General features: G+C 40.6%; 1 protein-coding gene across 3 annotated transcripts; it reads left to right on the top strand.

The window, feature by feature from the left end:
• The first annotated feature begins 14,337 nt into the window (after positions 1-14,337).
• paxip1.S (PAX interacting protein 1 S homeolog) lies at positions 14,338-50,785 on the top strand. 3 transcript variants are annotated; one of them, XM_018269019.2, is made up of 22 exons: positions 14,340-15,084; positions 19,010-19,144; positions 19,682-19,725; positions 21,709-21,772; positions 22,109-22,222; positions 22,972-23,389; positions 23,492-23,613; positions 25,168-26,689; positions 29,658-29,752; positions 31,504-31,599; positions 32,951-33,088; positions 33,203-33,324; positions 34,323-34,507; positions 36,960-37,003; positions 37,993-38,054; positions 40,487-40,589; positions 42,091-42,259; positions 45,231-45,331; positions 46,389-46,523; positions 47,467-47,542; positions 47,632-47,692; positions 50,410-50,785. In XM_018269019.2, the coding sequence occupies exons 1-22, from the start codon at positions 15,004-15,006 to the stop codon at positions 50,423-50,425; spliced, it is 3,903 nt and encodes a 1,300-aa protein (XP_018124508.1). In that variant the 5' UTR covers positions 14,340-15,003; the 3' UTR covers positions 50,426-50,785. The 3 variants fall into 3 exon arrangements, with proteins under 3 accessions (XP_018124507.1, XP_018124508.1, XP_018124506.1); XM_018269017.2 differs by having other exon boundaries at positions 22,972-23,613; XM_018269018.2 differs by lacking the exon at positions 31,504-31,599 and having other exon boundaries at positions 14,338-15,084; positions 22,972-23,613.
• The last annotated feature ends 21,304 nt before the right edge of the window (positions 50,786-72,089 follow it).

The following is a 72,089-nucleotide window of genomic DNA, read 5'->3' as shown; positions in this document are numbered from 1 at the left end:
ACGAAAAGTTATCGTCTGTGGCCACCATCCCATTCATAATACTTTATGGAGTGTTATAAAATGAGCATTCTTAAACTATCAGTGCCCGCTCTCCTTCTAATAGCTGTATGTGTGTGGGTAACATACGTATTATAGATCCCACATTGCTGGGAAGCTTGGGTGTGTGAAAGATACTGGAGAGGGTCTGTGGAAATGAATAAAGGTCACTAGTGATTGCCAACCACTGCCTTTTCCACAGTAGAGATGTCGCGAACTGTTCGCCGGCGAACTTGTTCGCGCGAACATCGGGTGTTCGCGCTCGCCGGAAGTTCGCGAACGTCGCGCGACGTTCGCCATTTTGGGTTCGCCATTGTTGGCGCTTTTTTTTGCCCTCTCACCCCAGACCAGCAGGTACATGGCAGCCAATCAGGAAGCTCTCCCCTGGACCACTCCCCTTCCCTATAAAAACCGAAGCCCTGCAGCGTTTTTTCACTCTGCCTGTGTGTGCTGAAGAGATAGTGTAGGGAGAGAGCTGCTGCCTGTTAGTGATTTCAGGGACAGTTGAAAGTTTGCTGGCTAGTAATCGTTTTGATACTGCTCTGTTATTGGAGGGACAGAAGTCTGCAGGGGTTTGAGGGACATTTAAGCTTAGGTAGCTTTGCTGGCTAGTAATCTACCTTCTACTGCAGTGCTCTGTATGTAGCTGCAGTGGGCAGCTGTCCTGCTTCTGATCTCATCTGCTGACTGCTGCAATAACAGTAGTCCTTGTAAGGACTGCTTTTATTTATTTTTTTGTTGTTTTACTACTACTACTACTACTACTACTACTACTACTACTACTATAAGAGCCCAGTGCTATTAGTCTAGCAGTGTTGGGGAGTGGGACTGGTGTGCTAATCTGCTGCTCCTAGTAGTTCAGCAGCACCAACTTTAATTTTTTTTTTTAATATTCATTTTTTTTTTATTTTACTTTTTTTTATTTTACTACCGCTGTAGTAGTGTATAAGTTGACCTTTTAGGCATTATTTGCCCTGTAGGCATTATTTGCACACTGTTTTCTTCAACCCGCCATCGAGCTGTGTGACCTTGTTCACATTCTGTCTAAATATCCATAATATTACCGTCTCCAGAAAAAACACCGGAGTCACTTTTTTCAAGCAGCCATAATATATTTTACGTAATCCGTATCCACCGCTGTAGTAGTGTATACGTTGGCCTTGTAGGCATTATTTGCACACTGTTTTCTTCAACCCGCCATCGAGCTGTGTGACCTTGTTCCCATTCTGTCTAAATATCCATAATATTACCGTCTCCAGAAAAAACACCGGAGTCACTTTTTTCAAGCAGCATTCATATATTTTACGTAATCCGTATCCACCGCTGTAGTAGTGTATACGTTGGCCTTGTAGGCATTATTTGCACACTGTTTTCTTCAACCCGCCATCGAGCTGTGTGACCTTGTTCCCATTCTGTCTAAATATCCATAATATTACCGTCTACAGAAAAAACACCGGAGTCACTTTTTTCAAGCAGCATTCATATATTTTACGTAATCCGTATCCACCGCTGTAGTAGTGAATACGTTGGCCTTGTAGGCATTATTTGCACACTGTTTTCTTCAACCCGCCATCGAGCTGTGTGACCTTGTTCCCATTCTGTCTAAATATCCATAATATTACCGTCTCCAGAAAAAACACCGGAGTCACTTTTTTCAAGCAGCATTCATATATTTTACGTAATCCGTATCCACCGCTGTAGTAGTGTATACGTTGGCCTTGTAGGCATTATTTGCACACTGTTTTCTTCAACCCGCCATCGAGCTGTGTGACCTTGTTCACATTCTGTCTAAATATCCATAATATTACCGTCTCCAGAAAAAACACCGGAGTCACTTTTTTCAAGCAGCATTCATATATTTTACGTAATCCGTATCCACCGCTGTAGTAGTGTATACGTTGGCCTTGTAGGCATTATTTGCACACTGTTTTCTTCAACCCGCCATCGAGCTGTGTGACCTTGTTCACATTCTGTCTAAATATCCATAATATTACCGTCTCCAGAAAAAACACCGGAGTCACTTTTTTCAAGCAGCATTCATATATTTTACGTAATCCGTATCCACCGCTGTAGTAGTGAATACGTTGGCCTTGTAGGCATTATTTGCACACTGTTTTCTTCAACCCGCCATCGAGCTGTGTGACCTTGTTCACATTCTGTCTAAATATCCATAATATTACCGTCTCCAGAAAAAACACCGGAGTCACTTTTTTCAAGCAGCCATAATATATTTTACGTAATCCGTATCCACCGCTGTAGTAGTGTATACGTTGGCCTTGTAGGCATTATTTGCACACTGTTTTCTTCAACCCGCCATCGAGCTGTGTGACCTTGTTCCCATTCTGTCTAAATATCCATAATATTACCGTCTCCAGAAAAAACACCGGAGTCACTTTTTTCAAGCAGCATTCATATATTTTACGTAATCCGTATCCACCGCTGTAGTAGTGTATACGTTGGCCTTGTAGGCATTATTTGCACACTGTTTTCTTCAACCCGCCATCGAGCTGTGTGACCTTGTTCCCATTCTGTCTAAATATCCATAATATTACCGTCTACAGAAAAAACACCGGAGTCACTTTTTTCAAGCAGCATTCATATATTTTACGTAATCCGTATCCACCGCTGTAGTAGTGAATACGTTGGCCTTGTAGGCATTATTTGCACACTGTTTTCTTCAACCCGCCATCGAGCTGTGTGACCTTGTTCCCATTCTGTCTAAATATCCATAATATTACCGTCTCCAGAAAAAACACCGGAGTCACTTTTTTCAAGCAGCATTCATATATTTTACGTAATCCGTATCCACCGCTGTAGTAGTGTATACGTTGGCCTTGTAGGCATTATTTGCACACTGTTTTCTTCAACCCGCCATCGAGCTGTGTGACCTTGTTCACATTCTGTCTAAATATCCATAATATTACCGTCTCCAGAAAAAACACCGGAGTCACTTTTTTCAAGCAGCATTCATATATTTTACGTAATCCGTATCCACCGCTGTAGTAGTGTATACGTTGGCCTTGTAGGCATTATTTGCACACTGTTTTCTTCAACCCGCCATCGAGCTGTGTGACCTTGTTCACATTCTGTCTAAATATCCATAATATTACCGTCTCCAGAAAAAACACCGGAGTCACTTTTTTCAAGCAGCATTCATATATTTTACGTAATCCGTATCCACCGCTGTAGTAGTGAATACGTTGGCCTTGTAGGCATTATTTGCACACTGTTTTCTTCAACCCGCCATCGAGCTGTGTGACCTTGTTCACATTCTGTCTAAATATCCATAATATTACCGTCTCCAGAAAAAACACCGGAGTCACTTTTTTCAAGCAGCATTCATATATTTTACGTAATCCGTATCCACCGCTGTAGTAGTGTATACGTTGGCCTTGTAGGCATTATTTGCACACTGTTTTCTTCAACCCGCCATCGAGCTGTGTGACCTTGTTCACATTCTGTCTAAATATCCATAATATTACCGTCTCCAGAAAAAACACCGGAGTCACTTTTTTCAAGCAGCATTCATATATTTTACGTAATCCGTATCCACCGCTGTAGTAGTGTATACGTTGGCCTTGTAGGCATTATTTGCACACTGTTTTCTTCAACCCGCCATCGAGCTGTGTGACCTTGTTCACATTCTGTCTAAATATCCATAATATTACCGTCTCCAGAAAAAACACCGGAGTCACTTTTTTCAAGCAGCATTCATATATTTTACGTAATCCGTATCCACCGCTGTAGTAGTGAATACGTTGGCCTTGTAGGCATTATTTGCACACTGTTTTCTTCAACCCGCCATCGAGCTGTGTGACCTTGTTCACATTCTGTCTAAATATCCATAATATTACCGTCTCCAGAAAAAACACCGGAGTCACTTTTTTCAAGCAGCCATAATATATTTTACGTAATCCGTATCCACCGCTGTAGTAGTGTATACGTTGGCCTTGTAGGCATTATTTGCACACTGTTTTCTTCAACCCGCCATCGAGCTGTGTGACCTTGTTCCCATTCTGTCTAAATATCCATAATATTACCGTCTCCAGAAAAAACACCGGAGTCACTTTTTCAAGCAGCATTCATATATTTTACGTAATCCGTATCCACCGCTGTAGTAGTGTATACGTTGGCCTTGTAGGCATTATTTGCACACTGTTTTCTTCAACCCGCCATCGAGCTGTGTGACCTTGTTCCCATTCTGTCTAAATATCCATAATATTACCGTCTACAGAAAAAACACCGGAGTCACTTTTTTCAAGCAGCATTCATATATTTTACGTAATCCGTATCCACCGCTGTAGTAGTGAATACGTTGGCCTTGTAGGCATTATTTGCACACTGTTTTCTTCAACCCGCCATCGAGCTGTGTGACCTTGTTCCCATTCTGTCTAAATATCCATAATATTACCGTCTCCAGAAAAAACACCGGAGTCACTTTTTTCAAGCAGCATTCATATATTTTACGTAATCCGTATCCACCGCTGTAGTAGTGTATACGTTGACCTTGTAGGCATTATTTGCACACTGTTTTCTTCAACCCGCCATCGAGCTGTGTGACCTTGTTCCCATTCTGTCTAAATATCCATAATATTACCGTCTCCAGAAAAAACACCGGAGTCACTTTTTTCAAGCAGCATTCATATATTTTACGTAATCCGTATCCACCGCTGTAGTAGTGTATACGTTGGCCTTGTAGGCATTATTTGCACACTGTTTTCTTCAACCCGCCATCGAGCTGTGTGACCTTGTTCACATTTTGTCTAAATATTGATAATATTATCGTCTCTAGAAAAACCACTTGAGTTACTTTTTTTCAAGCAGCATTCATATATTTTACGTAATCCGTATCCACCGCTGTAGTAGTGTATACGTTGACTTTGTAGGCATTATTTGCACAGTGTTTTCTTCAACCCGCCATCTAGCTGTGTGTATTATCGTTTCCAGAAAAACCAACTGAGTTTTTGTTGTTGTTGTTGTTTTTTTAAAAATAATGCCAGGCAAAGGCAGGCCGCCACGCAGAGGCCGTGCTAGGGGCCGTGCTGCTATGCAATCCTGTGGCCCTAGCAAATTGCCCAGTTTTAAAAAGCCAATGACCCTGAACTCCCAAAATGCTGAAGAGGTAGTTGACTGGCTTACACAGCACACCCCATCCTCTACCGTTTCTAACTTTACCACAACATCCTCCTCATCCTCCACTGCTATGGCCACCCCACGTAACACTTCCTCCACCACCGGTGCCCCTTCTTCACTGGGGTCAGAGGAGTTATTTTCCAATGAGTTTCTTGAACTGAGTAATGCGCAACCATTATTGCCAGAAGAAGATGAAGGAGATGAGGACCTTACACCAGATTTAATTCTGGCAGAGAACACGATAGAGATGGACATAATGAGTGATGAGGAGGAGGTCCCCGCTGCTGCTTCCTTCTGTGATGTGTCAGAAGAAATTGATGCATCTGAGGAGAATGATGATGAGGAGATTGATGTTTTGTGGGTGCCTAGTAGAAGAGAGCAAGAGGAGGGTAGTTCAGATGGAGAGACGGAGAGTCAGAGAGGCAGTAGGAGAATAAGACTTAGAAGAAGCAGGGAGGACAGCCCGCAGGGATCAGCAGGGCAACAACATGTATCGGCACCTGTGTTCAGCCGGCCAACGCACCCGCCATTGCCGCCAATACCGCCAACTCCGCCAACTTCTACTGTTACCGCCAGATCGCACACTTCCAAAAAGTCAGCAGTGTGGGATTTTTTTAATGTGTGTGCCTCTGACAAAAGCATTGTAATTTGCAATGAGTGCAGTCAGAAACTGAGCCTTGGTAAGCCCAACAGCCACATAGGTACAACTTCTATGCGAAGGCACATGAGCGGCAAGCACAAAGCACTTTGGGAGCAACACCTCAAAGGCAACAGGCAAACTAAAAGCCACACTCCTTCTGGTCCAGCATCTTACTGCTCTACCTCTGCTCTCCTTGACCCGTCTGAACCACCCTCCACTCCGCCTTCCACCTTGACCACCTGTTCCCATTCCCAGTCATCTGCCACCAGCCAAGTTTCTGTGAAGGCCATGTTTGAGCGTAAGAAGCCAATGTCTGACTGTCACCCCCTTGCCCGGCGTCTGACAGCTGGCTTGTCTGCACTCTTAGCCCGCCAGCTTTTACCATACCAGCTGGTGGACTCTGAGGCCTTCCGCAAATTTGTAGCAATTGGGACACCGCAGTGGAAGGTACCCAGCCGCAATTTTTTTTCTAAAAAGGGAATACCACACCTGTACCAACATGTGCAGAGCCAAGTTACCGCATCTCTGTCACTTAGTGTTGGGCCAAAGGTCCATATGACTACTGACGCATGGTCCTCCAAGCATGGTCAGGGCAGGTATGTCACCTACACTGCCCACTGGGTGAACTTGGTAATGGCTGGGAAGCAGGGAATGGGTAGCTCAACAACAACAGTGGAGTTGGTGTCACCGCCACGGATTGCACGCGGTTCTGCCACCACCTCTACTCCTCCATCGCTCTCTACCTCGTCTTCTTCTTCTTCTTACTCTGCTGCTGGGTCCTCCTTCTCCTCCTCCACACCTGTGCACCCCCAGCTCCCCCTAGGCTATTCGACGTGCCAGGTACGCCGTTGTCACGCTGTCTTGGGGATGACGTGCCTGGAAAGCAAAAACCATACCGGATCTGTACTCCTGTCATCTCTGCAGTCACAGGCCGATCGGTGGCTGACCCCACACCAACTGCAGATCGGAAAAGTGGTGTGTGACAATGGAAGCAATCTGTTGGCAGCGTTGAGACTAGGCAATTTAACACATGTGCCCTGCATGGCACATGTGTTAAATTTAATAGTCCAACGTTTTGTCTCCAAGTACCCAGGATTCCAGGACGTTCTCACCCAGTCCAGAAAGGTGTCGGCCCATTTCAGACGTTCCTACACAGCCATGGCACGCCTTGCTGACATTCAGCAGCGCTACAACATGCCAGTCAGGCGTTTGATTTCTGACAGCCAGACTCGCTGGAATTCAACGCTCCTTATGTTGGAACGTCTGCTGCAACAACAAAGGGCCGTCAACGAGTACCTTTTTGAACTGGGTGGTAGGACTGGATCTGCACAGCTGGGGATTTTTTTCCCCCGTTACTGGGTGCTTATGCGCGATGCCTGCAGGCTCATGCGACCTTTTGAAGAGGTGACAAATATGGTCAGTCGCACCGAAGGCACCATCAGCGACCTAATACCCTTCGCTTTCTTCCTGGAGCGTGCCGTGCGACGAGTGACAGATGAGGCTGTAGACCAGCGTGACGAGGAGCTGGAAGCGCACGATTTCTGGTCGGAATCACCAGAACGAACCCAGGCACCTGCTGCAACGCAGGGAGAGGTGCCAGAAGTGGAGTCAGAGGAGGAAGGTGGCTTTGTGGAGGAGGAGGAGGAGGACCAACAGGAGCAGGCTTCCCAGGGGGCTAGTGGTGACCTTTTGGGGACCCCTGGTCTTGTACGTGGCTGGGGGGAGGAGACCGTGGATGATGCAGTCCTTGATAATGAGGAAGCGGAGATGGATAGCTCTGCATCCAACCTTGTGAGAATGGGGTCTTTCATGCTGTCATGCCTGTTGAAGGACCCCCGTATCAAGAGGCTTAAGGAGAAGGACCTGTACTGGGTCGCAACGCTACTAGACCCTCGGTACAAGCATAAAGTGTCAGAAATGTTACCAACATACCACAAGTCCGAAAAGATGCGGCATTTACAAACCAGCCTGCAAAACATGTTGTACAATGCTTTTAAGGGTGATGTCACTTCAGGAACTCATCAACATTCCAGGGGCAGAGGTGCCAGTAATCCTGCCACGAGCACACCTGCAAGGACAAAGCCCTTTGGCCAGTCTGTAACGTCAGACATGCAAATGTTTTTCTGTCCAAGGCAGCGCCACAACCCTTCTGGATCCACCCTCAAAGAACGCCTCGACCGGCAGGTAGCGGACTACCTGGCATTAACTGCAGATATCGACACTCTGAGGAGCGATGAACCCCTGGACTACTGGGTGCGCAGGCTTGATCTGTGGCCAGAGCTGTCACAATTTGCCATGAACCTCTTGTCTTGCCCAGCCTCAAGTGTGCTCTCAGAAAGGACCTTCAGTGCAGCAGGAGGGATTGTAACTGAGAAGAGAACTCGCCTAGGTCACAAAAGTGTCGATTACCTGACCTTTATTAAAATGAATGAGGGGTGGATCTCGGAGGGTTACTGCACGCCGGAAGACTTGTTCTGACTTCTATGCAGCTGTCCTTCTCTTCAAGCCTCATGACTCCACACACAGCTGTCCTTTAGCGTCCTCCTCCTCCCTCCGCCACCGTTACAAACTAGGGTGCAAACCCTACTGGTTTAATTTTTTCTGGCCTCTGTGCTTCAGTGGCTGCAACCAAAAAAACTGGGCAAACAATGTCTACAAGGTCAACGTATGGCAAAAAATGACTATTTTCAGCATTTATATGGCATATTTTTTCTGGCAACTGTGCTTCAGTGGCTGCATCCAAAAAAATGCATATTTTCTGCATTTATATGGCATAATTTTTCTGGCCTCTGTGCTTCAGTGGCTGCAACCAAAAAAATGCATATTTTCTGCATTTATATGGCATAATTTTTCTGGCCTCTGTGCTTCAGTGGCTGCAACCAAAAAAATTTATATTTTCAGCATTTATATGGCATAATTTTTCTGGCAACTGTGCTTCAGTGGCTGCGACCAAAAAAATGACTATTTTCAGCATTTATATGGCATATTTTTTCTGGCCTCTGTGCTTCAGTGGCTGCGGCCAAAAAAACTGGGCAAACAATGCCTACAAGGTCAACGACGTTGACCTTGTAGGCATTGTTTGCCCAGTTTTTTTGGCCGCAGCCACTGAAGCACAGAGGCCAGAAAAAATATGCCATATAAATGCTGAAAATAGTCATTTTTTGCCATACGTTGACTCAACGTATATGGCAAAAAATGACTATTTTCAGCATTTATATGGCATATTTTTTCTGGCAACTGTGCTTCAGTGGCTGCGACCAAAAAAATGCATATTTTCTGCATTTATATGGCATAATTTTTCTGGCCTCTGTGCTTCAGTGGCTGCAACCAAAAAAATTTATATTTTCAGCATTTATATGGCATAATTTTTCTGTCAACTGTGCTTCAGTGGCTGCGACCAAAAAAATGCATGTTTTCTGCATTTATATGGCATAATTTTTCTGGCCTCTGTGCTTCAGTGGCTGCAACCAAAAAAGTTTATATTTTCAGCATTTATATGGCATAATTTTTCTGTCAACTGTGCTTCAGTGGCTGCGACCAAAAAAATGCATATTTTCTGCATTTATATGGCGTAATTTTTCTGGCCTCTGTGCTTCAGTGGCTGCAACCAAAAAAATTTATATTTTCAGCATTTATATGGCATAATTTTTCTGGCAACTGTGCTTCAGTGGCTGCGTCCAAAAAAACTGGGCAAACAATGTCTACAAGGTCAACGTATGGCGAAAAATGACTATTTTCAGCATTTATATGGCATATTTTTTCTGGCAACTGTGCTTCAGTGGCTGCGTCCAAAAAAACTGGGCAAACAATGCCTACAAGGTCAACGTATGGCAGTTGTTTAAAGAGAACAGTAGATTACTAGCCAGCAAAGCTACCTAAGCTAAAATGTCCCTCAAATCCCTGCAGACTTCTGTCCCTCCAATACAGAGCAGTATCAAGCAGATTACTAGCCAGCAAACTTACTATCATCTGTCCCTGAAATCACTAACAGCTCTCCCCCTACACTATCTCTTCCAAGCACACACAGGCAGATTTTTCAGATACATTTTTGCCCTTGATCCCCCTCTGGCATGCCACTGTCCAGGTCGTTGCACCCTTTAAACAACTTTAAAATCATTTTTCTGGCCAGAAATGTCTTTTCTAGATGTTAAAGTTCGCCTTCCCATTGAAGTCTATGGGGTTCGCGAACCGTTCGCGAACCGCTCGCGTTTTTGCGCAAGTTCGCGAATATGTTCGCAAACTTTTTTTCCGACGTTCGCTACATCCCTATTCCACAGTGGGTGCACGGCTAAAAACATATGCCAATGGTTAGGCATAGTTGCTCAAACCACACTAAGGGCAAGATTTACTAAAGGGTGGAGTGGCCATCGCTAGCAAAAATTCACCAGAAATCCATCTGCAGGGACATCGCTAATTTACTAACAGGCGTGAAGGACAATTCGCTAGCGAAAGAGTACATCACTAACGAAGTTTCACTCCCTTAAACCAGTCAAATTTCTGCTCAGGCAAACAATCATTGCTCTACAAATACACTAAAGTGTGAATTTTCCATAACGTTACCCCTTTCGCCAGAGTTTCCTTCACCACCTTAGACCTAGCAAACTGATAAGATGAAGCGACATCCTCCTCAATCTTATGTCAGTGACATCATATCCTGTTTACCAAAAAAACGCTGCCATTTATTCATATTTTAAAGTGGGATTGTCTTTAAAAGTTTGTAGTTGTGTTTTTGTTATAAAATTTTTTAACCATTTGAGGGGCATGCCACATTTGTTTTAGGGTGGGCTCATGTCTAGGGCATTAGAGGATCTTTTTTGTCTTTATTTTGCTTCCTTGAACATTTTTTATATTAAGTGGCCACTTCAAGCAATTTCCCCCGACATCTCTAATAAAGACATTTATAAGACCTATATGTACCCGTCCTATTCAAATTGACCTAAGCGTAAGTGTACTAACGAAGTTTCGCTAGGCAGAAATGAACGTTAGTGAAAGTTCGCTATGAAATACTCTCACTGATGAATTCACGCTAGCAAAACTTTACCAGCATTCGGCTGCCGCAACGCAACTTCGCATTTTAGTGAATTAGCATAGAGGTAGCGAATTAGCCCCTGACGAAGTGGCGCGTAATGTGGCAAAGCCTTCACAGGCGAAAATTCGCCCCTTGGTAAATTTGCCCGTAACTCTCCTAGGAGGGTTATGTAATATAAAGTAACCAATTAGCAGGTAGCCTTTCCTGGTCAATTTTTTAAAGCAAAATCTTATTTTTGCTATGGGTTACTGCTCCTGGGCAAACTGTGTGCCTTTTGTTACATATGATGTTACTTTCTGATGTAGCTAGCTCTATGAGAAGTGACCAAACCAGGCCCAAACTGGCAGTCAGTAGATTCTGGTAAATGCCAGTGGTGCTGCAGAAAGATGCTAAAGATAGTCACTATTTATTGGGCCTGCTGGGAGATGTTTTGGCCTCTGTGTACTTGAAATAACAGGGCCTATGTTGAACCTTTAAGGACTTGGACGATACTTTAGAGGAGCACCAAACATTACCAGCGGCAGCAAAATCCACTGCATTGCATTGGTTTTGTTGGAAACTCAGCACTTACATACTTGAAGAAAGGGACAAATGTACATTACACTGCTCAGGACAAATCCACCATAATTGTCCCCAAATATTATGTAGGCATAACAATTGTGCACTTATGGTATTGTCTGATACTGTACATTTTATAGACTACTCATCATTCAATTTTATTCTCTGCCCCAGCATAGCCTAGTGTATAACAGGGGTGTAATAAAAGGGAAACAGAACCTGAAGCTGCTTGGAGAGGCAAGAAGTATATAGGGCCCAGTGGTGCCATGAATGTATTTTTAATATATTTGTTTGAATAATAGGCCATTTTTTACGTGTTTTATTGGGCCTTAAAAATACAGTATATGTTGCAGGGCCCTGTAACTTCCATTGTAATTTATAGTCCCTTTCAGACACATTCAGTGTAATAATAACCTTGCTAGTAAATTCCTGAAGAAGAGTCTATAACAAATTTATATAGTAGGTGCGGCAACTCATCAGTAGTAATCTCTGCATGTCGGTATTGTCCACGTTTGGCGTATTATTTCATTTTCATAGGTGTTTGTTGCTATTCATCAGTACACTGATTTTTATGCACTTAGTTCCCTTATTTTTCATTGCAGCTGATTCCAGACCATGAACTGAATAGCGGCATTTTTATTTTTTCTGTTAAAAAATTAGCTTTCTTACTATATTGAATATGGCAAATCCCTCAAAGCTTGTTTACAGAGCTTGATAAAGTTACGAAGAGGATCTTGCATAGCGTATTCTAGCCTACTATAATGCTGAAGTTATGCTGCCACCCCCTGACCATCAGTAATAGAAGAATAGCTTTTACCAACAGTTCTTTAATTCCTTAACAGCTTTATTCACTGACTTTTTCAAGCATTAATGTACTGCAATGCTTCTGAGGAAATATATTGCTGATAAATGGATATAATGGGGTAAATTTACTAAGCGGCGAAAATTCGCCAGCGACAGCTTTGCAGCCATCACAACACTGCAGCAGGCAAAAATTTGCTCAGACAACGCAAATTTACCAAGATGCAAAGTTTCGTCCCGACCAACGAACGCTGGCAAATTTTTGTTAGCGTTACTTCGGCAGTGCGAGTAAATCAAATCAAAGATGCGCTAGTGTTCAATTCACAACTTCGTTAGAGGTCTTGCACTCAGGCTAATTTGCATACAGCGGCAAATTTAAAGTTGAATGCACCTCTTTATGTTACATGCTGCATCTAATACATTACATTAACACTGATAACTACACATGCCAAGTAGGGTTGCCACCTTTATTAAAAAATTATACCGGCCAGTGGGGGCGGGTAGCAAAAGGGGGCGGAGTTATGTGGTGTGACACTTAAAAGGGGCGGAGCTACCCAGCATGACACTAAAAGGGGCGGAGCAACATCGCACAGTGCTGGAAAAAAGGTAAGTTATTTTCAAATTGGGGGCAGGCCAGGGGCTTTTTTTAAAGGGTATTTCAAATTACCGGCAATTGCATTGGGTGGCAACTCTAATGCCAAGGGAACCTTAATAATGTCAATAGAGTTGTTATAATGCCCTACGCATGAGCCCACTGTAAAATAATGTTCCATATGTTATAACATGTATGGGGGAAACCGGTTTTACAAAAAAAAAAAAAAAAAAAATAAGACTTTTGCACCCTGAAAAAAGGATAAGACGCCAGCGTTTTTTGAACTTTTTTTTTTTAAGTTTTTGCACTCAAAAAATATGATGTAAGTAACTGAAGATTGAGGAAGTTCTATGCAATCCATTGTCTATCTAAAGCTTCCTCTGTATCCATAACTGTATTTCAGAGGAAAACAAAACCTGGACACAAAGGCTGCATAGATATTCATGATAAAACTCTATAACTAGAACATGCAGAGCCTTCAATTTCAGGGATACTAGCCAACAGGACTCACTTTATTTTCTAAATAGTTTCCATTCTAGGGCAAGATGTACCTCCCCGGATTTCTTTACTAACAATAAAGGGAATAAAAAAACATATCCGCTTAACCTTTGCAATATGATAAACTTGGACTTTCCTTCAATTCTTTGGAGTCTGACATGCCTTGTGTTCAGATACCCCTGAAGTTTAAATATCTCACTCCTACCCCAGGAACTTGAGCTGGCTGATGGGGCTGGATTTTTGGGATGGATAGGCTTTTTTTAACCGTGCTTTATTTATAAAAACATTGGCAGAACTGAAATGCCAGAACGGCCAATGGGAAGTGGATGTTTTAAAGGAGAACTAAACCAGCAGTACCAAAAAATCATAGGAAAAAAAAAACATAGAAACGTGTCAGTATCAAGTAAATGCTGCACACGGAATAGGTACCCGCAAAGCAGCCCCGCGAACCTGTGTGCAGCAGGGTTGCCACCTTTCTTCCGGTTCAACTCCGGACTGGAGGCTGGCCTGTGATGCTGCGGGGGTGGGCTCTTACATGGCAATTGACCCATCACTGCGTCAATCACAGGGAATGCGCCCAATTTACCTAATTTAGAAAACTGGGCAGGCAGTTTTGACCCGGGTGGGCAGCCCTTAAAAAAACTGGGTTGTCCGGGTCAAAACCAGACAGGCGGCAACCCTAATTTAGCGTTACTTGACCTGTATCAAAGCACTCGGCTCATGTTTTTATATGGTCATGGAACTCCTCAGTGACTTATAACATCCTTATATTTTACAATAGGGGCTACTTTATTGGCTATACAATACACAAGAGCCATGAATATCCTGTAAATGATATCTTTATGCACGTGTTAGTGATGTCATCAGTTACATCTCTTAGTGATGTCATCAGTTATAATCAGTTCTTAGTGATGTAATTTCTGTCAAACGACTTGGGTTGCCACCTGGCCAGTAAAAATGATGGTTGATCCCAATGTTATTAATAGGGAAAATAAGAGAAATATACTGGAAGGCCAGGAATTTTTTTCCAGAAAAGGTGGCAACCCTACACACACCCAGGTAAAACTTGTGTATTAACTACTAATACCCACCTCGCCTTCAGCCACTCTTACACAGTCAAAACACTCTTCGGGGACTACAAATATATTTTACAACAGGGAGTACTTTATTCACAGGACAAAACTCTTTGCCACAGAAATGGAAGCCTTGCCATCTCTCACCTATCCAACCCGCTGTCGAGCTGAAAAGGCGCCTATTCTTTCAAGCGTCTGCATATTTATAGGATAATTAGCCCACGCCTACTTTTTTTCAGAACGTTCCATATCTTCCAAGAGCGGGGGGAGAACACGTCCACTGATCTTTTTTTTTATCACGTCTGTGTATATTAACCGCGTCCCAGAAAAATAATCAAACCAAAACACCAAGATAGGTTTTCATTATTTCGATATCCCCCCAAACCGCGGCTATGAGAGACTTCTATGAGTCTGATGAAGGGCTTGGCCACCCCTGAAACTAGAATGGTAGATGCCGCAGCGGAGCGCGCTCTCCTCAGTTGGTGGCTCAGCCGCAGAGCGGTGGATTCGCCGCTGCTTCATTGATTCCCGCCAAGGGGCCTCGAGAGCTGGTGGGTTGAGGGGCATGGAATGAACTGAAGCGAACTATTCCGCTCCGGAATCTAAGTCGGTTCGCCGCAGCCCCACGAACTGCCCCGTCACGATGGCGGAGGACGAGATGAAAGTGCCTGAGGATATGTTCAAAGATGTGAAGTTTTACCCAGTCGGTGACCTGGACCCTAAGGTAACACAGGCCGTATTAACACGTCCAACTCGCTGGTACCATTAATAACCCTGCGTTGCAGAACCGGCGTCCGTTTGCTAGTGACTGACAGAAACCTCCTTCCTTCTGGACACTTACTTACTTACTTGAGCTCTGCGCCAGCTCGGAATGATTAGGGTTATTGCCTGTTTGGTGGGGATGATATAGAGCTTGCCAAATAGTGAGTGCAGCGCTCGACTTGGCGGAGGGCACGTAGTGATGACGTAGAGCCGGCACTTCCTGCTATATAGTGAGCCGAACATGGGGCTTTCTGCAGAGAGAAGCGTTTATAGAAGTAGCGCAGTTTGGGCAGCTCTTCCATCTGTGAATGTAACAACCTCTGTACACTCAGTGACCCCACAGATTTTTGGCAATGAGATATTTAGTATATCAGTCGATAACAAGATCTGTTACTCTTATACTGAAGGAACAGTGACATCAACAAAGGAAAGTGGTTTAAAGGAATGACAATATAATGTACTGGTGTGTTTTACAGTGTGGAGTCCTGTATCTGGTCAGGTACCCGTGGAACACCCGCAAGTCGGCCGGTGGCCTGCGAGTACCTGATCCAATGCAGTGGGGTGGGCTACAGGTGGCCATCCCTGTGGCAAACTAAAAAAAAACGATGCTTCCCGATCTAGAGATGTCACGCAACATAACTTCCGGTCGGCCCGCAATTACTGCAGGGAGTGGGTCTGGAAAACAATGTTGGACGTCAAAAGGCGGGTATGGTTGTCCCAGTACAGTGGGTCCGGGTTGGGCAAGGGTCTAGATAACAGATAAGTACTACTATAGTTTATATAAACAAGCTGCTGTGTAGCCATGGGGGCAGCCATTCAAGCACAGGATACACAGTAGATAACAGATAAGTACTACTATAGTTTATATAAACAAGCTGCTGTGTAGCCATGGGGGCAGCCATTCAAGCACAGGATACACAGTAGATAACAGATTAGTACTACTATAGTTTATATAAACAAGCTGCTGTGTAGCTATGGGGGAAGCCATTCAAGCACAGGATACACGGTAGATAACAGATAAGTACTACTATAGTTTATATAAACAAGCTGCTGTGTAGCCATGGGGGCAGCCATTCAAGCACAGGATACACAGTAGATAACATAAGTACTACTATAGTTTATATAAACAAGCTGCTGTGTAGCCATGGAGCCGCCATTCAAGCACAGGATACACAGTAGATAACAGATAAGTACTACTATAGTTTATATAAACAAGCTGCTGTGTAGCCATGGGGCAGCCATTCAAGCACAGGATACACAGTAGATAACAGATACGTACTACTATAGTTTATATAAACACGCTGCTGTGTAGCCATGGGGGCAGCCATTCGAACACAGGATACACAGTAGATAACAGATAAGTACTACTATAGTTTATATAAACAAGCTGCTGTGTAGCCATGGGGGCAGCCATTCAAGCACAGGATACACAGTAGATAACAGATAAGTACTACTATAGTTTATATAAACAAGCTGCTGTGTAGCCATGGGGACAGCCATTCAAGCACAGGATACACAGTAGATAACAGATAAGTACTACTATAGTTTATATAAACAAGCTGCTGTGTAGCCATGGGGGCAGCCATTCGAACACAGGATACACAGTAGATAACGGATAAGTTCTGAAGAATCCCAAATGTAAATTGTCGGTGGGTGTCAATCTGTGCGCTTTGTTTTCTGAAATTGCAGAAACTTCGGGCTATTTCAGAAAACAAAGCACTCAGAGTGTCATCCCGCCGGTGATATAGATTCTAGCTGGTTGGTGGCAGTTCGGCTAGATTAGTCACCCGAAGAAGAGGCGATTTATTGCCGGGTGACTAAATCTCCCTGAATCTGAGTGTGTCTCTGCCCTTATTGTGTTTTTGTTTTTGCCCACATAGATCCTAAAATCAGTGTTATTGTATGGATATATTCAGACACTTTGATAAATGATTACAGTACTTTATTATCCCTCATGCTTACAGTGTAATACAACCCCTCCCTTACCTCGTCCATTGTGAAGTGATGGATCCTGGGACTTAAAGTCCCTCTGCTTTCCAAAGTATCGATGAACGACCCACCATGGACAGCCAAGTGAATTCAAATGCCAGAATCCATTGCTTCACAATGGGACAAGATTTTTGAGCAGACGGATCACTCTGTGAGATTAGGGTGGGGGGTGGTGATCATGGTTGTAAAATGTTATATTTATTATTTGCATCCCTAGTGTTTATGCACCTTTTTACATAAGACCAACTCAATGAACGCACGTCTAAAATAGGAGGTATATTTTCCCTTTAAAAAAATAAATAAATTCTCAAAATAGACCCGCTTATCAGAAATGTATGTGCGACATGCAACAGTACACCCGCATTTCCAAAGCACCACTCCATAAATTAGAGGGATGCTGTCATGGGAAAACATGTTTTATTCTTTCCAAAATGCAACTGTTAATAGTCCCGCTGACTTCTGCACTCAAATAATTTTTCCAAAGAGCAATCAAATTTTTTTATATTTACTTTTGAAATCTGACATGTGGCTAGACATATTGTTAGTTTCCCAGGTGCCAAAGTCATGTGACTTGTGGAGCTGGAGTGATATTACCGTCCATTTGATCATGGGCTAAGAAACATACTCTGAGACCCTCCCCTGCAAGCAAATCTTATTAAACTTATTGCAAGCAAGGTGCAAAAACCTGTACCTACATTTACACTAAAAGCCAGATGCATATACCACATTGCCAACAGGAACACAATTAAAGGGCTGTTTTTAACTTTAGGCTAACTTTTAGTATGTTATAAAATGGCTAATTGTAAGAAATGTTTCAATTGGTCTTCATTATTTTTTTTAAATATATATATATATATATATATATATATATAGACAAATACAAGATTCCTCTGCACTCAACCCATTATCAATATATTTAAGACAGTAAGACAGATGTATTTTGTGGTCACAGCCTCATTGCACCCCCGCCTAATGATTTTAAAAATTAGTGGTGAGCACAACTTTCCCTTGTTTGTTAAATATATATATATATATATATATATATATATATATATATATATATATATATATATATATATATATATATATATATATATATATACACATACTTTTATATATATATATATATATATATATATATATATATATATATATATACATACATACATACATACATACATACATACATACATACATACATACATACATACATATACTTATTATTAGGCATGCACCGAATCCACTATTTTGGATTCGGCCGAATCCTTCCCGAAAGATTCGTCTGAATACCGGATCCGAATCCTTATTTGCATATGCAATATGCATATATGTGTGTGTAATGTATAAAGACTGGAGTGACTGGGTGTGTAACATAATAGCCAGAACACTACTTCCTGCTTTTGAGTTCTCTAACTCTGAGTTAGTCAGTGATTATAAGGGGAGTCACATGGGACATAATTGTTCAGTGAGTTTGCAATTGATCCTCCGCATTCTGCTCAGATTCAAAAGCAACAGTTATGACCCATGTGCTCACTCTCTCAAGTCTCTGATTGGTTACTGCCTGGTAACCAATCAGTAGAAAGCAAAAGAGCTGAAAAGCAGGAAGTAGTGTTCTGGCTATTATGTTACACATCCAGTCGTTTCTATATTAGAAACATTTTTTATTTTGCACAGCCTATCTATTTACCCAGATTTTACACTGAACAATTCCTTTAAATTTTTTTGGTATTATGCACAGTTTATTCTCGGCCTATCACCAATACGCTCCATTCCTTTCTTCCTGGATTATACATTTTCCCGAATTTTATGTTCATTTTCAGTGGTCCCTTGGAACTAGTAAAAGCTGGGTTATACTGTATAAGCTCATGTGTTCTAATCTTATTTCTGCTATTGCCTAGGTTGTTCAGATGTTAAAAGCTGGAAAGGCAAAGGAGGTTTCGTATAATGCCCTTGCTACACACATCATTGCAGAAGATGGTGATAATCCTGAGGTTGGAGAAGCTCGTGAGGTTTTTGATCTTCCTGTCGTAAAGGTAATTCGTGTAAACGACTTTGTATACTGTACTAAATCTCAAGCATTACAAATAGATCCTATTCACTACTTTATTAGTAGGCACTTTGATGTTGATATAAAAGCACATGGTCAACATCATTATATCTTTATATGGTAATGAAACTTCTGGCAATCATCCCTCCTCCCCAATAGGTAATGATTAAATCTGTATGAAGCCAAACAGGCGGATCACTGCCCAGTTTACCTTCTCATGCCGGTTTTTGAATTCGAATTTCAAAGTTTTTTTTTAAATTCGAAATTCGACCCTTGGTAAATTTGCCCCTTAGATCTAAGGGACTGATGTAGCCAGCTTTCCAGGGAATGTAATATAATAGACCTTTTTTTCACAGAGAAAGATCATTGGTCAGTTTAGTAACTGAGCAATGTTATTGACTCCTTTGCCATAAGCTAAAATCACTCTTTATGACAAAAAATGTATTGTGACAAAATAACTTGACTCTTGTGTATTCTTGTTAACCTTTTTGAGGATTAACTGTGCGTTGTTTTTTATTTACAGCCATCTTGGGTGATCCTGTCTGTTCGCTGCGGAGCCCGTCTTCCGTATCCTTTTGCTCTTTGTACTGTATTTTTTGGTGGTGGTTTTTCAATGTCTCTTCTGATACCATAGTTCACCACAGCAGGGAGAGTCTAATAACATGTACTGAATGTTAGCATAAGTCTTTGTCGATGTGGACATGAAATCAACAGTGATGGAAAATGTGAAGATATGGTTACCCATTACATTCTGAAAGTATGCATAGACTATGACTTTAGCACCTACACAGCGCAAACAATTTCTGTTGAAGATTTTCACTACTCATTTTTCTTTTTATTACAAAAGACCAATTGCAAAGTTGCTTGGATGACATTTGTGAACCATATACAGCACGTGTACCCCTTTGGCATAACATCAAGTTTCCTATGATGTTTTTTTTTTGTTTTTTTTGTGGCACATGCATTTGTGGGCTGCTACCCTAGGCAAGGTCCTGCAGGTGTCTATATATAAATACAGGCCTTGGTAGTACACTCTAAAGGGAGGCCTTGGCAGACTACGTTAACTATTCAGATTGGTTGCAATCTGATGAATGGTACCTGTTGCCTGGGGAAGCTTGAGAGCTGGAGTCCCTAACCTTTTTCATCAGTGAGCAACATTCAGATGTAAAAATAGGGATGCACCGAATCCACTATTTTGTGAACCCCCGAATCCTTCGTGAAAGATTCGGACGAATACCGAAACCGAATCCTAATTTGCATTGCGTTAATTTGCATATGCAAATTAAGGGTGGAAAAGGGAAAAAAATGTACTTGTTTTGTGACAAAAAGTCAAACGATTTCCCACCCACCCCTAATTTGCATATTCAAATTAGGATTTGGATTCGGTTCGGCCGAATCCTGATGAAAAAGGCAGAATCCCGAACCGAATACTGGATTCGGTGCATCCCTAATTATTTGCCTTTTTCTTCTGACTGAATCCTGCTGAAAAAAGCCAAATCCCAAACCGAATCCTGGATTCGGTCCATCCCTACTTGCCTTTTTCTTCTAACTGTCCATCTTTAGGGGTGCGAAGAGGAAGAATTTTTTACTTCCTAGTTTTGTGACAAATAGTCAGTTGATTTCCCTCCCCACCCCTAATTTGCATATGCAAATTTGGTTCGGCCAGGTAGAAGGATTCAGCTGAATCCGAATCCTGCTAAAAAGTCAGAATCCCGAGCGGCATTCTGGACTTGGTGCATCCCTAGTAAAAATAGTTGGGGGCAACACAAGCATGAAACAAGTTCCTGGGTGGTGCCAAATGAGGGCTGTGATTGGCTATTGATGGCCCCTATGTGGACTGGCAGCCTACAGGAGGCTCTAGCAGTACACCTGTTTTTTATGCAACAAAACTTGTTTCCAAGCCAGGAATTTAAAAATATGCACCTGATTTGAGGCCACTGAGAGCAACATCCAAGGAGTTGGGGAGCAACATGTTGCTCATGAGATATGGTTGGGGATCACTGCTTAAAGGTTCAACAAACCGTAACACCAAAAATGAAAATGATTTAAAATAATGAAAATATCATGTATTGTTTTCCTGTATTGGTAAAACTGGTGTGTTTGCTTCAGAAAAATTGCTTATATAAACAAGCTGCTGTGGAGGAAATTTGAAAAAAGTCTATATGGCACAGGTTAAATAGTGGATAACTGATAACATTATGTTCTACAGAGCTTATCTGCTGTGTAACCTGAGCCTTTTCTCCTTTAAATGGCTGCCCCCATTGCTACACAGCAGCTTATTTATATAAACAATAGTCGTGTTTCTGAAGCAAACACACCAGTTTTACCAGTGCAGGGCAACACTACATTAAATCTGCACGGATGAGTAGTGGAACGTTTTCGAATATCCAGTTTTTAGAATTGCGTATACTAGATGTTTCAGGTCTAGTTACAAGTACCTAAAGCTTTGTTTAAAGTGTTGTAAATGATAGTCGATGGGGAATAATTGCATATACTTCCCGTTGATCATTTCTTTTGAATTGTGTTCTTTACCTTAACATGTATTTCCAGGGAAAATGGATTTTCTCCAGAATCTGGTCAGATATTTTTTGGGGTAACTGCTTGCCTTTCCCAGGTATGTATCTAGAATTGATTGTATGTGTGTGTGTGATTGTGTGTGTGATTGTGTGTGTCAGATATACAGAATTTTTGTCCAGTTTAATTTGTTCGCTAATATACAGGCATGGGATCAGTTATCTGGATACCCTTTATCCAGAAAGCACTGAATTATGGAAAGGCCATCTCCGTTTTACCCAAATAATCCACATTTTTAAAAAATGATCCCAACTAAGATATAATTAATCCTTATTGGAGGCAAACCCAGCCTATTGGGTTTATTTAATGTTTACATGATTTTCTTTACTTCTTTGTTTATTTGGCTTTGCATATTTATATTTTTCTCCATTCATAGGTATCCCCTGATGATCGCAATTCTCTTTGGGCACTCACTACTTTTTATGGTGGGGACTGTCAACTAAATTTCAATAAGAAATGTACTCATTTGATTGTTCCTGAACCAAAAGGGGTACGTTCCAATTCATCAGCACATGTTATCAAGTGAATGCATTTTAATATTCCAATTTAAGTTCTTGTAACTATCTTCCATATAATTTATGAAATACAGGCACCCCTGGTCATTCTGATCAGATGGACAGGACTCTTTCAGTTGAACTCTTCAGAGTGATGTAAAATGCTAGCTTTACCTTCCAGAGGCATTTTGGTTTCTTACTCTGAACTTCCTGGTTCTTGTTTCTTACTTTCTTGTAGGGATGCACCGAATCCAGGATTCGGTTCGGGATTCGGGCAGGCTTCAGCCTTTTTCAGCAGTGTTCGGATGAATCCTTCTGGCCGGCCGAACCGAATCCTAATTTGCATATGCAAATTAGTGGCGGGGAGGGAAATCGCATGACTTTTTGTCACAAAACAAGAAAGTAAAAAATGTTTTCCGCTTCCCACCCCTAATTTGAATATGCAAATTAGGATTCGGTTCGGCCGGCATATGCAAATTAGGGTTAAGTGTTCTGCCGAATCTTTCGCGAATGATTCAAGGGTTCGGCGGAATCCAAAATAGTGGATTTAGTGTATCCCTACTTCTCGGGTTTGTTGGGGGGCAATAGGAAACTTGTATTAAAACTCTATCCAAGAAGGATCAGAGTTCTTAAAATAAATTAATTTTCTTCAGTGATGTCATGTTTACATAGTTTTTCAGGTGCAAATTGTACAGCGCTGCTTTCAATTTGGCTTTCCTTACATCTGCTCTTCATTTTCCCTTAGAACAAGTATGAATACGCTTTCCAGCGGGGAAACATAAAAATTGTTACACCGGATTGGGTTTTGGACTCCGTGTCTGAGAAGACCAAAAAGGATGAGGCACTTTACCATCCTAGACTAATTGTTTATGAAGAAGAGGAGGAAGAAGAAGACGAAGAGGCAGAGAATGAAGACCAAGAATCTCAAAATGCCAGTGACGAAGATAAATATTCCTCTAAATCAAGCCCAGTTTCATCTCGCGACGGATCTCCCGTACCCAATCGAAAGTCTTCTCCAAAGCGAAGCAGCTCAGATAAAATAAAAAGTGAACTCATGTTTGATGATTCATCTGACTCTTCTCCTGAGAAACCGGAAAGAAATCTGAACTGGACACCTGCAGAAGTCCCACAGATGTCCACTGCGAAACGACAACTGCACCAAGGCAAGGATTCTGGACTTATTAATTTATGTGCTAATGTTCCTCCTGTGCCAGGAAATATACTGTCCCCCGAGGCACGAAATAATTTGCTCACTTCCCTCCCAGGAGCCCCTGGATCAGAGAGACCAGATATGATGGCTTTCCGCAGTCCAGCAGTGAGAACACTAAGAAACATCACTAATAGTGCTGATATACAGCAAGTTAATAGGCCGTCCAATGTTGCACATGTAAGTTGCTTTTTGTTTTTAGTGTTTATAGTGCTATTTTGGTTAAACGTCTAGACAATCAGCGCTGTCTCAGTTGTTATATCTATTGTTTTGTCTTATTTACTTGTCCAGTGGAGATTAAAGGACAAGGAAAGTTAAACTAAAGAAACAAGCTAGAAATGTTGTACATTATGTTTTGAGCTTCTGTACCAGCCCAAGGCAACCACAGCCCTTTAGCAGTAAAGATCTGTGTCTCCAAAGATGCCCCAGTAGCTCCCCATCTTCTTTTCTGCTGATTCACTGCACATGCTCTGTGCTGCTGTCACTTACTGAGCTTAGGGAGCCACTCACAATATACAGTACACATAGAATAGAAATGTCACAATATAAGGCTGATTAGCAATTAATACAGATAATTACTACATGGCAGCACAGAAACCAGTGCAATTAGCATCAGAATTTAATAATCCGCAAACCTGTAGCATCAGCTTATATTACAGCCAGGGAAGCTCATTTTCTGCTGGATAATTAGTGACGAGCCCTAAGCTTAGCTTCTCAACAGCCAATCAGAGCCCACTGAGCATGTGAGTGTCACAGACACTTTCCAAGATGGTGACCCCCTGTGACAAGTTTGAAGTCCTGGATCATTGCTGCTATTGACAAGCTGAAACTTTAGCCTCGTGCAATAAGTTCACTATATAAAACATGGCATTTTTAGTCCTATTCATTTTTAGGGTTTCCTTCTCCTTTAAAGGGGATGTTCACCTTCAAACACTTTTTTCAGTTCAGATAGTTCACCAGAAATAAATACTTTTGCCAATGACTTTCTATTTACTATTTGTGACAATTTTTGTAATATTGATGTGTAAAAGTTTCGTTTTACACATTCTAAAGCAGCTCTGGGAGGGGGGTTGCCAACTCTTTAATTGTTTAAGCTGATACATTTAGTTGATACATTTCTTATCTTTGTCCCTGCTGAGCAGAATTCCTGAGTTTCATTAAAGGCAGCTGTTAAATTTGATACAATAGTTGCTAATATTCCACAGATGCTACCGAGATGTATCGACTAAATGGAGCAAATTGTAACAGTTCAGACGCTCACTGAGCTGCCAGACTGAGGCAATAGAGACTGGAACATTAAACTTAAATTTTGGGAAAACTGTAAAAAATAAAAGCCTAGTTTGTGAACCACTGTTTTATTTTAAAGGAGTAGTTCTTCTTTAAGTTATCGTTTAGGGGTTGATTTAGCAAAGTGTGAAATTATAGCTCATCACACAAAAACTCACCCACTTTCTATTCATTCCTGTGGAACTTTTATAGGAAGTGTATTTATTAATGGGTGAAAGAGTTCACCATTTGATAAATACGCCTCTAAAAATCCCATAGAACTGATTAGAGTGGTGGAATTTTACTGTGGTGAGCTCCAATTTCGCACATTGATAAAGCTGCCCTTTTCATGTGTTAGAGAATGTCCTAGTCTTTGCAACCGGACTTCATAGTTTGTTTATGTGTCTTGCTCTTCTGCCTCTTAAGATATATTGTACTAATATGTTGTTTATTTCACACACCCCTAAGATTTTGCAGACTTTGTCAGCTTCCACTAAATCTTTAGAGCAACAAGTAAATCATCCCCAGCAAGGCCATACAAATGCAATGTTATTTGGTCAAGTAAAACTTTTGACATCTGAAGCACAGCATTTGCAACAGTCACATCCACCTCAACAGCAGCAGCAGCAGCAGCAGCAGCAACAACAACAACATCATCCTCTTGTACAGCTTCAGCCCCAACAGCTTTTACAATTGCAGCAACAGCAACAACAAATTACGCAGCAGGTTTTCCCACAGCATCAGTTTCCCCAAGCGAATCAACAGCATCCTTTCACGCAGCTACAGTTTTCTCAGCAACAGCTGCATCCTCAACAGCAGCTACATCGCCCACAGCAACAAACTATACAACATTTCCAGCAACAGCATGCGCTACAGCAGCAACTGAATCAGCTGCAACAACAGCATCTGCAGCAGAAACCCCAAACTCTGCAGCAGAACATGCAACAGCAGAATCTCCAGCAACAAAACCTTCAGCAAATTATTCAGCATCAACAGTCCATCCAGCAAACCCCATCACAGCAACAGGCTCTTCAGCCTACTATTCAGCAACAACAGATGCTTCAGCCAAACATTCAGCAGCAACAAACACTTCAGTCTAATCTTCAGCAACAGACCCTTCAGCCAATCATTCAGCAGCAGAATCTTCAGCAGAGCCTTCAACAGATTCAACAGCAACAGCAAATACAGCATTTGACTCTTCAACAGAAGCAGCAAATTCAGCAGCACTCTCTTCAGCAACAACAGATGCTTCAGAAACAGCAACTTCAGAGCCAGAGTCTCCAGCAGCAGCAGCAGCAAATGCAGACACATGTTCTTCAGCAGCAACAGATTCAGACACAGGCGCTGCAGCAACAACAAATACAGAACCAGGCTCTTCAGCAGCCACAGCAAAACCAAGTACAAACACATTCTCTTCAGCAGCATCATCTGCAGCCACAAACTCTGCAGCAACAGCATCACGTGCAGGGGCAGACTGTTCAGCAGACACATCAATTACAGGCCCAAACGCTCCAACAGCAGCAGCAACATCAGATTCAGACACAGAATCTTCAGATTCAACAACAAATTCCAGCACCAAACCAACAACATCAGATCCCACCGCAAATGCTTCAGCAGCAAACGCTTCAACTTCAACAGCAAATAAAACAGCAGCAGGCCCTTCAGCAGCTGCAGCAACAGCAATTACAGCAGCAGCAGCAAACACTTCAGCAGCAGATTCAACAGACAACAGTTCAGCAGCACATGCAGCCACAGATACAGCAGGTTGCACTTCAGCAGCCACAAATTCAGTCCGGAGTTGCACAGCAGTCCTCCCTCCAGCCACAGCAAATGCAACAACATAAACACAATCTGCAGCAGGTTCAGCATCAGCTTCAACAACTTCAACAGCAGCGGATGCAGCAGCGACAAATGTCATTACCCCTACAGATTGCTAATCAGCAACCGCTACAGCCACATCAGCTGCATGGTCATGATCCTTCTGTGGATAGTAAGTTAAGAAGGAAAGTTTGCTAAACAGCTCAAGCTTTGACAATGAAACTAATGCCATATTTTACTTCCTGGTACAAATCAGCAGTCCATGGAGAAGCCCTCTGTGTATATCCTCCCCTCCTTCTCCCCAGCTACAGCCTGTTATCTTTTTAGATGTAGAGCAACTTCTATACCAGGGGTCCCCAACCTTTTTTTTTTTTTACCCATGAGCCACATTCAAATGTAATAAAAAGTTGGAGAGCAACATAAGCAAGAAGAAATACCCTGGAAGTGCCAAATGTGGGCTATAATTGGCTTTTAGTAGCCCCTATGTGGACTGGCAGCCTACAGGAGACTCTGTTTGGCAGTACATCTGGGTTTTATACAACCAAAACTTGCCTCCAAGTCAAGAATTCAAAAATAAGCCCCTGCTTTAAGGCCACTGGGAGCAACATCCAAGGGGTCGGAGTGCAACATGTTGCTCACGAGCCCTTGGTTGGGAATCTCTGTTCTATATAGTGCCTTCTCAGTGGACTGCTGGGTTGTTTGGTTTTGCTCTTTTGGGATCAGGGAGCAGAAAAGGGCTTTGGTTTCCTTTTCTTGGTTTGCACTGTATAGAGTAACAAACAATAGATATTTCCTGAAAATCAAATGCTCTGTAAGGCTATAAATATATTATTGCAAATTTTTATTGCTCATCTTTCTATTCAGGCCCCCTCCTATTCACATTCCAGTCTCTCATTCAAATCAATGCATGGTTGCTAGGGTACTTGGACCCTAACTACCAGATTGCTTAAAATGCAAACTGCTGAATAGAATAACTCAAAAACCACAAATGATAAAAAATGAAAACCAATTGCAAATTCTCTCACTCTCATACTAAAAGTTATCTGAAAGGTGAATAACCCCTTTAATTCTTGCAATATGCTTTTAAACTGGGTTTGCAAGCCAAGATGTTCTAGTTTTTAAAGAATGGAAAATATGTGATGTCTTCCCTGTACTGTCATTACAGTATTGGGGCTCCATCAAGCCACCCCAACGTTACTCCAGAAAACCCATCAGTCATGTAGTCATCTTTGTATTGTCTATTGCACAACATGTTTTCGATCCTTCATCAGGTGCTCAGTATAGCTTAAAGGGATACTGTCATGGGAAAAAACATTTTTTTCAAAATGAATCAGTTAATAGTGCTGCTCCAGCAGAATTCTGCACTAAAATCCATTTCTCAAAAGAGCAAACAGATTTTGTTATATTCAATTTTGAAATCTGACATGGGGCTAGACATATTGTCAATTTCCCAGCTGCCCCAAGTCATGTGACTTGTGCTCTGATAAACTTCAATCACTCTTTACTGCTGTACTGCAAGTTGGAGTGATATCACCCCCACCCTTTTTCCCCCCAGCAGCCAAACAAAAGAACAATGGGAAGGTAACCAGATAGCAGCTCCTTAACACAAGATAACAGCTGCCTGGTAGATCTAAGAACAGCACTCAATAGTAAAAACCCATGTCCCACTGAGACACATTCAGTTACATTGAGAAGGAAAAACAGCAGCCTGCCAAAAAGCATTTCTCTCCTAAAGTGCTGGCACAAGTCACATGACTTGGGGCAGCTGGGAAATTGACAAAATGTCTAGCCCCATGTCAGATTTCAAAATTGAATATAAAAAAATCTGTTTGCTCTTTTGAGAAATGGATTCAGTGCAGAATTCTGCTGGAGTAGCACTATTAACTGATTCATTTTGAAAAAATTTTTTTTTCCCATGACAGTATCCCTTTAAGTATACCAGAAGGATCGTTGGATCCAAAACATGTGCAATGCACAATAAAAAGATGACTGCATGATTGATGGATTCTCTGGAGTAAAATTTGTTTATGATTTATAGCAAGGTCTCTAAACAAGTTGCGCTTTGTAAAGTTTAGCTACACATTTTGGGCCAAATTGGGCTCAGATTGTTTGGCCTGGGGCCAGTGGAAGCCCATCAGGAGAAAACTGCATCAACACACACAAATGTGTTTCTCATCTGACAGGAGTTTCTAACATGCCTGATATCTGGCTGGATTTTGGTCAGATATTGGTTGGGCAAGCTAAAAGAATGGTCCAGTGCAAAGGCCAATGACCTTCTGACTTCATTTGGTGGTCAATAGCTTTTGATTGGCCTCCTTCAGATGTGCAATGTATATTTAGCTCTGGGCATTTTTTCTGTTACTAAAGAGAACCAATTTTACATTAACGGTCACCAATCATGACCAAAATCATTTCCTAAATACAGTAAGTGAAAGTTCAAGAAATCCGATTTTTAAAACAGTTAGAATTGTTTGTATAATGTAAATGATCAGCTCACTATACTCCAAGATCTCCCCTGCAGTTCTAGCTGAGACAGGCATCTTGGATTTCACTGGCTCCTCCTACCTATATCTTCCCAGCCAACTGCAGCTCTGAAATCTCGCACATGCTCAGTTGAAATTCCTTGTTGCTTATCAACTCTTCTAAGCTATTTTCAAATCAGCCAAACCTGTGTGTTAGCTGCTGTTCAGTAGTGCTGCCACCTGCTGGAAGTTAGTGTGTGCCCTTCATTTGCATAATAACATCACCAGCAGGGGACAAGATAGGGAAATCTCCTGATACTTCTAGTGGAGGAGTTTACTAAAACAAGGCATTCTGGGTAGAATACTCAAAGCAGTGTTACAATCTGAGCATGCTCCTGAAATTTGCATATTAGAGTCTCTGTTATAGTCTCAGTATGGCCTCCCTCAGTGAAAGAACCCATTTGACAAGTAAGGGATTTTTTTAAAACCTGCAGTTTTTTCAAAAAACTATATATGTAGTTTGATTAAACGTGTTTAGCTGGTACTGGTCAGATTGTTAATATGTGTTTGATTTTGGCTGCGATAGGTGCCCTTTAAATGACAGTTTATGCAATACATTATATATATTTTTTAAATACAGCCAGACCATTTATAGGGATTTGTCTTTTTTTTTTGCAGTTCCTGAAGAATTTTTCTTGTTGGGCTGTGTGTTTGCAATTGCTGACTATCCAGAACAAATGCCTGATAAGCAACTACTTGCAACCTGGAAACGGGTATGTTTTTGGGGATTTTTCATCATATTCAACACGATTTGCTGAGGTCTTTGATGTAGTAGCAATAAACAGAAATTTCTGTATATCTGCTTAAACTGTGGCCTTTTAGCACCATGTTGTGCCTGATACTGAAGTGCATTTTTGATATATTTTGTCATTGGTATAGTGTCAATGTGGTACAAAAACAGTGCACCAAACTATTGTTAAAGGGAGTTTGTCATTGGAGAACATGTTTTTTTTTTTCAAAACACATAAGTTAATAGTGCTGCTCCTGCAGACCTCTGCACTGAAATCCATTTCTGAAAAGAGCAAACAGATTTTTTTTTTTTTTTATTTTAATTTTGAAATCTGACATGGGGCTAGACATATTGTCAGTCACTCTTTACTGCTGTACTGCAAGTTGGAGTGATATCACCCCCTCCCTTTCCCCCCAGCAGCCTAACTGAACAATGGGAAGCTAACCAGATAGCAGCTCCCTAACACAAGATAACAGCTGCCTGGTAGATCTAAGAACAGCACTCAATAGTAAAATCCAGGTCGCACTGCGACACATTCAGTTACATTGAGTAGGAGAAATAACAGCCTGCCAGAAAGCAGTTCCATCCTACAGTGCTTGTTCTTTCTGAAAGGCCATGACCAGGCAAAATGACCTGAGATGTCGTCTACACACCAATATTATAAATAAAAAAAAAAATACATTTGTTGGTTCAGGAGTAAAATTTTATATTGTAGAGTGAAATATTTGCAGTTTAAACAGTCATTTAGAAATAAAAACACCACCATAAAATTCATGACTAAATCCCTTTAAAAAATGTATTGTAGTTTATTCTTATTCAGCCCCACAAGTTTACCCGGATCTTTATAACCATTGTGCTTAATCCTTGTAGTTATTAATAAGTGTGCATGAAAAGAAATACTATCTGCTAGTGCTAGGTGTTTCAGTACAGTTTGGATGAGGTCCCTGCCCAAAATGCTTACAATCTATTAAATGTAGCACAGCGCCACTATTTTAACTTTCTCTGGTGTCCCTAGTATTCAGTCTTACACTCTCACATGCTCAATATAACGATCCAAATTATGTTATTTTATTAAGAGACACAGGGACAAATACTTCACTGAATTGACCAATTCAGTGTAAAAATAAATACTGGGTAAATAGATAGGCTGTGCAAAATAAATAATGTTTCTAATATAGTTAGTTAGCCAAAAATGTAATGTATAAAGGCTGGAGTGACTGGATGTGTAACATAATAGCCAGAACACTACTTCCTGCTTTTCAGCTCTCTAACTCTGAGTTATTCAGTGACTTTACATAGGACATAACTGCTCAGTGAGTTTGCAATTGATCCTCAGCATTCAGCTCAGATTCAAAAGCAACAGTTATGACCCATATGCCCCCCCTCAAGTCACTGATTGGTTACTGCCTGGTAACCAATCAGTGGAAACCAAGAGAGCTGCAAAGCAGGAAGTAGTGTTGCAGCTATTCTGTTACACATCCAGTCACTCCAGCCTTTATACATTACATTTTTGACTACTATATTAAAAAAAAAAAAATTGCACAGCCTATCTATTGACCCAGTTTTTTATTTTTACACTGAGCAATTTCTTTAATTCACATGATTGGCTCCCCCAGTGAATTTGTGTTTCTAAGTCCCAAGCAGTATCATGGGTTCAGTTTCATCCCTATTGATATATCTGGTTAGCAATGGAAATTCAGTTTATGTTTGTGCTTTTCTCATTTTGGTTCAAAGATAATACAGACTCATGGTGGTACAGTGGATGCAACACTTTCAAGCAGGTGCACTCATCTTCTGTGTGAAAGCCAAGTCAGTAGCATGTATGCTCAGGTATGATGACTTTGTAAACCTTTTAGTTTTCCCAACACACACACACACACCCTCCCTCCCTCACACACACACCCTCCCTCACACACACACACCCCCTCCCTCTCTCACTCACACACACACACACACCCCCTCCCTCTCTCACTCACTCACACACACACACACCCTCCCTCCCTCACACACACACCCCCTCCCTCTCTCACTCACACACACACACCCTCCCTCTCTCACACACACACACTCCCTCTCTCACACACACACACACTCCCTCTCTCACACACACACACCCTCCCTCTCTCACACACACACACCCTCCCTCTCTCACTCACACACACCCTCCCTCTCACACACACACACACACACCCTCCCTCTCTCATTCACACACACACACCCTCCCTCTCTCACACACACGCACCCTCTCTCTCACACACCCTCCCTCTCTCACACACACGCATCCTCCCTCTCTCACACGCACCCTCCCTCTCTCTCTCACACACCCTCCCTCTCTCACACACACACACACCCTCCCTCTCTCACACACTCCCTCTCTCTCACACACACCCTCCCTCTCTCTCACACACCCTCCCTCTCACACACCCTCCCTCTCTCACTCACACACACCCTCCCTCTCTCACACGCACCCTCCCTCTCTCTCTCACACACCCTCCCTCTCTCACACACACACACCCTCTCTCACACGCACCCTCCCTCTCTCTCTCACACACCCTCCCTCTCTCACACACACGCACCCTCCCTCTCTCACACGCACCCTCCCTCTCTCTCTCACGCACCCTCCCTCTCTCACACACACACACCCTCCCTCTCTCACACACTCCCTCTCTCTCACACACACCCTCCCTCTCTCTCACACACCCTCCCTCTCACACACCCTCCCTCTCTCACTCACACACACCCTCCCTCTCTCACACACACACACCCTCCCTCTCTCACACACACACCCTCCCTCTCTCTCACACACACTCCCTCTCTCACAAACACACCCTCCCTCCCTCTCACACACACACCCTCCCTCCCTCTCACACACACACACACCCCCTCTCACACATTCAGGCCTCTCCTATTCATATCCTAGTCCCTTATTCAAGTCAATGCATGGTTGCTAGGGTAATTGGGACCCTAGCAACCACATTGCAGAAATTACAAACTAGAGAGCTGCTAAATAAAAAAAAAAAAACACTCAAAAACCACAAAGAATAAAAAATGAAAACCAATTGCAAATTGTCTCAGAATATCCCTTTCTATGTCATAGTAAAAGTTAATTTAAAGGTCTTGTTTAACTGGATAATTCTGCTTCTGTCCTATTGATAGCTGCTTTTTTTTTTCTATTGATAAGGCTTTGAAAGAGAGGAAGCGTTGTATCACTGCTCACTGGCTGAATGCCGTGTTGAAAAAGAAAAAAATGGTGCCGCCATACAGAGCTCTTCATTTCCCTGTAGCATTTCCTCCAGGAGGGAAGCCCTGCTCTCCGCATGTAAGAATGCACCGTGCATCAGTCTATTGCTATTAACTGTGGAATTAATGACATTTTATGCTCCTTTCAGACTTAATCTTCCTGTCATTGACATTTTTTTTTTAATACTTCCAGATTATTTCAGTGACAGGGTTTGTTGACAGTGACCGAGATGATCTTAAACTAATGGCATACTTAGCAGGCGCCAAGTACACTGGATACCTATGTCGCAGCAACACTGTTCTCATTTGTAAAGAGTAAGTATTGCATTTTTTTTCCTTGTGTTTACACTTTGATGCTCAGTTAAGGTGTTTGAAGAACATTTACCCTTCTTAGCTATCCAGCGTCTATACCTGTCATTGCAGACATGACAGAGTAGATGGGAGCACACCAGCTTCTCTCCGTCTGCTGAGAAAACGCCATTAGCCTTAAAGGAGAACTAAACACAAAAAATGAATACTAAACTTATTGCACGAGGCTAAAGTTTCAGCTTGTCAATAGCAGCAATGATCCAGGACTTCAAACTTGTCACAGGGGGTCACCATCTTGGAAAGTGTCTGACACTCACATGCTCAGTGGGCTCTGATTGGCTGTTGAGAAGCGAAGCTTAGGGCTTGTCACTAATTATCCAGCAGAAAATGACCTTCCCTGGCTGTAATATAAGCTGATGCTACAGGTTTGCTGATTATTAAATTTTGATGCTAATTGCACTGGTTTCTTTGCTGCCATGTAGTAATTATCTGTATTAATTACTAATCAGCCTTATATTGTGACATTTCTATTCTATGTGTACTGTATATTGTGAGTGGGTCCCTAAGCTCAGTAAGTGACAGCAGCACAGAGCATGTGCAGTGAATCAGCAGAAAAGAAGATGGGGAGCTACTGGGGCATCTTTGGAGACACAGATCTTTACTGCTAAAGGGCTGTGGTTGCCTTGGGCTGGTACAGAAGCCCAAAACATAATGTGCAACATTTCTAGCCTAATTCTTTAGTTAGACTTTAATTCTCCATTAATATTAAAATGCTGCTCAGTGGTTGCTTCTCGTCAGGTGTACAGAACATTGTGAAATGTGAGACATTGTGACAAAAAAACAATGTACTGTTTGTTCATATGTTTGATTGGATTGCAAAGACTGAATCAAAAGAGCTTGATCAATATGACAGTAGATGTTGCTGACAGTTCTTATTCATATGACAGTTTGTCAGAATGGTTACCTGGTGCCATACTAACATAGTCATCTTCTTTTGTTGATAGGCCCAGCGGCTTAAAGTATGAGAAAGCTAAAGAGTGGAGGATACCATGTGTGAATGCATTGTGGCTTTGTGATATTCTTCTTGGAAACCTTGAGGCATTACGTCAGATTCAGCACAGCCAATACACCGTATTTAATCTCCAGGACCCTCTTGCACCATCACCTCATCTGGTCACAAAACTTCTAGGTAAATTCATTTTATATACAAAGTCAATAAAGGGAGTTGCTCCCGAAAAGCATCAGGCGATGTTGGTTTGTGACCTGTTAAAATAAACTAGGGATGCACCGAATCCACTATTTTGGATTCGGCCGAACCCCCGAATACTTCGCAAAAGATTCGGCCGAATACCGAATCCTAGTTTGCATATGCAAATTAGGGGTGGGAAGGGGAAAACATTTTTTACTTGTTTTGTAACAAAAAGTCACGCGATTTCCCTCTCGGCCCCTAATTTGCATAGGCAAATTAGGATTCGGTTCGGCCAGGCAGAATGATCCTGCCCGAATCCCGAACCGAATCCTGGATTCGGTGCATCCCTACAATAAACCACCAATCTTTTTTATCGAATCCTAGTTTGCATATGCAAATTAGGGGTGGGAAGGGGAAAACATTTTTTACTTGTTTAGTAACAAAAAGTCACGCGATTTCCCTCTCCGTCCCTAATTTGCATAGGCAAATTAGGATTCGGTTTGGCCAGGCAGAACGATCCTGCTCGAATCCCGAACTAAATCCTGGATTCGGTGCATCCCTACAATAAACCACCAATCTTTTTTTATTGTGAGTGCCGCCTTTCCATTTTTTGAGAATATTAATTTTTCACTCTTCTTGTTTGATCTAGTCAATTGCCAACGAGGCAAGCCCATTGATACGAGTAGTCGCTGTTCACTTTAAACAAAGTTTATGTTCTTGTCAATCACTTCAGTGACAGCCAGCAGAAATGATTAAAACGTAAGACGCTGCAGCTCTTTGATTGTTACACTAAAATATGCCTCCAAAGCCCACAGTAAAGGTTATATTAGAAACCAACACTGCAAGATTATATCCATTGTAACCTTATTTCACAAAATAAATGAGAATAAAGGAATTTATAGCCACAGTATATATTTTTTTGAAGTGTTTAGCACTTGTATGTACTTCATCAGCTCAGCGTTTTACCCTGTAAGAAGTTTCCCTTAAAATATTTATATACAGGTATGCGATCCGTTATCCAGAAACCTATTATCCAGAAACCAAATTACGGGAATGCGGTCTCCCATAGACTCCATTTTATCCAAATAATCCAGATGTTTAAAATTGATTTTCCTTGTTCTCTGTAATGATAAAACAGTAGCTTGTACTTGATCCAAATTAATATTTAATTAATCCTTATTGGAAGCAGAACCAGCCTATTGGGTTAATTTAATGTTTACATGATTTTCTAGTAGACTTAAAGAGATACTATCATGGGAAAACATGTTTTTTTCAAAACGCATCAGTTAATAGTGCTGGTCCAGCAGACTTCTGAACTGAAATCCAATTCTCAAAAGAGCAAACAGATTTTTTTATATTCAATTTGGAAATCTGACGTGGGGCTAGACCTATTGTCAGTTTCCCAGCTGCCCCCAGTCATGTGACTTGTGCCTGCACTTTAGGATGGAACTACTTTCTGGCAGACTTATTTCTCCTACTTAATGTAACTGAATCAGTCTCAGTGGGACTTGGGTTTTAATATTGGGTGTTGTCTTTAGATCTACCAGGCAGCTGTTATCTTGTGTTAGGGATCTGTTATCTGGTTACCTTCCCATTGTTCTGCTGATGGGCTTCTGGGGGGAAAGGGAAGGGTTGATATCATTCCAACTCGCAGTAAAGAGTGACTGAAGTCACATGACTGGGGCAGCTGGGAAACTGACAATATGTCTAGCCCCATGTCAGATTTAAATATTAATAAATCCGTTCTTTTGAAAAATGGATTTCAGTGCAGAATTCTGCTGGAGCAGCAATATTAACTGATGCGTTTTTATGTGTTTTGTCCCATGACAGTATCCCTTTAAAGGAGAAACAAACCCCTTATTAAAAAACCCCTACCCCACATGGACCCCCTCCCTCTTCCCCCCCCCAGCCTAGCTGCTACCCCGGGCAAATAAATGCCCGTAACTTTTTACTTACCCCTTGGTGCAGATTCAGGGACCAGACTTCACGGCAGCCATCATCCGGGTCTTTGTGTCTTCTTTGTCACGAGCCGGGAAATTGTTCCAACTGCGCATGCACCGCTATGCCGGTCTCTTTCTAAGATTAACAAAGACCTGGAAGATGGCTGCCGTGAACTCCGATCCTTGAATCTGCACCGAGGGTTAAGTAAAAAGTCAGGGGCATTTGCCCGGGGTAGCAGCTAGGCTGGGGGGTCCATGTGGAGTAGGGTTTTTTAATTAGGGGTTTGTTTCTCCTTTAAGGTATGAAGATCCAAATTACGGAAAGACCGGTTTTCCGCGAAACCCCAGGTCCTGAGCATTCTGGATAACAGTTCCCATTCCTGTTCTTGGCTAAATCTCCACAATGATTTTTCTGCATTTTTTGGTGTTTTCATTTTATGTTTAGACTGTGTCCTATATATTTTTTTTTTTTGTGTTGCAATTTGCAATTCGGTATCTTATATTGTTAATAGATGCTTGGAGAACGCCGCTGAAAGTGTCCTCAGAACTTCTCACGGTAAGTGATGCAAAATACCCGATGTTTTTGTATTCATTGATAAGACATCCCTTGTCTGTCAGTCAATGGGGTCCATTGTCCGGAAACCCATTATCCAGAATGCTCCAAATTACGGAAAGGCTGTCTCCCATAGACTCCATTATAAGAAAATAATCAAATTTTTTTTAAAAAAATGTTTCCTTTTTCTCTGTAATAATAAAACAGTCGCTTGTACTTGATCCCAACTAACATATAATTAATCCTTATTGGAATCAAAACCAGCCTATTGGGTTTATTTAATGATTTTCTAGTAGATTTAAGGTATGGAGATTCAAATTACGGAAAGATCCGTTATCTGGAAAAATCCAGGTCCTGAGCATTCTGGATAACAGGTCCCATACCTGTATAGATTTACTTCTACTAGTTCTCATTTTGTTTAGAGACAATGTGATGTGGTTTAGTTGAAAAGTTGTTTTTTTTTTACGACCAACAGGATTTAAATTGTGTAGAAATTAGCGTTCAGACCTATTCAGTGTATGGATACCCTTATGATTGCAGATGACACATGATACACTATGCTAATATATTTTACATTACTTGTGATATATAGTGAACATATTCCTAATTATAAAGGGGATATCTTGCTCTGATGGGTGGGAGGGGGTCATTTAAGGGTCTGTGCCCCATGCAGTAAACACTTGACACTTTTCTACCGATTGTTTATTCCTACCTGTTCAACATTATCATTAGCAGCCTGATGTGTGATTGGGTCATTGGTAACACACTGGCAATAACATGTCAGGCTCTTTCATTCTGGATCATTAAAAATGTGTGTCTTTAATTCTAAAGTATATGTTCTTGCATTCAAGCCTTTTGCAGAGTTGCATGTTGTCCATTCAGAATAATTACAGAAATACATTTGAGCAGATCGTACCGCAGTTGTGGTATGGTCGGCATAAATTTTGCATACAGCATTGTAACAGATGTTTTTTTTTTTTTTTAATTATTAGAGTATTCGAAAGCCTCTAAAGCCGAAGGAAAATGAGCCTGCTGTTCAACCTAAACGCCCAAGGTAGGAACTGTTAAATGCTTAAACTGTTTATTAATTCCCTTAGCTTAGAGGAACAGTAACATTATCAAATTAAATTGTAAAAAATGAGTAACAATATAATGTACTGTTGCCCTGTACTAGTATAGATTCTATGTTTGCTTAATAAAGAATACTATAGTTTATATGAAGCTGCTGTGTAGCCATGGGGGCAGCCATTCAAGCTATAAAAAAGGAGAAAATGCAGAGGTCACATAGCATATAAACTCTGTAGAATAGAATGGTGTTTTACCAGGCTTATCTGTTATCTGCTGTTTAACCTGGGTCTTTTTTCCAGCTTGAATGGCTGCACAGCAGCTTGTTTATATAAACTATAGTAGTACTTATCTGTTATCTACTGTGTATCCTGTGCTTGAATGGCTGCCCCCATGGCTACACAGCAGCTTGTTTATATAAACTATAGTAGTACTTATCTGTTATCTACTGTGTATCCTGTGCTTGAATGGCTGCCCCCATGGCTACACAACAGCTTGTTTATATAAACTATAGTAGTACTTATCTGTTATCTACTGTGTATCCTGTGCTTGAATGGCTGCCCCCATGGCTACACAGCATCTTGTTTATATAAACTATAGTAGTACTTATCTGTTATCTACTGTGTATCCTGTGCTTGAATGGCTGCCCCATGGCTACACAACAGCTTGTTTATATAAACTATAGTAGTACTTATCTGTTATCTACTGTGTATCCTGTGCTTGAATGGCTGCCCCCATGGCTACACAGCAGCTTGTTTATATAAACTATAGTAGTACTTATCTGTTATCTACTGTGTATCCTGTGCTTGAATGGCTGCCCCCATGGCTACACAGCAGCTTGTTTATATAAACTATAGTAGTACTTATCTGTTATCTACTGTGTATCCTGTGCTTGAATGGCTGCCCCCATGGCTACACAGCAGCTTGTTTATATAAACTATAGTAGTACTTATCTGTTATCTACTGTGTATCCTGTGCTTGAATGGCTGCCCCCATGGCTACACAGCAGCTTGTTTATATAAACTATAGTAGTACTTATCTGTTATCTACTGTGTATCCTGTGCTTGAATGGCTGCCCCCATGGCTACACAACAGCTTGTTTATATAAACTATAGTAGTACTTATCTGTTATCTACTGTGTATCCTGTGCTTGAATGGCTGCCCCCATGGCTACACAGCATCTTGTTTATATAAACTATAGTAGTACTTATCTGTTATCTACTGTGTATCCTGTGCTTGAATGGCTGCCCCATGGCTACACAACAGCTTGTTTATATAAACTATAGTAGTACTTATCTGTTATCTACTGTGTATCCTGTGCTTGAATGGCTGCCCCCATGGCTACACAGCAGCTTGTTTATATAAACTATAGTAGTACTTATCTGTTATCTACTGTGTATCCTGTGCTTGAATGGCTGCCCCCATGGCTACACAGCAGCTTGTTTATATAAACTATAGTAGTACTTATCTGTTATCTACTGTGTATCCTGTGCTTGAATGGCTGCCCCCATGGCTACACAGCAGCTTGTTTATATAAACTATAGTAGTACTTATCTGTTATCTACTGTGTATCCTGTGCTTGAATGGCTGCCCCCATGGCTACACAACAGCTTGTTTATATAAACTATAGTAGTACTTATCTGTTATCTACTGTGTATCCTGTGCTTGAATGGCTGCCCCCATGGCTACACAGCATCTTGTTTATATAAACTATAGTAGTACTTATCTGTTATCTACTGTGTATCCTGTGCTTGAATGGCTGCCCCATGGCTACACAACAGCTTGTTTATATAAACTATAGTAGTACTTATCTGTTATCTACTGTGTATCCTGTGCTTGAATGGCTGCCCCCATGGCTACACAGCAGCTTGTTTATATAAACTATAGTAGTACTTATCTGTTATCTACTGTGTATCCTGTGCTTGAATGGCTGCCCCATGGCTACACAGCAGCTTGTTTATATAAACTATAGTAGTACTTATCTGTTATCTACTGTGTATCCTGTGCTTGAATGGCTGCCCCCATGGCTACACAGCAGCTTGTTTATATAAACTATAGTAGTACTTATCTGTTATCTACTGTGTATCCTGTGCTTGAATGGCTGCCCCATGGCTACACAGCAGCTTGTTTATATAAACTATAGTAGTACTTATCTGTTATCTACTGTGTATCCTGTGCTTGAATGGCTGCCCCCATGGCTACACAGCAGCTTGTTTATATAAACAAGCAGTAACTGATAACTAAGCTTCTGGGTAAGGTCTCTCTGCTTCAGAGAATCTCTGCACCACTCTTCAAGAAAAACAGAGGTGCTTTGAGTCCCATAATCCATCATTTTAATTTAGAGCAAGGTGAGGAGGGTGAGGTTGAATGAATGACTGACTTTTTATTACGAAAAAAAAAAAATTCTATATATATTTTCAGGATTGAAGATATACCACCTCCAACTAAGAAGTTGTCGCCTGATCAGACACCTCATGTTATGTTCACCGGATTTGATCCACTGCAGGTCCAGCAATATATCAAGGTGATTCTTTTTTTAGATTTAGATTCTGGTCATGATGGAAGATGAAGCTCAAAATAGTCTCATTATAATAACAGTCAATTAAAGGAACAGTTCAGTGTAAAAAATAAAAACTGGTTAAATAGATAGGCTGTGCAATTTAAAACATGTTTCTAATATAGTTAGTTAACCAAAAATGTAATGTTTAAAGGCTGGAGTGACTGGATGTGTAACATAATAGCCAGAACACTACTTCCTGCTTTTCAGCTCTCTAACTCTGAGTTAGTCAGTGACTATAAGGGGGGGGGGGCACATGGGACATAAATGTTCAGTGAGTTTGCAATTGTTCAGCTCAGTTTCAAAAGCAACAGTTATGTCCAATGTGCCCCCCCCCCTCAAGTCACTGGTTGGTTACTGCCTGTTAACCAATCAGTGGAAGAGAGCTGAAAAGCAGGAAGTAGTGTTCTGGCTATTATGTTACACATCCAGACACTCCAGCCTTTATACATTACATTTCTGGCTAACTATATTAGTATTTTTTTTGCACAGTTTTGCACAGCCTATCTATTTACCCAGTTTTTTATTTTTATACTGAACAATTCCTTTTAAACGTGTGTTTATATAGCTGGAGAGTTCATAGTCTTTACTACTTCTATATATGTAAACTGTGTTTCTGTGTTAAAGGGGAAGTAAAGTCTAAAATAGAATAAGGCTAGAAATGCTGTATTTTGTGTACTAAACATGAACATACTGCACCACAAGTCTAATTAAACAAATGATTTATTCTTTCAAAGTTGGCCACAGGGGGCTGTCATCTTGTAACTTTGTTAAAAATCTTTGCAAGACCAAGACTGTGCACATGCTCAGTGTGGTCTGGGCTGCATGGGGATCGCCATAAATTTTCAAAACAGCACAAGTCAAATAATATCTGCCAGAAGCGGATACAGCAAGACTAATTAATAATCAGAATATACAGACTGCACTGGGTCCTGTGTTGTCATGTAATCTAATGTGGATTTTTTTTTTGTAAAGGCAAAAATAAAATCCAATACAAATCTCTACACAGTCACCGACTGCTCTACAGGGAAACAAACAAAGCTGCTTCAGTTCTGCAGATCTGGGAAGTAAGGCGGGGGCTCCCCCTGCTGTTCATAAGTATGATTGTTTCCCTGCAGAGCAGTTAGGGACCGTCTGACAATTCCTATTCACCGCAATAAATGAAGGGAGAATTTCACTGTATACAGTCAGGTTTCTTATAAAAACGGTACACATTTTTTAATTAAAGGATGTTGGAGATAGGTTTCTTTTTCATTAAAGAAAGTAAAAATTGGATTTTATTTTTTTGCCTTTACATGTCCTTTAATGATGTATTCCATCTATCATTCAAGTGTACTTTGCATACACAACCTATTTCCTTGTGTAGATTGCAGCTTATTCAAAATGTTAGTCTCCTGAATGTGTGGTATCTTTGTAGAGTTTTGCACTGTATGAGAAGTATTTATTTGCATGTGTTCTTCATTCGCAGAAACTGTATATTCTTGGTGGAGAAGTAGCAGATACGGCACAGAAATGCACTCACTTGGTTGCAAACAAAGTGACCAGGACTGTAAAGTTCTTGACTGCAATTTCAGTGGCAAAGCACATAGTTACACCTGAGTGGATAGATGAGAGCTTTAAATCCCAAAAATGTGTTGGTAAGTACAACTGTAGATTTGGTACCAACTTTGCAAAGTTAACAAGACACTTAGGGGGAGAATCCACAATAGTGGAGAGAGACCATTTTTGGAGTAAAAGTGGTGGAAAACTGGTGTAAAATACGTACTCCATATTCACAAACAGAAATCCGCCTAAATTCCAACTCTAACCACCACTTTTAATTTTTTAATGAAAGAGACATATTAGACTTTGTCTTTCAAACGACACAAAAATGGCGCAAAATTTAAACCACATTCTCTCCCAACATTTTAACAATGGAGTAAAGTTCAGTTTAACTCTCCCCATGTGTCAGATCAATTCTAAAATAATCTTGTCTGCTTTGGTTCTCCCAATCTTCATTTCACACCTCTTGTAGGTGCCCCATTGGACAATTATTGTCATATTAATAGGGATTTGCAGTTTATAGTCAGGGCACACGTTTCTGTCTTACCCTATAGGTGTAAAAACCGCATTAACAAAAAAAAGTAAGACACTGATTAAACAAAAAAAAGTGTATTTTATACTCACGTTTGCGTTATTTTACTAGTTTGATCTTAATGAATATTAGCAATTTGAGTGAAAATATTGTCTAAAACAGTTATCACCAACCAGTGGCTCACGAGCAACATGTTGCTCGCCGACCCCTTGGATGTTGCTCCCAGTGGCCTCAAATCAGGAGATTATTTTTGAGTTCCTGACTTGGAGGAAAGTTTTGGTTGTATTAAAACCAAGTGTAATTCCAAACAGAGCCTCCTGTAGTCTGCCAATCCACATAGGGGCTACCAAATAACCAATCACAGCCCCTTTTTGGCATCCACAAGAAAAATGTTAATGCTTGTGTTGCTCCCCAATACTTTTTATATGTGAACGTGGCTCACGGTTTAAAAAAAAAAAAAGGTTGTGGACCCCTGATCTCAAGTTAGTAAAGCCTCCCAGCCATTTTTTAAGTTGTAGCAGCACTTAGACACTTGACTTAAGATAATAAAACATCTTTCCGATACAAATCCGTATTTTATGCAAAATAGCATTTCTTGTATTTAAACCCTTATATCTTGGTAAAGAAGGAATTTCACAAACATGTGGGCAGATTTAGAAAGCCCAGGTTATCCTGAAAAAAATGATGTATAATTTTCCTAAGTTAAATAAAACCCCTCCCCCCCCCCGGAAATGCCGATCTGACAGCTGAATGACAGGTTTAGTAAGAGCTAAAGACAAATTCAGAAAAAAATGTGTGAAAGACAAAATCTAAAAACTGTTTAAAGGGGAAATAAAGTCTTAAATGGAAAAAGGCTTGAAATGCTGTATTTTGTATACTAAACATAAACATGAACGTACTGCACCAGAAGCCTAATTAAACAAATGATTTATTTATCTGAGCTGCTTAGGGATCGTCCTAAATTATCAAAACGGCACAAGTCAAGCAGATACAGCAAGGCTGTTTAATAATCAGAATATACAGACTGCACTGGGTCCTGTGTTGCCATGTAATCTAATGTGGATTTTATAGTTTTTGTATTGTTTAATACAAACTTTCTCCAACTCTGCAGAACCAGTGGCTGCAGCAAAATAATCCTCCAAATAGAATGCCAGTTTATCTGTTTAAATCTGGCTCCAATATCTTTGTCCCTGCAGCTGGAGTTGGAAACAGTAAAGGGGATGTAAAGGCAAAAATAAAATCCAATATAAATCTGTACACAGTTGCTGACTGCTACACAGGGAAACAAACAAAGCTGCTTGAGTTCTGCACGGCTAAGAAGTAAGGCGGGGGCTCCCCCTGCTGTTCATAAGTATGATTGTTTCCCTGCAGAGCCGTTGGGGACCGTCTGACAATTCCTATCCACCGCAGTAAACGAAGGGGGAATTTAACTGCATACAGTCAGGTTTCTTATAAAAACGGTACATATTTTTTAATTAAAGTATATTGGAGAAAGGTTTCTTTTTCATTAAAGAAAGTAAAAATGGGATTTTATTTTCTTGCCTTTACATGCCCTTTAATAGACAAAGTCACAAAAGTTGATATAGAGGTTTGTGAAATTCAACATTTTTATCTCCAACTTTTATTTTGTCTCTATCACCACTTTTGTGGCTTTCCACCCCCCCCATAACCATTTTAAGGGCCATTATATTTGCATAAATTTCCCTTCAGGCCGGTGGTTGTTGCACTTTTTCAGTTCAAGCACAACCTTTTTACTTGGCTCCTTTTCGCTCACAGCAAAGTAGAGCAGTTATTCATCCACAGCTTAGAGTATCTAGGGCATCACCCTATCTCACTTTAAGCCAGGCTGAACCGCCATCCTCACCAGTCTCAAAAGGCTATGAGAAAAGTTAAGGAGGTGTTCCTCCTGTATAAAATGTAATGTTTGGAAGTAAATATTCCCACTGTAAGATTGCCAGTCACATCTTAAAGAAGAAGGAAAGCTACTGAAGCAGTTTATTGCCAATAGATTAGCCACAATAGTGCAAGCAATAACACTATAATTTATTCTGCAGAATGCAGTTCTCTGTTTGTTTGGGATAGCAACTGCCATGTTGGCTTGGTGTGACATCACTTCCTGCCTGAGTCTCTCCCTGCTCACTCATAGCTCTGGGCTCAGACTACAGCCGGGAGGGGAGGAGGGAGAGGGAGAGAGGAACAAACTGAGCATGCTCAAGGCCGTGCCCTAGAGGGTTTAAGCTGAAAACAGGAAGTCTCAGGAAGGACTCAGAGCAGCATTACTTTGAGGGTTTACTGATGTATTTATATAGACCTTTCTGATAAAGCTTACTTAATTTTAGCCTTTCCTTCTCCTTTAAACCTTTTCCTTTTGATCACCATTTGGTTGCCGGCTAAGAGTGAAGGCTCCTTAGGGGAAAAACGTCAAGCCGAGACGTAAACCTTTTCATACGAGCAAAATAAATGTTCCCATTATATACACTTACTACATTTATTGGACTGATCTTCTAATTTTTTAATTTTTATTTATATTTAAGAGGAACAGAATTACATATTGCGGGACGCTGAAGCGGAAGTGCTGTTCTGCTTCAGTTTAGAAGAATCGTTAAAAAGAGCACACATGGCTCCTCTCTTCAAGGTATTTTATTCTGAATTAAATCTGCTAAAATAAATCATTATTGCCGCTACTTGACATTACCACTGCTTTCCAGAGAGATCATTTGTTTTCGAAAAGTTAATTTAAAAATGAAACGCCTGATAAACTTGACCGTAGTGTGTGACAGGGATCTTTGATAGTAAACGTCACTAGGGCAGAGACTGAATAAATAATCTCTGTAAAGTGAACATTTAAAAAATGAATGTTCACCATTTCACCATACTATTTTCTCTTACAATTTAGCTTAAAGGGATACTGTCATGGGAAAACATGTTTTTTTTTCAAAACACATCAGTTAATAGTGCTACTCCTGCAGAATTCTGCACTTAAACAGAATTCTCAAAAGAGCAAACAGGGTTTTTTATTTTCAATTTTGAAATCTGACATAGGGGTTAGATATGTTGTCAGTTTCCCAGCTGTTCCCAGTCATGTGACTTGTGCCTGCACTTTAGGATAGAACTACTTTCTGGCAAGCTGTTATTTTTCCTACTTAATGTAATTGAATCAGTCTCAGTGGGACTTGGCTTTTATTTTTAAGTGTTCTTCCAGGGAGCTGTTATCTTGTGTTAGGGAGCTGCTATCTGGTTACCTTCCCATTGTTCTGTTGTTAGATTGCTGGAGGGAAAGTGAGGGAGGTGATATCACTCCAACTTGCAGTAAAGAGTGACTGAATTTTATCATAGCACAAGTCACATGACAATATGTCTAGCCCCATGTTAGATTTCAAAATTGAATTTTAAAAAAAAATCTGTTTGCTCTTTTGAAAAATGGGTTTCAGTACAGAATTCTACTGGAGTAGCACTATTAACTGATGTGTTTTGAAAACATGTTTTCCCATGACAGTATCCCTTTAAAGGAGAAGCAAAGCTACCAAAGCAGTTTTTTAGCCAATAGATTAGCCATAATAGTGCAGGCTGGTGCAGAAACCAGAAATGGGGGGGGGAAGTTTTATTGTTTTTAATGTAGCTGAGAGAGGTGCATTGCACAATTCTAAATAAAGTAAAATATATATAACAAATATAATATATTTTTGTTTTAGGGGAAGTATTTTTATATCACCCCTGGTATTTGTCCAAGTCTCTCAACCATGAAAGCCATTGTAGAATGTGCTGGTGGAAAAATATTAACGAAGCAGCCTTCTTTTCGGAAAATTATGGAGCATAAGCAAAATAAAGTAGGTATTCAAATTTCTCTTCTGAGTGCAATATTGGAATGTTTTGTATTTACTGGAATTTGGGTATTTTAATGGGGACCTATCGCGGAAATGAAAATGTACTATAGGCTTCAGCATACTGAAATAAGAGGTTTTCTAAATGTAATCATTTAAAAATTCTCTACTGTTCCTGAAATAATCAAGTTTATCTTCTCTTCATTCTCTCGTAATGCAGGAGTTGGGTGTCAGAGATTTGACAGTTTGATTCAATATATCTTATATATCTTAGGGATGCACTGAATCCAGGATGCCACGAATCCTTCTGCCCGGCCAATCCGAATCCTAATTTGCATATGTAAATTAGGGGCGATCAGGGAAATTCTGTTACTTTTTGTCACAAAACAAGGAAGTAAAAAAAGTTTCCCCATCCCACCCCTAATTTGCATATGCAAATTAGGGTTGGTATTCGGCCAAATCTTTCGCGATGGATTCGGGGGTTCGGCCGAATCCAAAATAGTGAATTCGGTGCATCCCTAATATTTATTTAAATTGATTATATATAGAAAACTTCTTATTTCAGTATGCTGAAGCTTATATTTCATGTTCATGATAGTTCTTTTTTTTAAATTTTATAAGGATAATTTCTGGAAAGTGTTCGAGCTTTCAGAGCAGTCCCTTTTTACCACTTTTTTTCTCCTATTTGGAGCTTAATTTTTGCTTGTTACTAGGTTACATATATTATATAGTGACACAATATCAGTCTGTCGGTACACAGATGGGCTGATCTCAGAATGAAAATGCATACTTTCACATTTCTTTGCTGAAATTTGCCATCGCTCTGAATTGATAGGCTGATGATATATTTGGCGGGTACCGGTATATATTAGAGTATAGCTTGAACCCTTAATACCGTTTGTTTTTGTAGTGGTTTAACAACATTTCCTTTCATTTATCTTTCCGTTAGCGATTAGCCGAGATCATTTTAATATCTTGCGAAAATGATCTTCATCTGTGCCGAGAATACTTTGCTGGCAGCATCGGTAAGGATGATCATATGCGTGGAAGGGATGCTTCATTGGTTTCAGCTACTCTTCTACTTACACTTTATCATTATGTCTCTCCCTTCCAGATGTGCACAATGCAGAATTTGTTTTGACGGGAGTTCTTACACAAGCATTGGATTATGAATCATATCCTTTGAGAATATAAAGTGGCATTAAAGCATATTTTGTTCATCCGTATGCTGTGAATATGAAATAGCCAGGATTCAGTTCAGACAAATACTAGCCCTTCCTGCATTTGGCTTTAATCATATGGGGGAGGGGTCATATTTAGCCGTGATCTTAAAAAAAAATATATATATATTTTTGCATCACCAGTGGCAAATAATTGAGGTGTCAGGAAATGTCCTTGCATTAATCATTAAAGGGATACTCTCATGGGAATTTTTTTTTTAAACAAATCCGTTAATAGTGCTACTCCAGCAGAATTCTGCACTGAAATCTATTTCTCAAAAGAGCAAACAGATTTTTTTATATTCAATTTTGAAATCTGACATGGGGCTTGACATTTTGTCAATTCCCCAGCCGCCCCTGGTCATGTGACTTGTGCCTGCACTATAGGAGAGAAATGCTTTCTGGCAGGCTGCTGTTTTTCCTTCTCAATGTAACTGAATGTGTCTCAGTGGGACATGGGTTTTCACTATTGAGTGTTGTTCTTAGATCTACCAGGCAGTTGTTATCTTGTGTTATGGAGCTGTTATCTGGTTACCTTCCCATTGTTCTTTTGTTTGGCTATTGGGGGGGAAAGGGAGGGGGTAATATCACTCCAACTTGCAGTACAGCAGTAAAGAGTGATTGAAGTTTATCAGAGCACAAGTCACATGATTTGGGGCAGCTGGGAAATTGACAATATGTCTAGCCCCATGTCAGATTTCAAAATTGAATATAAAAAAATCTGTTTGCTCATTTGAGAAATGGATTTCAGTGCAGAATTTTGCTGGAGCAGCACTATTAACTGATTCATTTTGAAAAAAAAAAAAATTCCCATGACAGTATCCCTTTAATTCTTACAATTGCAAAAAATGACCAGGAATTTCTCCAACTAGGAATAAGTGTCCAAGAGCGTGAAAAACGTTCTACCCCAGCCCACTGACTTGGAGCAGACTTGTACGTTTTTTGTCTACAGCAGGGACCCAAAAACGGGTCTCCTTGCTGTTTTTCGTGGGTTTCTATGATTCCATGAACACAGTGAGAGTTCCTCCTACAAGAGAGTGAAGCAGGAAGCAGATTAAAGAAAGAAATCATTATTAAGATAATTAAGATAAAGCATCCAGCTTGAAGCTACTACAACTCTTTAATGCATACATTGTCCTGGTATTCAGCTTTCCTCTCATTTAAGAAATGTCCGAGTGATCAATTCACTAATCTGAGTAGTTTAATATGAGACATATTTAAAGGTGAACAAAACCCTGTAAGCAAATATGGCGAGATGCCATATTTTTCAATATACTGAACTTGGTTCACCAGCCTAAAGTTTCAGAATTTCTATGATCCAGGCCTTCGAAGTTGTCACGTAGGTCACCGTTCTTGAATTTTGTTAGAAATGTCAGTGACACTGCACATGCTCGGTGTGCTCTAGGCAGCTGTTGAGAAACTAAGCTAAGATCTATCCTGTCAAACACTTTTTGGCTGCATACAGAATTCCTTTAGCTGCCCCATTCCCCTTCTCTTAAAGGAGAACTCAACCCCCCACCCAGTACTCTACATAGTCCCCCCTCCCTGCTCTCTCCCGCATAGGTGATAAGACCTATACGTGCCCGTAATCCTTTACTCCCCTTTAGGTTCAGAGTAAGTGCAGCGGAGCTTGTGGGCTCCATCTTCCGGCTCTTCTGTATTCTTCGCGTTGTCTTCCTTCCGTTCGGCAATTTCCATCACTTTTGGCACATGCACTGTTGCTACGAACCAAAAGACTGCTCCAACTGCACATGCACCAATACGGTGCTCACTTCCTGAAGAATACATAAGTCAGAAGATGGCACCCATGAGCTCCGTTGCACTTACTCTGCACCTATAGACGAGTAAAGGATTACGGACACTTAAAGGGTGTTATCACCTCTGCGGGGGGGGGAGCAGGGAAGTGGGACTATGTAGGGTACTGGGTAGGGGTTTTTATTAGTGGGTGGTTAAGTTCTCCTAAAGGATATGTAAGGCCTACATTCTCCTACCATGTATATAAGTTGGATACATCTCCCCCACCTGAAACACATCATTTTTACTGCATATATCCCTGCTGGCGCCATTACATTTTCCAAGTATACTCTTCCACCCAGTAGGGTTTCTATGGGAGAAAGCAATGCTATCATTGGCTGCTAGACTGGCGGGCAAAGCAAATTCCCAAGGGAGGAGACTGAGGAATCCTATGTCATTAAGTGCATACTGAACCCTTACTATAAACCTTTTACAAGACAGATTGGCAGGTATTTAAAGGATCAGCAACATCACATTTTTTTGTACACTACTAAAAAAACCATCAACACAAATTAAACTTTAAAATTGCAAAGTCTTTATTTAGAAACAACTTACTGAACCTCCACTTGCGCTCCTCTTAGAAAAGGCGATCGTGCAGCACTCGATTTCTCCCTGTTTTTCTTATAGGAGATAGCCAGGGAGGAGAAATTGAGCGATGCGCAATGGATTGTCGCCCTGTCGCCTTTTCTGAAGATTCGGTATGTTGTTTCTAAATAAAGACTTAGCGATTTTAAAAAAAAAAAAAAAAAACTTTAACGTTTTTAAAGAAGCTGTTTAATGATTACATTTTGTGTGTGGGCGGGGGAAATACATGTGCTTTATTAGCTCCAACCGCCTGCTGTTCTGAGCTCGTTTTAGTATTTCCATAACTTTCTCACATATAAGTTCACCTGATCCGATATGCATTCTCCCTGCATCACAGCTGTGTGGTGAGAGGAACATTAAAATTTTTCTTGTCGACCCCGTGTTTCTGAATCCATTCACCTCAATGGATATTTGGATGTAGGCAGAGAAGAAAAATGATGTGCATCTGTTCTTGGGATGTGTACTTTGTTTAAATGAAACATAACTTGTTATGTTCTGTATCATAGTATGTTCATAATATGGTTTAAAGAGCCTTTGTGAGGTTTGATTTTTTTTCTCTCCATTTTTTTTTTTTATGTACATGTAAAATAATGTTACTTAAAAGTATTTCTTGTGGGGGGAAAACTCAATTTGTTTATTGAAACTAAAAGAATAAACATTTTGTAATTATTTTGTATAGCTTATTCCAAAATTATTATTTTTTCTATATATTGAGGTTTTCCAAAGTTGAAAATAAATGTACTTTGGTTGTTCCTGGCTTAAGTTTTTCTCAATTTTCTTTTTTGCTTGTGTGTTTAAAGGGGAACTATCATAAACGTGAACATTTAATATACGCATCATCATACTGAAATAATACACTTTCTAAATACAATCCATTAAAAATTCTGCATGGTTTCTGAAATAATCATGTTTATCTTGACTATCCCTCTCTCAGAATCTGTGTCTCTTCATTCTGTCTTCATGCAGCAGTGTCAGATATTCACTGACAGTTAGATCCAATATATCTTATAGGGGGGCTTCCTTTCCAAGCAGATTTATTAGCGCTCATTGAAATAACTGATTCCAGTACAAACAACATCTATAAAAATAACTGCCCTTTATTAAAATCCACCAGACATCATGTCTCTCTACATGCAGGATTTGTGCAAAGGGCAGTTATTTTGTTAGATTTTTTTTGTTCTGGAATCAGTTATTTCAATGAGCGCTAATACATCTGCTTGGAAAGGAAGCCCCCCTATAAGATATATTGGATCTAAGGGGCAGATGTATCAAGGGTCGAATATCGAGGGTTAATTAAAATACTTCGAATATCGAATTCGAAGGATTTTGCGCAATTTGTACGATCGAAGGAATAATTGTTCGATCGAATGATTAAATCCTTCAAATCGAACGATTCAAAGGATTTTAATCCATCGATCGAAGGATTATACTTCGATCAGAAAATTGTTAGCAAGCCTATGGGGACCTTCCCCATAGGCTAACATTGGCCTCGGTAGGTTTTAGGTGGCGAACTAGGGGGTCGAAGAAATTTTTAAAGAGACGGTACTTTGATTATTGAATGGTCAAATATTCAAACGATTTTTAGTTCGATTCGAAGGTCGTAGTCGAAGTAGCCAATTCGATGGTCGAAGTAGCCAAAAAAAACATTCGAAATCTGAACTATTTTTCCTCTCTTCCTTCTCTTGAACTTAGTGAATGGGCCCCTAACTGTCAATGAATATCTGACACCCAACTGCTGCAAAATGAAGAGAAACAGATGCTGAGAGGGATAGTGAACATAAACTCGATCATTTCAGAAACTATGCAGAATATTAATTGTATTGATTGATTGTATTTAGAAACTTTCTTATTTCAGTTGGCTTAAGTTTATAGTAAATTTACGTTTTCGCGATAGTTCCCCTTTAAGCTTCCGAATATTTCTGAAACCGGGATGCCTGCACCTGATTGGATAGTTATTCTATGTATTTCATTTTGTCATGGGCTGCATTGATTTGTGATGGGAATGTCAGAGCTAAACTCCACGGGAGATAAGGTAGGATCCTACAAATGGGATGCAGTTTCATGGGTCAAAATATAATGGGACTGATGCAGAAAATCTGATGTTTAAACTACATGTAATCTTTTTTCCATCCAACATGACACGTCTATTGGATGCTGCATCTTCATCTGATGAGATAAAATGTGATGGGGTTTGGCCGACTTTTTTCCCCCCATTGAAGTACATTGACTTTCCATTGTAGATGCATGAATAAACGACACCATCCGACTTTCCATTCTAGCTATAGGGGGATCGGATTTTGTAGGAATGTTCAAATCCTTGTGCTGTTGCAAGGCAAGATCAGCCCACAAAATCTGATCAAAATAGTTTACCGTATATACCATGTAAGCCGTCCCGAGTATAAGCCGAGGTACCTAATTTTACCTCCAAAAACTGGGAAAGCTTATTGACTCGAGTATAAGCCTAGGGTGAGAAATGCAGCAGCTTCTGGTAAGTTTCAATCCAAAAACTGAGGGTTTCTGCTCCCATTGGAGGTGCCGGCGTCTCGTTTTTGGACGCCGGCGACTATTCCTGGACGCCGGCGACTATTCCTGGACGCGCTTTTTGCGCTTGACCCGAGTATAAGCCGAGGTAGAGTTTTTCAGCATATTTTGGGGGCTGAAAAACTCGGCTTATACTCGAGTATATACAGTATGTAGTTTTAGCCTAAAGGCTTTACCAACAAATCACATAGAGGGCCAAATAGTAGAACAGAAGTGTTACTATTAAAAACAATATTCTTTTTCTTCTTTGAAAATAAATTGTAACTAGGGATGCAGCGAATCCGGGATTCGGGCAGGATTCTGCCTTTTTCAGCAGGATTCGGTCGAATCCTAATTTGCATATGTAAATTAGGGACAGGGAGGGAAATTGCATGACTTTTTGTCACAAAACAAGTAATTGAAAACTGTTTTCCCCTTCCCAGCCCTAATTTGCATATGCAAATTAGAATTCAGTATTTGGCAGAATCTTTCTCAAAATAGTGGATTCGGTGCATCCCCTAATTGTAACATCTTAAATGATCATTGTGGAATATCAAAGCTTTAGACCCTTACAAGGAGGGTCGAGCCCAAAACAATGAATTGATGCAAGAATGGTTTTTTTTCAGTGTTTTTAGCAGTTTGCGATATTAGCAGTTTCCGACGGCTTATACTAGGCTTTTGTCTCAACAGCTGTGTCTGAAAGTTATTAACCCTAGTTAATTGAATATACAGGAAGGATTCCCAGGTTTACATAATATAGTTCTTCACCTTCACAGAAAAAACAAGGGCACACATGGCATTTTTACGTTGCGTCTTTAAAAACGCACAGCCAAGCATAAATACGCACAAAATTAAGCCCTATAGAAAATGATGGAATATGCACTATAACAATCCCCATAGGGCGCTTGCGAGCCAACATCCGCCAAAAGACACCAGTATTTGTGGGGGTATTTTTAGCAGAAACGCCAATACGCCAAGGAAACGTAACATTATTGAACTCTGGGATCTGCAGGTTTAGAAATACACTTTTCTGAAATAACGCGTATTTTCAACATGGCAGCCAAACTCTCGCGAGATGGATTTCACATATACGTATATACAGCATCGTATGCTGGTGATGTAATTACGGTGCCTATTGTCGAGCAGTACGGCTACATTCTGCATGTAAATTGTTTTCCACTTGGTTTTATTTCACTAAAGTTTACTAAGATTTTTCCGAGTGGAATTGTGGGGAATGAGAAATGCATGTTGGGAAAAGAAAACTACAGGCTAAAACCACATATTATCATGCGTGTATGGTTTCATTGCGTGTTTACACTCGACCGTGCATTTTTAAAAACGCTACGTGCGACCTTGCCCTTTAGGAGGACATACATGGGCAGATTTAAGTTCCCCATTCAGGTCCTTACAAACAATTCTGCAGCTTCTCTGCCCATGTGTGGGGCCTTCCGATAGGTCCCCCTGCGCGATAACGGCTGAAAATCAACTGTCCAATGCAGTCCTCCATCTGACCGGAAAATCAAACTTGACTGCTCAGTCGGCTCATATTCCTGCTGTTGTAATTTTGATTGATTGGCATTCGGGCTAATGATCTGAAAAAGCCGATCACCCACCTTAGGTGGGCACATTGGGGGAAAGATCTGCTTGTTTGGTGACCTCGGCAAACAAGTGGATCTAGTGTATGGCCATCTTTAGACTCTCACCTGATAAAAACTTCTCTTTATGAACAAGTGGGAGAACAGAAGGGTATAAATAATATGAGCACTCAAGTGAAGGAAAATGGGTAGAGCTACAAGTGGAAAGCCATGCATAAGTTTGAAGATAAAGGGCCACCATCAAAAAAGACAGAATGTAGCTCAAATTGAGAACACAAGAGGAGTGGGTCAAACAGAAGATTTGGAAATTTTGTAAAGAGTAAGAAAAAGAAAATAGATAAAGGGGAAAGATGGTGGGAAAATAAAGGATGAATGAAGACAGTAGAGGAAAAAAGCAACACCTTTAGACCATGAAAAGATGCAAAAGTTTAAAATGTGAGAATAATATGCCTAGTTTACACATGCACGAAACGAAAAGCACGAACACATGGAGGTTTAATTTAACAATTTTACGTAAACCTGAACAAAAAAATGTCAACGTAACTGGTCACTGCTTCACCTTGTTGGGTTGGCTGTGATCTGTTGAACGGCTAGTTTAGGGGAATATTAATGAAATAACTAATCCATGAATCTTTTGAAATTAAAATGGCCAGCGGAACCAATTCAAGTGCCATTGGACTACATGGATTTTAAGCCGGTTGCACTTTTTCTACTAGTGTTGATAGTTCATATTGTCAGGTTACCTTATCTCAAGTGTAATGCGTAAATACCGTATTAGCTGGGGATGTGTTTGCTGTACTGCAGAAGGCGGAAGAGAGAATTTAGCAGAAGTAAATATTCTGCACCCTGGTGTTGTGATGAGTAGTTTTATATCTCTGATGTTTCTGCTCCATTGTACACAAATAACACCGACCGTTTCGCGGTTAAGCAGCTAGCAGACTTTACATGGCTTTTGCCAGAAGCACAGAATGAAAATAATCTTGCCAGAGCCATGAGTAATGGGAAATTGAATTGAAACCACTGCCAAAATCCAGCCAGAGCTTGATACCCCTCTACAAGAACAATTATTCAATTTAGAAATCTCCCTTTTTAATAATCGTCTCCCATCAGTGTGCTCAGGTATTATGATAGGGAATGAAATGGTCCTATAACCCCCAGGACCCCTCCTATATTTGTACCTGATGTAAAAATGCAAAATTGTGTCAAGGGGTTGACAGGCACCATCTTGCGCCTCTTTGGATTCTCTTCTGGCAGATCAACAACACTGAGGAGTGGTAGAATCACTGGTAATTAGGGGCAAATTTACTAAAGGGACGAAGTGGCTAACGCTGGCGAAAATTTGCCAGTGTGACGTCATTTCGGGACTTCGCCAATTTACTAACGGGCGCTGGCGGAATTACGCTAGCGAAGGAGATAGACTCTGGCACAACTTCACACTCCCAACACCAGGCGAATTTTCGCTCTGGCGAAAGAGCATTACTACACATTTTTTTGTTTTTACTGAACGTTTCCTCTGTCGCCAGACTTGCCTTTGCCACCTCAGACCAGGCGAAGTGCAATAGAGTAGATAGGACTTGGTCCAAAAAAAGTTGACATTTTTTCTAAGTCCCAAAAAAATGCTGGCGTCTTTTCCTTTTTACAGGGTGATAGGCTGAAAAAGATTGTAAATTATTTTTTGGGCACCCTCCTTCCCCCCCTATATTTCCTAACATATGGCACATAAACTATACACTGGGCTCATGTGTAGGGCAATATAACAACTTTATTTTATTTTATTAAGGTTCCCTGGGCTTGTGTAGTGTAATGTATTTGCTGCAACATATACGTCGATTGAACTTTAACTTCCCGCCATATGCAAATTATCTAATGCTAGCGCAACTTCGCTATGCCTGGCGTAGTAACGATAGCGCAACTTCGCAAGCGTTCGGCGCCAGCAACAAAACTTCACAACTTAGTGAATTAGCGTTGGCTGTGCGAAGTTGCGACTGGCGAAGGCGGCAAAGCCGTCGCTGGTGAATTTTCGCCTGTTAGTGAATTTCCCCTTTAGAGTTGTGGCAGGACACCCTAGCAATGTACAGAGAATTGTGCATTTAATGTGCTCCATGTGGACTGCGGAGGGATTCTTAGGAGAAAAAAGGTTAACTTTTCCTCCCAGCCAGGTGGCAACTAAGAGCAGAGCTGCTACTACAGGTAAAAGGGGAGTACTCTCACAACTATCGGCTCCCCTTGCTTATCTGAAGGTGACTAATCTTTTTGAATTTGAGTTGACATATAGAACTTACTGGTCCCAATTTGTGGAGGAACCTGAGAAAATGCAAAGTGGTCTGAGAGGGGACTTTGAGGTAGGAAAGCAGGAACTGCACAACCTGTGAGATACTGTGAGAGACGTGGAAAAGAAAAAGGCTTGTTTTTGTTTTTTTGCAGGAGCTTGGGCAATAGGCCCTCATCCCATGATAGCCGGAAAGCCAACTTTGTATTAGATAGAGCCAGAGAGACTTTGGGGTTTTTTTCTGTATATTGTTTTGTATCTTTGGAGAAGCCATAAATAAGTTGACCAAGGGCCAGTTATACTGCATTGAACTGTCCATGCCTTTGTGTTGGGTGTCTGGATGTGCCAAGGTCTATCCCCAGTGAGACCACAATCCAACTACCTAAAGTCACTACAGTGTAATACAGTCACCAACATCACAATATGTCCACTGAGCTGATTCTGGTAGGTGTCGGCTGAAACTCGCAGTGGTGTGAACAACGGTACCATAAATTTCATTGAGGCATAAATTCAATTTACATAACTGGATGTGTCAAGTTATTGACCAGTAGTGTCACAGACCACCTCTTTTTTTTTAACAATCTTACTTTTTTATGCTTAGATGTTGGGTCTTTTGAGTGCACCAGCTTCTGTCTCAGGGTGTCGTTAAAAATTCTTCAACATTCTGACTGCATATGGGATGGCTATACTGCATGTGTGTTTGATGCTTCTGCATGAATTCAAAGGCCAAGTATCTAAACTCTTTCAAAATTCCTTTGAGACGCTTATCTTCATTGTCCATATGCTTGCCATTGTTTGTTGTGGTGTAGAGTTGTTCTAACTACTGGTTAGGGTAGTGGGAATACTATCAGTATGAGTAAGTTACCTGTATACATCAGGTTTAGCTGGACATGACCTGTGTATTTCCTAACACTCGCTTGATATAAATAAGCTGCATAGATGAGTGTGAAAAGTTTTCCATATTACTCAACAAGCCCAGTTGGTTTAGACTTATAACGTCTAGCTATATTGTGACCTTTATGAACCAGTGGCTAGCAAGAAACACGTTGCTCACCAACCCCTTAGATGTTTCTCCCAGTGACCTCAAAGCAGGTGCTTTTTTGGAATTCCTGACTCTGAGGCAAGTATTGGTTGCATAAAACCAGGTTTACTACAAAGCAGATCCTCCTGTAGGTTGCCAGTTCACATAGGGTTACCAAATAGCCAATCACAGCCCTTATTTGGCACCTCCAGGAACTTTTTTCATACTTGTCTTGCTCCCCAACGCTTTATACATTTGGATATGGCTCATGGGTAAAATCAGTTGGGGACCCCTGTTATATACATATCTACCCTATACTGTATATGTACAGTTGGACCTGTAGCACCTAGGTCATCCCCAAACTCTGTGTAACTTCTGTTTGATTTTGCAGTAACATATTGATCTGCCCGGGGAAAGAAATCTTTGAAATAGTTCATGATGACGGTGTTACAAAACATCTGTCTCTACAACAGAGCCAGTTGTTAAATAGTATGGAACAACGGTTTGAAGTCATCTTCTGACGAGCTCAAGACAGAACCAACTTGCCAACAACTTGTAACATATGGCCAACTGTCTCATCCCAACTGCCCAGCACAGATGTTGCATGTGACGGCTGGAATTTTACAGTTAGAGAGAAACCTTCACAAAAGAAAGTCTTCATTAGAACTTGTAATGCAGGGAAACCATCTATACCAATGAATTAGTGAAAGAGCCTGCTTCAGTTTGAAGGCTTCTAAATCAATTCACCATATAAACATACAGTATTTAATGCAAACATTTCTTAAAGAATGGAGAATTGCCGCAATTCATTATAAACCAATTCTTTCTTGTGGTCTTGTGAGGAACATACCTGGTGGTCTAGTGGAGGGACGGCAGGCACGCCTGCAGCCCCCTCGGCGGGGACGCCCGCCGCATCGAAAGGCTTCCTGTAGGCCGCAGGCGCTGGTATCTTAGGGCCACGAGGCACACTTTTGGTGAATTTAAAGGCGCAGGCACACTGTCGTGATGACGCCAGCGTGCAATGGCGTGAAATTTGAAATGTATATAAGGCTCATTGGGGGCTGTGAGACCTTGCCTGTGATAGGATTTGCTCCTGGTGCTTCTGAGCTTTAAGCTAAATCTGTCTGAACCTGTTTTGATTCCTGTTGTGACCTCTGCCTGGCTTTTTGACTATTCTGACGTCTGGATCTTGACCCTTGCCTGAATACCTACTACCTCTTCTGCTAATCCTTTCTGATTTGACCCTTGCCTGCCTGACTACGCTTATTCTCTGCCTGCCTCGACCCAGCCTGATCTGACTACTCTATTGCCTAAATGCCTTGTACTACGTCCTTCTACCCAAAGACTTTGCTTTACAGTCGTGCCCCTCTGCCTATCCAGAACATCTAGCCTTGCACCTCTCGTTTAAGTCCTGGTGGCATCCAAGTAGCTGAGGGCTCCTCCCGAGGCCAATGGTGGTCACACTACAGGTGAAGCACGAGCCGAGACCAGGGTGCTTGGCATTTGTTCTGGTGTTGGGTGCTGACCGTTACAGGTCTCTGGGGAAAAGGTCCACATGGAAAATTCTCCCATAAGTTCCATACTTTCCAAAAATTCTTAAATGTTAGAGTCAGGCTGATGCTTTAATGTTGTCCAGAGGAAAGATTTGATCATTTCTGTGATTATAACCGGTTAATGTGTTTCTTTGTGCATCTCGCTCCTGTAGTTTTTCGTAGGTTCTGGCCCATAACCAGATGTAGTCATATAAATGTATGGTTTTGAAATTTTATGCTCCATCATTCTCATAATGCTTCTATATTTGTATGTTCAAGTAATCTCCTTTTGTTCTCCCCTTGATTCCCCACCTCTCTTATTCTCTTCCAGTCTTTTCCTTCTCTCTACTTTCCTTTAACTTGCTGACAAGATCTGTCACTCATTCCTATTCACGGTGCCCTATTTCCTTTTTTCTTTTGCTATCACCTTCATTCCTTCTATGTTCTTATCATTGCCCTCACACACTGTACTGTGTGTTGGACAGAACATTATCTCTCCTCTTAATAGTTTTGATCTTCTCTTCTGGTCTTTGTCTGCCTTTGGTCGCTTAAAGGGATCCTGTCACAGGAAAACATGTTTTTTTCCCCGAAACACATCAGTTAATAGTGCTGCTCCAGCATAAATAATCTGCACTGAAATCAGTTTTTCAAAAGAGCAAACAGATTTTTTTATATTTCATTTTGAAATCAGACATGGGGCTAGACAAATTGTCAGTTTCCCAGGTGCCCCCAGTCATGTGCTCTGATAAACTTCAGTCACTCTTTACTGCTGCACTGCAAGTTGGATTGATATCACCCCCTCTCTTTCCCCTCAAGTAGCCTAACAACAGAACAATGGGAAGGTAAATAGATAACAGCTCCCTGACACAAGATAATAGCCCCTTGGTACATATGAAAATAGCACTCAGTAGTCCCACTGCATCACCTTCAGTTACATTGAGTAGGAGAAACAACAGCCTTCCTGAAAACAGTTCCATCCTAAAGTGCAGGCTCTTTCTGAAAGCACATGACCAGGCAAAATGACCTGAGATGCACCTACACACCAATATTACAATTAAAAAATACATTTGTTGGTTCAGAAATAAAATTTTACATGTTTAAACAGTGTAATTTAGAAATAATAGCTACACCTTAAAAATCATGACAGTTTCCCTTTAATAACTTTCATCTGACCATTTGTCTATCCACTCCTTCCATTTATATCCCTTTCTCATCCTCAAATTGCAGTTGACTGAAGGGCAAGTTGAGGTAAATTCTACAGCAATCTTAGAGTACAGCTAGTACGGTAATAACTAGGGATGCACCGCATACATTATTTTGGATTTGGCCGAACCCACGAATCCTTAGCAAAATATTCCGCCGAATACCGAACCGAATCCAAACCCTAATTTGCATATGCAAATTAGGGGTGAGTAGGGGAAACCATTTTTTACTTCCTTGTTTTCTGACAAAAAGTCACACAATTTCCCTCCCCACCCCTAATATGCATATGCAAATTCAGATTCAGTTCGGCCGGGCAGAAGGATTCGGCCGAATCCGAATCCTGCTCAAAAAGGCAGAATCCTGCCCAAATCCCAAACCGAATCCTGGATTTGGTGCATCCCTAGTAATAACACTTCCAATGGAGCACTTAGGGAATAGTGTAATAAAAGACAAAAAGTTTGAAGTAACTCCTACCAGTCATATGGCCATACATATAACAATTACGATCTTTCCTGCTACCAAAGTCCGTTCAATTTCATTCTGAACGTTTTGAGTTGTATCGTCAGATGTACAGGTAGAATTCTACCTAAATTTGAAACTTTGTTTCATACGATAATATCTGTGCGTCTATGGCCACTATAAAACAGTGAGTTATTGGGAGAGAATTCTATTCAGGGATATTGATATACAGGTATGGGACCTGTTATCCAGAATGCTCGGGAACTGGAGGTTTCCGGATAACGGACCTTTCCTTAATTTGGATCTTCATACCTTAAATCTACTAGATAATCATGTAAACATTAAATAAACCCAATAGGCTTCTTCCAATAAGGATTAACTGTATCTTAGTTTGGATTAAGTAGAAGGTACTGTTTTATTATTACAGAGAAAAATTAATTAATTTTTTAAAGTTTTTATTATTTGGATAAAATGGAGTCTATGGGAGACGGCCTTTCCGTAATTCTGAACTTTATGATAACGGGTTTCCGGATAACGGATCCCGTACCTGTATTTATATGTATATATCGTCTTCAACATTACCAGCTATACCTGTAAGTAACCAAAATTGTGCTGCTAAACTAACTTGCACTTTCCAGCCTGTACAGTCCCTGTGGTACATACGGTGCTGGCATGAAGAAATCAAAGTGAAAGTAAAATCTATTAAGTAAAAAAGAGTTGAAACGGAACGCATAAAAGAAGAGAAATAATTCATGTCAACAGTAACACAGGATATCAGAATACCTGATCAACTTCCTGATGTAACCAATGGAACTGGAAAATGGATTCAGGGTTGAATTGGGGGTAAGTAGACATCTTCAGTGCTGGTTTAAACTTCTCCATGCCTTAGCTGTTTCGCTATGCCATTCTGTGTGTTGCCGGTAAAAATACAGCGCTGCATAGATACCATACCCAAAACCATGGAATCTGATGCATGGAGATCAAATGGCTCCTTGGCTGCCAGTTCTCCTCTAAATCCAAGAAGACCATGTTCTTCAACTGGAAAGCCTGCTCCCACCTTCCTTGGAAAAGCAGACCAAAGTAAGTAGAGGCTTTTCAGCTAAAATTTGGGCTTCCTGGGTCCATTCCTTGGCAAATAAATCTTAGCTTTAGCTTTCTTCATGCCCACTTAGACTGTTACCACATCTCTTCAGTGATGTTAACCATCAAACTGTTTTGTTTGGGAACCTGAACCTCTGAGCTTCATTGTTAAGACCCTTTGCATTTTGATTATTACCATAGAATATAACACCCCTTACATTGGAGTTGTACCCACTAGGTCAACTGAGAGGTCAGCCGAAATCGAATGAAAGCAAAATTATGATTGATCGCTGTTGACTTATACAAATTTTAGAACATTGAAGTAACTGCAACAGTTTGGTTATGGAATTTGGGCATTTGAGGGTTCAGGAACATCACAGATGTCTCTATATTAATGTGAACTACCTAAATACTCTTCTGTTTTGGTGAAGTCATTATGGTTAAACAAAGCTGGTTGAGGTGTTTAGGCACCCTAGGAAGGGCTCACTGTCTTCTCCACACCCATGGTCTCACCATGCTATGAGTTGGTGAAGGACAAAGACCAGGTCACGCAGAAAGTGTGAGAAGGGGCAAGGAACTGGGCAAATGATGTGCAGCTCATATAGTTCATTGGAGTGCATACCATAACTGAAGCATATTCTCAATATCCCAGCAATCTTTTCACTTTGATTCACTTAGCCTATCTACAAGACCCCAAAGAAATTGGTCCTAAACGGGCACGGCCAAAGTGTTATTATATTAACTAGACATTTCATTATCATAATATTTTAAGTCATTCAGATTCATTTGAACAACTGGTAATATTTTATATTAGAATTAAAAAATCTCTAATCATATTATCTGTAATAAATAGCAGTTGCACTCAGCCGGCTCAATGCCGTGCTGTGATCAATCTGTATTGATTGCATAGAAGCTTTGGAAGTCATTATGAAGCCCCATTGACCTTTGCATTCAATCGTACCATTACCTTCCACGCTAGGAATGATTGACCTTTCAAAGACAGAGATGAAGAGTCATGAATGAGAAAACAATTACTAATCAGGAACTTCTCTGTAGCCCCTCCCACTCACCAAGTACATATTTACATGAACAGAATACCATTTCCAAATTGTATTCTCTGGTTCTGTCTCCCCATTAGTGAATACACGGGCCATTCAGTAGGCATTTTTCTCAATTCAATCATATGGTCTGCAGGTGGTTCTCTCGGGTGTGTATATGAGGCATCATCAAACCGCAGAAAACATAGGGCCGAGCTTATGCTTATTGTGGATTTTATTAAACCAGTGGATCCATGCTCCTTGGCCATCCATGGTGTTTGGATACTTTGTGGTTATGGAGGCCAATTGTCAGTTATTAAACGCATGTGTGTGGGGAAGGGTCTGCATTAGCTGTCTAAACTCTGAGATGGGCTTGGGTTGAAGTTCCAAGCAGGGCCGCCATTAGAATTCACAGGGCCCTGTGCAACAAAATTTTGGGGGCCTCCTGTGGGCCCCTCCAGCCCCAAGCCCCTCCCCAGATCCCGTCCACACCACAGTTAAAAGACCATGCAGACATCAGTGCTTATAAGGTAAAAAAAAACACATTGGCGCCCATGCCCCCATAAAAGTTTTTTTAAAAAAACATTGGAGCCAGGGCCCCCCTTACAATTAAAAAAAAATTGGGGGCCCAGAGAATATTTTTTAAAAAAAATATTGGCAGGGTCTGCTTCCTCTGTAGTTACGCCCCTTCAAATAACCAACTCCAGCACAAACAAAAGCTGACAAAATAACTGACTCTGGCGCCCACCCTGCATACATGAAGAGAAATGAAAGAGAGACGGGATTGTGGAACTCAGGAAGACTGTGGACTGAAAGAAAGCTTCCCATGGAGATGGCTGGAAGAATTCTTCTAATCTGTCTTTTAGGGGGTTTCCATCCCTAGAGGATGTTTTAGAGTCAACTCAAATAACCAGGTCACAAAAATGTCTAGAGGTTGACCTGTTTTTCCAATATTTATTGAAATTGTTTAAGAATTAGGGCCTCATGGGGCCCCTATACCTCCTGGGCCTCTTGCAGCCGCAGGGTCTGCTTCTGCTGTAGTTACGCCCCTGCAAATAACCAACTCCAGCACAAACAAAAGCTGACAAATAACTGACTCTGGCGCCCACCCTGCATGCAGCAAAAAAGGATCTCCATTGGTTTAGGTTTCAACTCCCCACCCAAAAAATATGTACCGTATTAGGCCTAGCTGTCAATCAAAACCTGACTCCACCTACTACATGAAGAGAAAAGAAAGAGACGGGTAGCTGAGTGCTGGCTTGCGTGAAGCTGTCTAACCTCCCTCTCTGACCCCCGCTGCGACCGAGACAGTAGGTGCGGGGGGCTGGAGTGGGATTTCAGCTCAGGAAGGTGAGCTGGAGGGGTCTTTGCAGTTGGGGAACTTGTGACACCCGAGGCAGTAGCCCCCGCGGGCCCAGTGTCCCCCCAGTCCGAAGCTGGGTGTGACAATGAAGCGTAATCGTTATTTTTTTTAAATGGTACAGAATGTTTAATTGATTATATTGAAAAAGATAAAGCTTTTTTTAAATTTTATTTTCATGATAGATCCACTTTAAGGGGGTGAGGTAATAAATAGGATAAAGTTTACCCTCGCCTAGTAACCCTTAGCAACCAATGAAATGTTTGCTTTGAAACAATGGGTCAGCAAAGGATACCCGATGCACACCTTAGTTAAAGGGCATGTAAAGTCTAAAATAGCATAAGGCTAGAAATGCTGTATTTTGTATACTAAACATAAACATGAACTTACTGCACCAAAAGCCTAATCAAACAAATAATTTATGTTTTCAAAGTTGGCTACAGGGGGTCACCATCTTGTAACTTTGTTATACATCTTTGCAAGACTAAGACTGTGCACATGCTCAGTGTGGTCTGAGCTGCTTAGGAATTGACATAAACAAAGCTGCTTGAGCTCATAAGTATGATTTTTTTCCCTGCTCAGCAGTTAGGGACCATCTGACATTTCCTATCCACAGCAGTAAATGAAGGGAGAATTTCACTGCATACAGTCAGGTTTCTTATAAAAACAATACACAATTTTTAATTAAAGTATATTGGAGATAGGTTTATTTTTCATTAACGAAAGTAAAAATGGGATTTTACTTTATTGCCTTTACATGCCCTTTAAACTTGTGCCATATTCTTTTCTGACAGACTTCTTTCTCTCTCCAAAAGCCAAAAAAAAATTTAGCAAATCCATTCAATTTATTAAAAACCCAGCTGTAATTTCACTGCCAGACTGAGCAAGCAAATTATATCAAAGCAACATTATAGTCCAAATCCTATGGCAACATATTCCCCCCCCCCAAATATTTACATTTCATTTCTCTCTGTTTTCAGTTATTATCAGTAATTACTGCGGTGAGACAGAGTTCCCTGTGGTTGAATCTCGGTGTAATTTCAAAGGCTCGGTTCAAAGCTTGTGCTTTACTGCCACCTACTGTCCATTGTTGATGATAATCCTCACAAACTCATATCTGAAATGTTCATTTCTATATTTTTTTTTTCATTCATTCGTTTTCTTTGTACTATTCAACATTAGTTTTTATTTTTTCAAAAAAAAAAATTGCATGGGAGCATTTAGTCAGGGTCACACGAGTATAGTGTATTCTGGCAATTTACATCTCTGTCTCGTAAGGACCAAGCACAGAGTTGCTTTCATTTCCCTGTTTAGCAGAAATGTTGTACATGATGTTTTGTGCTTCTGTACCAGCCCAAGGCAACCACAGCCCTTTAGCAGTAAAGATCTGTGTCTCCAAAGATGCCCCAGTAGCTCCCCATCTTCTTTTCTGCTGATTCACTGCACATGCTCTGTGCTGCTGTCACTTACTGAGCTTAGGGAGCCACTCACAATATACAGTACACATAGAATAGAAATGTCACAATATAAGGCCGATTAGTAATTAATACACATAATTACTACATGGCAGCACAGAAACCAGTGCAATTAGTATCAGAATTTAATAATCAGCAAACCTGTAGCATCAGCTTATATTACAGCCAGGGAAGCTCATTTTCTGCTGGATAATTAGTGACGACCCCTAAGCTTAGCTTCTCAACAGCCAATCAGAGCCCACTGAGCATGTGCAGTGCCACTAACATACTAAAGACAACTTTGAAGGCATGAATTGTTACTGTTCTGAATGTTTAGGCTTATGCAGTAAGCTCAGTATATAAAACAAGGCTTTTCTTTGCCATATTGTTATTAGGATTTATTTAAAACAGGAACTTTTTTTTAATGAGAAATTCAATTGAAAATTAAAACTTACCAAACTGTAGTAGAGTTATGGAATCTATTATCCAGAATGCTGGGAACCTGGAGTTTTCCGGAGAAGGGATCTTTGCGTAATTTGGATCTTTACACCTTAAAGTTGACCATACACGGGCTGATAAAAGCTGCCGACAGACCAAGTAAGCAGCTTATTGGCCCGTGTGTGGGGCCCTCCGACAGGAATCCCCGATCAATATCTGGCTTAAAGTTGGATCAGGCAGGGTTAAAAATCCCGTCGGATCACAGCCGCATTGATGTGGTCCCGTGATCCAACCGCCCTTATTGGCAACATTATGATCCGATCATTGGGCCCAAGATTGGATCAGACCGATATCGGCCACCTCAATGTGGGCATATCTAGGAGAGATCCGTTCGTTTGGCGAAATTGCTAAATGATCGGATGTCTACGTGTATGGATCTTCATGTAAACATTAAATAAACCCAATAGGCTGGATTTGCCTCCAATAAGGATTAATTATATCTTAGTTGGGATCAAGTACACGCTACTGTTTTATTATTACACAGAAAAAGAAATTCATTTTTAAAAATCTGAATTATTTGATTAAAGTGGAGTCTATGGGAGACAGATATTCTGTAATTCTGAATAACGGGTTTCCAGATAACAGATCCCACACCAGTATTAATAATATCAACAGTAATAATAATATAGTAATAAATGACCTTGTTTATGGTTTATTTGTGAGTTGTATATTTTTTCTGTTTCTATTTTAACCTGCTAAAACTCAGTGGGGCCCGGCCATGTCCAAAAGCGGTGTATTACCATCAACTTATCCCATCAGCCTATAGAAACACATTCCTTCCAGAAGAAGAAGGTAAAGTCTAGTTGTTCTTATTATACTGGCAGGTCTGGGGCTAATGCAATGCTCTGAATCCATGTGCTGCAGTGATCTTACAGGCATGTCTGGGGTTAATACAGTGCTTGTAATGGTTAAAGGGAAGACACTGCAGATGTTAACCATTTATATGTCCTGAACTCAATTTGATTGATGGAATGTCTCATCAATCAAACTCAGAATGAGACAATGGAAATAAATAGAAAAGTAAATGGGAGCAAATCAACAGAGAAGTTTGCTACATGCGCCACTAGAGGGCAGCCTTGTATATTTAGTAACCTGAGTGTCACTTCTGAGTGTTCATTGGCTGAAAGTTTATAAGAGAGCTGTCAGAGCTTTCACAGACTATATTATATCACAGACTATATTATATCACAGACTATATTATATCACAGACTATATTATATCACAGACTATATTATATCACAGACTATATCATATCACAGACTATATTATATCACAGACTATATTATATCACAGACTATATTATATCACAAACTATATTATATCACAGACTATATCATATCACAGACTATATCATATCACAGACTATATTATAGCACAGACTATATTATATCACAGACTATATTATATCACAGACTATATTATATCACAAACTATATCATATCACAGACTATATCATATCACAGACTATATCATATCACAAACTATATCATATCACAGACTATATCATATCACAGACTATATTATATCACAGACTATATCATATCACAGACTATATCATATCACAGACTATATCATATCACAGACTATATCATATCACAGACTATATCATATCACAGACTATATCATATCACAGACTATATCATATCACAGACTATATTATATCACAGACTATATCATATCACAGACTATATCATATCACAGACTATATCATATCACAGACTATATCATATCACAGACTATATCATATCACAGACTATATTATATCACAGACTATATTATATCACAGACTATATCATATCACAGACCATATCATATCACAGACTATATTATATCACAGACTATATCATATCACAGACTATATCATATCACAGACTATATCATATCACAGACTATATCATATCACAGACTATATCATATCACAGACTATATCATATCACAGACTATATCATATCACAGACTATATTATATCACAGACTATATTATATCACAGACTATATTATATCACAGACTATATTATATCACAGACCATATCATATCACAGACTATATTATATCACAGACTATATTATATCACAGACTATATCATATCACAGACTATATTATATCACAGACTATATCATATCACAGACTATATCATATCACAGACTATATCATATCACAGACTATATTATATCACAGACCATATCATATCACAGACTATATTATATCACAGACTATATTATATCACAGACTATATTATATCACAGACTATATCATTCATATCACAGACTATATTATATCACAGACTATATTATATCACAGACTATATTATATCACAGACTATATTATATCACAGACTATATTATATCACAGACTATATCATTCATATCACAGACTATATTATATCACAGACTATATCATATCACAGACTATATTATATCACAGACTATATTATATCACAGACTATATTATATCACAGACTATATTATATCACAGACTATATTATATCACAGACTATATTATATCACAGACTATATTATATCACAGACTATATTATATCATTGCCGCAGGCCCTGCAAATGAAAGGCTGCACTTTAGCATTCACTAATAAGACTTGTCCATACAGCGAGCAGGGGGCACTGACGTTTATCCACATTCAATGTTCATCCCGCAGAGCAGGATAGAGACGTCTCATGAACCCATCTTGGGTAATTGATAGGGTTTTTGCTGCTGCCAATTAATCCGGAGATGGCTCATTCCTATTCCCCATTGTTCCCTTCTAAAGAGTCTGTGCTTAGCATAGTCCAAGCTGATAACACATTTCTGTACCATGAACAAGAAATCTGCTATTAATTAGGCTTCCCAGGTCTGTTAAAGGCACACTGACATCTCTATACTGCCATAGTTTTATGGGATCTCTCAGTACAGACTATGAGCAAACTTAGGGACTGTTCCTGCTGAATTGTGCTTAGTACAGGGGAATACCTATGCTGCCATAGTTTTATGGTATCTCTCTGTACAGACTATGAGCAAACTTAGGGACTGTTCCTGCTGAATTGTGCTTAGTACAGGGGAATACCTATGCTGCCATAGTTTTATGGGATCTCTCTGTACAGACTATGAACAAACTTAGGGGACTGTTCCTGCTGAATTGTGCTTAGTACAGGGAATACCTATGCTGCCATAGTTTTATGGGATCTCTCTGTACAGACTATGAACAAATTTAGGGGGCTGTTCCTGCTGAATTGTGCTTAGTACAGGGAATACCTATGCTGCCATAGTTTTATGGGATCTCTCTGTACAGACTATGAGCAAACTTAGTGGACTGTTCCTGCTGAATTGTGCTTAGTACAGGGAATACCTATGCTGCCATCGTTTTATGGGATCTCTCTGTATAGACTATGAGCAAACTTAGGTGCTGTTCCTGCTGAATTGTGCTTAGTACAGGGAATACCTATGCTGCCATAGTTTTATGGGATCTCTCTGTACAGACTATGAGCAAACTTAGGGACTGTTCCTGCTGAATTGTGCTTAGTACAGCCAGAAAGATTTATAGTCTATATTTTTTTCAAATATATGCCGCTGTCCCTATTGTGTTATTTACTGTTTTCCTGGCAATGAATTTCCTGAATGCTCTCGTCTACTTGTAAAGGAATTATAACACAACAGGAGGTCTGTGGGGTGTGACAAGGCAGGTATTTGTTAGACAGTTTGTGGATCTATTCTTCTATACACGGGGACCTATAAGAGCCCTGGTTTAATGAGGAGTGTGGGGGTGCTATAACCAGAATGGAACACAGGGGGGCGCCGAGATGGCTTTAGACACAGAACAGGGATTGCAGACAGCAGTGCACTTTAAAAATCAAAGGCATTCATTTAGACGGGTGCTAAAGTGCACCAGAGCAGTTGCCAACAGCAACCAATCAGCAATTAGTTTACTACACATTAAACAGCTAGTCAAAGCCCATTAACAGTCACGCCGCATCTCCAAGCTAATTATTCAGTGGCAACTAAACAGCATTGCCGGCTTATAGCCCCACGGATACAGCAGCGTCAGGGCAGTTTTTTTTATCCAGTGCAGAATCTGGCACAATGGGGCTCATTTACACGAGGGCACATTAATACGCTCCCAGCTGACATTTACAAATGGAGTATAGAGGAACCATGGGGGCAAATTCACTAACCTCCGAAAATTTGCCCGCAAAGGCTTCGCTCACATTGCAACACTTCGGCAGGTGAAAATTCGGCGGGACAACGCTAATTCACTAAAATGCGAAATTCTGTCCAGGGCGCCGAACGATGGTGAATTTCACTAGCGTTATATCGGCAAGCAAAGCGACATTACGCTAGTGTTGGCTAATTTGAATACGGCAAATTCACTAAGATGCGGATTTTACTGAACGTTACTTCTTGCGTCAGACTTGCCTTCGCCACCTCAGACCAGACGAAGTGCAATAGAGTAGATAGGACTTCCTCAAAAAAAAAAAAATTGAACATTTTTCTAAGTCCCAAAAAACGCTAGCGACTTTTCAGTTTTTCAGGGTGATAGGCTGCAAAAGAGCGTCATTTTTTTTGGGGTACCCGGCTTCTCCCCTACATTTCCTAACATATGGCACATAAACTATACACTGGGCTCATGTGTAGGGCAATATTACAACTTTATTTTATTTTATTAAGGTTCCCTGGACTTGTGTAGTGTAATGTATTTGCTGCAACATATACGTCCATTCAACTTTAACTTCCCGCCGTATTCAAATTAGGCATCGCTAGCGCAACTTCGCTTTGCTTGCCGAATTAAGGTTATCGAAACTTCGCCACCATTTGGATGCAACTTTGCATTTTAGTGAATTAGCGTTGTCCAGGCGAATTTTCGCCTGACGAAGTGTTGCGATGTGAACGAAGCCGTCGCTGGCTGCACTCTGGTTAAAAGAAAAATACAGGGAGCACTCAATGATCCATATGGCTTGTCCTGCTGTGCTACCAAGTGGAGACGCCCCTGAAGAGTGAGAAATCCAATTGCATGGTTTAAACACAGAGCACTCGCAGGACTAAAATCAGCACTTTCTTTAAATATTATTTAAAATCATAGAGCGCACAAACAGATACACGCTTGATGCGCTTCGTGGGCAGAACGAGTTCCTCATAAGCATGATATAACACTGCCCACATGAGCATTTAAAAGACACACCTCCTAAGAACATTAACGCTTACAGCCCAACACCCAAAATTTTCATTTAGAGGACACAGTAAATAGAAAATCAAAAATCAAAATTCAAAAATAAAAATCAAATTGTGTGGCTCACTTATGTATGTAGGAAATATGTAATAAATATAATCTCATCTATTAGTACAATCTAATATATATATATTTAACCATCCATGGACATAAATGCCAAAGGGTTGTAGAAAATAAATATACTACCGTATATACTCAAGTATAAGCCGAGTTTTTCAGCATCCAAAATGTGCTGGAAAAGTCTACCTCGGCTTATACTCGGGTCAGCGGGCAGTAGCTGAGATTGCAGTCACTTTTAATCATTCCTATACCAACAGTTCGCTTGGGGAGAGACTGCAATATCGCACAGCGCCATCTGTTGGTTATTTGAAAGAATAACAGTGACTTCAATATTACACAGCGCCCTCTGTTGGTTATATGAAAGAATAATAGTGACTGCAATATCACACAGCATCCTCTGTTGGTTATATTAAAGAATAACAGTGCACCCTCTGTTGGTTATATGAAAGATTAACAGTGACTGCAATATCACACAGCGCCTTCTGTTGGTGATATGAAGGATTAACAGTGATGGCAATATCACACAGCGCCCTCTGTTGGTGATATGAAGGATTAACAGTGATGGCAATATCACACAGCGCCCTCTGTTGGTTATACGAAAGATTAACAGTGATTGGAATATCACACAGCACCCTCTGCACATGGTAGTGGGACAGTGGGACAATGCACAC

Source organism: Xenopus laevis, chromosome 6S (assembly GCF_017654675.1).
Source record: "Xenopus laevis strain J_2021 chromosome 6S, Xenopus_laevis_v10.1, whole genome shotgun sequence".
In the NCBI taxonomy this organism is placed as follows: Eukaryota; Metazoa; Chordata; class Amphibia; order Anura; family Pipidae; genus Xenopus; species Xenopus laevis.
Note: the sequence above shows the minus strand (reverse complement) of the source record. Positions and strands in the feature narration are given on the sequence as shown.

Bases quoted from the DNA above. Each gene is read 5' to 3' on its own strand.
- paxip1.S (XM_018269017.2), top strand. From the start codon at position 15,004: ATGGCGGAGGACGAGATGAAAGTGCCTGAGGATATGTTCAAAGATGTG. The intron at 26,690-29,657 runs GTAAGTTAAGAA...TTTTTTTTGCAG, and splicing joins TCATGATCCTTCTGTGGATA to TTCCTGAAGAATTTTTCTTG. The intron at 33,325-34,322 runs GTAAGTATTGCA...TTTTGTTGATAG, and splicing joins ACTGTTCTCATTTGTAAAGA to GCCCAGCGGCTTAAAGTATG.